The sequence below is a fragment of the Equus przewalskii genome, unplaced genomic scaffold (assembly GCF_037783145.1).
Source record: "Equus przewalskii isolate Varuska unplaced genomic scaffold, EquPr2 ChrUn-6, whole genome shotgun sequence".
Lineage (NCBI taxonomy): Eukaryota > Metazoa > Chordata > Mammalia > Perissodactyla > Equidae > Equus > Equus przewalskii.
Genome location: NW_027228754.1, coordinates 466901 through 535652, shown reverse-complemented (window position 1 = coordinate 535652; position 68752 = coordinate 466901). Strand labels below are relative to the sequence as shown.

General features: G+C 47.6%; 4 protein-coding genes and 11 non-coding genes across 28 annotated transcripts in view; 6 read left to right on the top strand and 9 right to left on the bottom strand.

Moving 5' to 3' along the window:
* The window catches only part of LOC103540860 (low affinity immunoglobulin gamma Fc region receptor III-A), an 8160-nt gene extending 7978 nt beyond the window's left edge, over positions 1 to 182 (top strand). The window contains exon 5 of the mRNA XM_008507532.2: positions 1 to 182. This exon is cut by the window's left edge and continues 1307 nt beyond it. The gene's annotated coding sequence lies outside the window, so the exon portion shown is untranslated.
* A 1366-nt stretch (positions 183 to 1548) lies between these two features.
* Positions 1549 to 1622, bottom strand: TRNAN-GUU (transfer RNA asparagine (anticodon GUU)). Its single transcript has one exon. It is a non-coding gene; the product is annotated as a tRNA-Asn (tRNA).
* Positions 1623 to 6462: 4840 nt separating this feature from the next.
* Positions 6463 to 6534, bottom strand: TRNAD-GUC (transfer RNA aspartic acid (anticodon GUC)). The gene has a single exon. It is a non-coding gene; the product is annotated as a tRNA-Asp (tRNA).
* A 911-nt stretch (positions 6535 to 7445) lies between these two features.
* Positions 7446 to 7517, bottom strand: TRNAG-UCC (transfer RNA glycine (anticodon UCC)). Its single transcript has one exon. It is a non-coding gene; the product is annotated as a tRNA-Gly (tRNA).
* Positions 7518 to 8198: 681 nt separating this feature from the next.
* On the top strand, positions 8199 to 8281 carry TRNAL-CAG (transfer RNA leucine (anticodon CAG)). Its single transcript has one exon. It is a non-coding gene; the product is annotated as a tRNA-Leu (tRNA).
* Positions 8282 to 12417: 4136 nt separating this feature from the next.
* Positions 12418 to 16276, bottom strand: HSPA6 (heat shock protein family A (Hsp70) member 6). Its single transcript, XM_008507531.2, has one exon. It carries the CDS (start codon positions 14695 to 14697, stop codon positions 12766 to 12768), a length of 1932 nt encoding a protein of 643 aa, XP_008505753.2. The 5' UTR covers positions 14698 to 16276; the 3' UTR covers positions 12418 to 12765.
* Positions 15411 to 15481, top strand: TRNAG-GCC (transfer RNA glycine (anticodon GCC)). The gene has a single exon. It is a non-coding gene; the product is annotated as a tRNA-Gly (tRNA).
* Positions 16277 to 16936: 660 nt separating the features above from the next.
* On the bottom strand, positions 16937 to 37855 carry FCGR2A (Fc gamma receptor IIa). Of its 4 annotated transcripts, none has more exons than XM_070608282.1 (6): positions 37762 to 37855; positions 23157 to 23282; positions 22683 to 22703; positions 22086 to 22340; positions 19808 to 20062; positions 16937 to 18716 (listed from the first exon to the last, which is right to left on the bottom strand). In XM_070608282.1, exons 2-6 carry the CDS (start codon positions 23239 to 23241, stop codon positions 18538 to 18540), a joined length of 795 nt encoding a protein of 264 aa, XP_070464383.1. In that variant the 5' UTR covers positions 23242 to 23282; positions 37762 to 37855; the 3' UTR covers positions 16937 to 18537. The 4 variants fall into 4 exon arrangements, with proteins under 4 accessions (XP_070464383.1, XP_070464381.1, XP_070464380.1 ...); XM_070608280.1 differs by lacking the exon at positions 37762 to 37855 and adding an exon at positions 37008 to 37365; XM_070608279.1 differs by lacking the exon at positions 37762 to 37855 and adding an exon at positions 37008 to 37360 and having other exon boundaries at positions 22086 to 22343.
* On the bottom strand, positions 36953 to 37024 carry TRNAG-UCC (transfer RNA glycine (anticodon UCC)). Its single transcript has one exon. It is a non-coding gene; the product is annotated as a tRNA-Gly (tRNA).
* Positions 37856 to 38315: 460 nt separating the features above from the next.
* TRNAL-CAG (transfer RNA leucine (anticodon CAG)) lies at positions 38316 to 38398 on the top strand. Its single transcript has one exon. It is a non-coding gene; the product is annotated as a tRNA-Leu (tRNA).
* A 3770-nt stretch (positions 38399 to 42168) lies between these two features.
* On the bottom strand, positions 42169 to 54519 carry LOC103540858 (low affinity immunoglobulin gamma Fc region receptor III). Of its 11 annotated transcripts, none has more exons than XM_070608289.1 (6): positions 54328 to 54519; positions 47566 to 47691; positions 47092 to 47112; positions 46495 to 46749; positions 44204 to 44458; positions 42169 to 43116 (listed from the first exon to the last, which is right to left on the bottom strand). In XM_070608289.1, exons 2-6 carry the CDS (start codon positions 47648 to 47650, stop codon positions 42938 to 42940), a joined length of 795 nt encoding a protein of 264 aa, XP_070464390.1. In that variant the 5' UTR covers positions 47651 to 47691; positions 54328 to 54519; the 3' UTR covers positions 42169 to 42937. The 11 variants fall into 11 exon arrangements, with proteins under 11 accessions (XP_070464390.1, XP_070464395.1, XP_070464385.1 ...); XM_070608294.1 differs by having other exon boundaries at positions 46495 to 46752; positions 54328 to 54489; XM_070608284.1 differs by lacking the exon at positions 54328 to 54519 and adding an exon at positions 53945 to 54206 and having other exon boundaries at positions 46495 to 46752.
* Positions 53545 to 53616, bottom strand: TRNAE-CUC (transfer RNA glutamic acid (anticodon CUC)). Its single transcript has one exon. It is a non-coding gene; the product is annotated as a tRNA-Glu (tRNA).
* Positions 53890 to 53961, bottom strand: TRNAG-UCC (transfer RNA glycine (anticodon UCC)). The gene has a single exon. It is a non-coding gene; the product is annotated as a tRNA-Gly (tRNA).
* A 7822-nt stretch (positions 54520 to 62341) lies between the features above and the next one.
* TRNAL-CAG (transfer RNA leucine (anticodon CAG)) lies at positions 62342 to 62424 on the top strand. Its single transcript has one exon. It is a non-coding gene; the product is annotated as a tRNA-Leu (tRNA).
* A 1741-nt stretch (positions 62425 to 64165) lies between these two features.
* Positions 64166 to 64236, top strand: TRNAG-GCC (transfer RNA glycine (anticodon GCC)). Its single transcript has one exon. It is a non-coding gene; the product is annotated as a tRNA-Gly (tRNA).
* Positions 64237 to 68752: the final 4516 nt, after the last annotated feature.

Below are 68752 nucleotides of genomic sequence, written 5' to 3'. Positions count from 1 at the left end.
GTAACAATGGAGCAGGAATGGAGAAGCCAATCGTTGCTTATGGAAGAATACTTTAGCTATCTCTTTCTGTTTCAGAAGCTTTAAACAGATCATTTCTTGATTCCAATAAAGCATTTTACAAGATTTTGCATGGTACTCTCAGAAGATGGAAAAACCATGGTAATAAAACATGAATGACAAAATCCTCTTTTCCTCTTGTTATCTAAAAGTCTATCAGGGATTGGTTTGGGTTGATGAAAAACCCTTCTCCTCTCACCAACCTTCTCACCACAACTCACATGAATTAGTCAGCTTGCTAATTCACCAAATCTTACTGAGCAACTGGTCAAAGGGGGACGTTTTGAGATGGTATGGGAAAGGAGGGTGAATGGAAATTCAAGTAGTTTAGACCGTGGGCCAGGTAGGAGAAGGCTCAGCTAGGAAGGAGGGAGGGGGCTGAGCAAAGGTAAAGGGTCAGCCTAATTGTGTCAATTATGCGCTATATGCCAAGACAATTCAAGCTTGGTATATGAATATTAGATGAGATTCAGACTTGAGACAAGTGCATTTGGAAACTTTGAACATTCAACTCACATTTATTTGGTACCTGCAACGTGGCAAGCTTGAGTTTAGGTACCGATATGGAGATGAACAACACAAGGTCATTCATCGGAGGAGCTTTCATTCTAGTGAGAATAACCTGTAAATAAGAAGAGAGTGAAGAAAACTGCAGAGAAGAGGCTTAATTTTTGGCATGGTGGTGAAGGATGAGTAGGAGTTTGCCAGTCAAAGAGGAGAGGCTGAAGGTTTGGGAGAAAAAGATTCAAAAGCCAGAGTAGGGGTCCAAGAAAGTAGTTGGTTCTGCTTGAGTCTAAAGAGTTAGTGAGGGAGCCGACAGAGCTCAGGGGCCAGATCATGAAAGGCACTGCCTTCCAAACTAAGGAGACTGTAGCCAACCCTGCAAGCCACTGAGGGATTTTAAGCATCACAGGTTTGCATTTTAGAAAGCCTCTGTGGCAGCTACTTAGAGGATAGAAGGGAGAGGAGAACTGAAGACAGAAAGGCCGACTAGGTGGCTATTCCAGTACCCAAGGGCTAAGTAATGAGGAAGTAAATGGCAGCGAGGCTGCAGAGGAAGGTGCCTATTAGGTATATTGAAGCCGGACTCTCCAAAAATTGGAACCAGTGGGATGTCGCATGACTCAGGGCCCACGTTCTGGACATCCCCGTTTCCGGAGTTAGGAAATACAAGTACAAAGGCGAGGCAGGCATAGGTTTGACAAAAGAATTCATCTTTGGATTATTAGTACTTACTTCCTTTAGTCAGTAAATATTTTTAAACTATCAGTTTCATGATGCATTTCAGTAGAACTCAAATCAAGAAACTAAAATCTTTACTACTAATTGTAACCCTAATGACGCAGAGCAACTGATTCAAACTTGCTAGCAAAAGACCCCGGATGCTGGCTAAGTGGGGAAATCGAAAACCTCACAGTGTAGGGCAAGACGCTTCCGGCGAGATTAACAGGTCTCAAGATAGACAACCAGCTGTTCAAAATGGTTAGCTCCCGTCCCTGGGTGGGCTCGAACCACCAACCTTTCGGTTAACAGCCGAACGCGCTAACCGATTGCGCCACAGAGACAGGCATAGGGCAGTTATTCCGGCAAGTCGGTTCACTGAAGAATAAGTTCTCAGTATTCTCAACTTCTGCTAAAAACTGTAGTTGAAGCTGGCGTAAGAACCAGTGCTGTGGGCGCTGGCTCTAGGGTGTCTAAGGAGAGCCAAAGCAGAACCCAGAAGATGACAGCATGTGGCCACTTGTGGGAACTGCAGCCTTCACCCAACCTTGGTACCAAGAGAGTCAGGGAATAACAGAAACAGTAGGCAGGCAGTAACGCGTCACACTGAAGGCATCAGCCAGGTGTTGTGGACTTTGCTGGCACTGCTGGCCATCCTGTGACAGGATGAAGGCTGTGAGTTGGACTGGAGCATAGGGGAAATTTGGGGCTAAAAGATGACTGAGGTGCAAGCGTCCCTTTTTCCCATCTGTATTGTATTTCATCTTCATTTCATGGGACAAGTTTTTTTTTTTGAACACCAAGCATCCTCCCACCATGGACATTAACATTTGTTTTAGTAATAAGAAGGATAATTTATGCTTGTCCATTGCCAGACACCATTCTAAACATTTATTAACTCATTTGAGAATTATAATTATCATCATTATCCTCTTTTACAGATGAGGAAACCGAGATAAAGAAAGCCAAGATTCAAACATAGGAAGCCCAACAGAGCCCATGCACTTAGCCACCACATTACCTTGCCTCGTGCAGCCTGAATGGCCGAGGTCAACCTAATTACATGTCATTCCAATAAATGACTTTTGTGTAATAGACAAAACAGGTATATAAAACCCAGACAATCTTTTAAAAGCTAGAAAAAAATTTTAATACAATTGCTGTTAGTTCAACAGACGATGACAAAGGACTCAGTATCATTAACACTTATCCTTTCCTAATTTTAGGGAAAAAATTTCTGCTTATTGAGACAAGTCACCTAATGACGATCAATTTGCTAGAAAGAAAGTAGAGGAATTTGATGCCGTTCCCCACTTTAAACCAAGGCTCAGGTAGAGAGATCATTTAGCTAGTGACAGCTGTATCAAACAAAACCAACAATTCTTAAAAATCAAATAATTTGGGGCATGATTAGAAAGATTTGACATTGTATTTGCACTACAACTTACATTATCTGGAAATCAGTTTTATAAGTTACATAAACACATATCTACATATACAGTTAAAGACTAATAGGAAATATTTGAAATATATATTCCTGTAACTGTTTTAAATCTTCTGAATATCATTCCTGGCTATGCGTTTCAACATGAATGAATCCCATAAAAATAACATTCAGTGACGAAAATGCTAGTTGCAATAGAATACATCCTGCTGGATACCAGTTATATAAACTTTAAAAGCATGAAAATCCAAATAATATATTGTTCGATAACACATACACATGTAGTAAAACTACTGTAAAAGCCAAAGGAGTAATAACTATAAAATCCAGAATAAGGGTTACTCATTATTGGGAGGGAGAGGAATGTATCAGAGAGAAGAACAGAGGAGGCTTCTGTTCTGTTTCCTTCTTAACCAGAGTATTGAAATACTAGGATGCTCATTTTATTATTTTCCACATTTTATATTTATGATGTGCTTACACCTGTGTGAATTGTTTTGTTAAAATTTATTCTTTGTTATTGCAAACTAGCCCTCTTGCTTAAGATCGGGAGGAAAATTATAGCATTTAAGTGGACAACGAGGGAGAAGCAGAAGGAATCTATCTCTATGTTTAAGGACAAACGCCAGATCTTGATAGATGATTTAGATTACTTCTCATTCAAGGATGAGCACAGTAGGGTTCTTAATTGCAAACAAGAGAATCTATTCTAGCTTGTTTAAATACAAAAGGATTTATTGAGAGGTACAGATAATTGATGAGGCATTGGGAAAACTGAAGAAACAGACTCCAGGCTGACTTCCAGGAATAACCTCCAAAACTCCAGCCTGTATCCTGGGCTACCACAGTATACATTATACCTGCTACAAAATGAATTAAAAAGCTTCCACAACCTCCAGCTCTAGAACAAAGCTCCACTGGCCACTATTTTTACCAGCAAAATTGTATTCCTGCCTCTGTCCCATGTCACTCAGTCCCAAATCAAAATCTCACTACAGTACATCTGGTTGGTGAAACCTAAATCATAACCGGAACCCCAGCTGCAGAGGAATCTAGAAAATGTAGTTTTAGGCTTTCCAGTTTCTGCAGCACAGGAAAGCGGACCAGAATATATTGGAATGGGGGTGGAGCAAGCCAATTCACACATTCACGGCAATGAGTAAACTTAAAAATAAAAATAAAATGAAACCAAAGGCAAATTAAAACAAAAGAAAATAACCTTCCCACCTCCACCCCCAATATAGGGCTGTTAGGGAATGAGGGGATGAAAAGGTCTAAAGAACTAGGCAGCAGGGGGCTACGGATGTGCGTATATTGTGATAAACTGTGGCAAGGGTCTGTTCATGCATTTGTTCTTAAATGACAACCTGGGCTGGCAGGGGAGGGGCTCCAAGTCCTTGTGTTGGACTCCTCCTCCCAAATTCCTGTGGAAAAGATCCAACCAATGTAAGAGAGAAATGTTTATACCATCCCAGTCATCCATAATATCTAAGAGAAAGCTTGCTAGTCTCCTGGGTTCATGAATAACATCTCATGATCCAAGGTGGTTAAGGAGTCAAAACTGTCTTGGAAATCAGAGTGGGGCATCACTCACATAGCTGAATATCAAAAAACCTGGGCAGGAAATGACACAAGGGACGGTAGAGTAAAAGAGTGTAAGCCGTTGATTCCCCATCAGCCACAATATCCAAGAGGAAGCTTGATATCGTCTGCTTTCACCATTGTCTTATGGATCCAAGCTGGGACTGGAGCCAAGAATGTCCCACTGCTTTTGTCTGGCTTTGTTTGAGAGGGGTGGATGGGTTAGTACCCATGAATGATGCCATTTCATACCAGCAATTGAGAGATGGGCTGTTCAATAAACTGGAGAACCATTGGGTGGAGGGATGGGAACAGAGTTATAGACTTACCTCATGTTATATCTCAAAATAATTTCAAAAAGAATTGAAGAGAGAACGCCAAAAAGCAAAATCAAACATAAAATGAAAGAAAATAAAGGTGAAAACTGATCAGCTATTGGGGTGGGAGAGAATTTTCTACATATAAAAAAAGTTAAGACAGAAACTACCAGGGAAAATATTTGACTACATGGAAATTAGAAACTTCCAAATTTCAAAAACACTATGAATAAAATTAAAAAGCAATTCTGGTTTCCATAACAGTGCAGTAGCTTGCATGGGACTAACTACTTTACAGATAATTGTAAACTCCACAAAATGTTTTTTAAAAATATCTGCTCAAAGGCACTGGAGAACAATTAAATTAGACAGAAAACAAAGAGGATTCAAGCCTTGGAAGAAGGAACCACAATGGGTAGGATCCTCATTCTGAAGGCACTCCCAAGTCCATCAGACTCAGGCACATAAACTCATGCAGAAAATCAGTCCTGTACCTCATGCATCAAGGTAGAGGTTAGAGCTACCAGGTTGGCTGGAAATTGAATGAAAGAGTAAATTTTAGAAAGGAGGGGGTCTCATTTGGGAAAACCAAATTTGCAAATAAATCTCTGTCTTTGGCTCTCCCTTGAGCTGGGTATGCACTGAGCAAAGATTCCAGGGAAGCCAGAGCGGAAATAACAGCTGGAAGGCTCGGGTACTAAGCAGAGTTTTCAAGAGCTGTCTCACCAGAGGAGACAGAAAAACACTGGAAACGACGTAAGTGTTCAAAAGTAGATTTGTTAAAGAAATTATGATGTATAGCATAACACAATGAAGTCATTAAAATAATGTTTTAGGCTAATATTTAATGAATATGGAAATAGTCACATTTTTAAGTAAACATTCAAGTAGGTTAAAAAACAAAATGCACAGTATGATTCCAACTTTGCATCAAAAAATGCCAAAAATATTAATGCAAAATATTAATAGGGATTTCCTGGATGGTGGAAAATGGGTGCCTTTTATTTCTTTGTGATTTGTTTATTCTCCACATTTTCTACAAGGACTATATGTTACTCTTATATTCAGGAAAAATATTATCCTTTTAAAAAATGAGCATATACTATGTGCCAGGTACTATGTGCCTACTTCCAAGGACTTTGGAGTCGAAAAGGGTCTCAAAAACCAGAGTTTGGCTCTTGCGCATTACAATGAAGAAACGGAAGCCGAGAGAAGTGAAATGACTTGCGCAGAAACAAACCTTTCGTAAGAGACAAAAAACAGGTCTTCTGCTTGTCGGACCAGTGTTCAATTCTCCGTATCTGGTATAGACATAAAATCTTAGTTTATCCTCATCACCTGTTGTAGAGGAGGTTGTTTCACGAGTTTGCACACCTTCGTGTAGCACGGCAATGGAAAGAGTGCGCGCTTGAGAACAGTCAGGCCACGGCCGAATAGCAATAAACACGGGAGAAAGAAAAGAAGGAGCGCCTAGTGAGCCGTCGGTACAGGAGATGGCAAGAAGGAAAGGGGAAATTTGGATTACAGGGTTTAAGGCAGAGCCTGGATCCTAGTATTCTCTTCCAGTGGACAGAGATTTATGGGGATACGAGAAGATACACCCAGTAATAGGTGCGTGCAACGACAGATCACGAGGAAACTTTTTTGCAGGATTAATGATACAACGTTTAGCGCAGAACTAGGGTTAAAAAAATTTCACCTACTAGTACTCTTGCCTGCCATCCCCGAAATTGGCATGTGATAGACACACTCTCGGAGAGAGCCTGAAGTTATTTAAGAATTTCTGTTTCGGCAGTAAGAGAGAACTTAGAAGAAGGGAAGAGAGGGAAAAACGAGTAGTGTCTCCCCGTCGGGGAATCGAACCCCGGTCTCCCGCGTGACAGGCGGGGATACTCACCACTATACTAACGAGGAAAACCGCAGCTCTGGCTTGAAAATTGCTGCTTAGGAAGTAACTGCCAAGCTGTCAGAGCAAACTTACTCTGTAAAGCATTGCTGGTTGCCGGCAAAGTCGTACCTTTACTATCTTAGCGCGTTACAGCTGAAACATCACAGGAGCCCTACATGTAACTTAAATTTTCTAATAGCCGCATTCAAAAGTAAAAAGAAACAGGTGATAATTTTAATATTTATCTTATTTAACCCAATATATCCAAAATATTATTTCAATGTGTAACTAATATAAAAATATTAATCAGGATTTTTTCGTATTTAGGGTCGTATCGACACTACAGATAGCACACTTCAACTCAGACCTTAAATTTTCATCTGAAAAACTTGATCAGTACTTATTTCATAAAACTGAAAACTGAAAAAATGGATTCCTATACCCGTTGTTCCTAATGTAATCATCAAACGTTCTCCAATAGCTGAATTGAGTATCTGTTTAAAATGTTCCAATTATTTATTTCAATTAATTAATTTAAATTAAATAGACTTGAAACTGCAGTTGCTCAGAGCACTCTCCCATTTCAGGTGCCCGGCAGCTCGTGGTTACCACATGAATCTCGCAGATACACACACAATGGCCCCTTTCGAGGCTGAGCTTCAGGCAGGATATCCCAGAATCCAGAAGATCCCCAAGATTTCTCTAGCTGGAAGTTTAAAAAGGAAGGCAGGAAGGAAAGAGAGGAAGGAAGAAAACCTTCACAGCCTTATCCCGCCAAAATGTCGCTGGGCAGAGAAAGAGGCCCCGGCGAGATATAGTAAACCGGGAGAGAAAGTGTGGTTTGCAGGTAATTCCTGGTTTCCTTCAGGCTTAAAAAAACACCGCGCGTTTTCCGTCGTTCTCATCGGGGACTGGGTAAGAGCGAGAAGGAAAAGCCTGCGTTGGCCGGGAATCGAACCCGGGTCAACTGCTTGGAAGGCAGCTATGCTCACCACTATACCACCAACGCCAGACGCTCCAGCTCTTGGAATTTTGTGTATAAGACAAGTAGAAGCTGTGGCTTTATCGACCGCTTTTAGCTGAGTTCTGTATCTACCATCCCGAGGCACGTGGAGCCTTCTCCAGGTGAGGATGGATCCCGTCCTTCCTCCTCTTATACGATTCCGCCAGCTAACGACTCGGAGCCAGGAAAGCAAAGACCATCTGGTTCCGGGAGCGAGGCGAGGCGGCCGGGATGCGCGGAGCCGGGCGGGAAAGCTGACGCCTCACTCGGCCCGAGGATTTGCCCTGCCGCCTTGTCTAGTCTGCACCCCCAGCTCTGCCGCTTGGCGCACCCCAGCACTGCATCCACCGGGTGTCGGATTCGATAACGGCAATTTGGGGCGGAGGGTCAGAAGGAGACCGACCCGCAAGGGGTCCACCTTGGTGTGGCCCCGCCCCTCTAGAGACGGAGCGAGAGGAGCGCTCGAAAGGGCGCTCGAGAAGATGGATCTTTACAGTGTAGGATGGTGAAGAAATAGGAAAAGGGAGTCGGAGACAGTTTTATTTTCCCTGCTTTGCGAAGGAGTCCAGGGAGAGTTCTAGTTTTATTTAAAACAATAAATAAACATAACACTGACGTAACTTTACGTCATGATGCAGCACTGAGTGATAACGTTGAAATGAAATAAGAGAAGACCAGGGTGTCCGTGTCAGGATGGCCGAGCGGTCTAAGGCGCTGCGTTCAGGTCGCAGTCTCCCCTGGAGGCGTGGGTTCGAATCCCACTCCTGACAAGCAAAGTTTTTTTTTCCTTCAACGTTTTTCCAGCCGACAAACAGGGTTGAATTCATGGAGAAATGAATATTGACTAATCAATCCCATTTTATCCTCCATATCTCCAGATGAAGATTGCGCTTCACTGTGAATATTGAACTGACCGTATTTTTTTCTATATTGTAGGCAAGAGTCTCGTCTATGAAATCAGGAAGTAGTCGAGACTAAGATCTATCCTTAACTGTGAAAAAAGTATTTTTTTTCCTTTAGACTCCAGCTTCTCAGGGCCTATTTATTCATTCCTTTACTAGACAATAGTGTATCGAGCCCTTTCTATGTGCCAAGCACACTTAGGGCAGGCAGATACAAAAGACTCCTTTGGCTGAACAAGGAAAAGCCCTCAACCTAGATCCCTCAATTTGCTATCCTTGGCCTGAGTCTTCCAACGCTCAGGGTCTCTGTAAACTGCAGATACCCCATCGTCTTTCCCGACCCAATCCCACTACCAATTCTAATTCAGTAGGTTTGCTGTGTCACCAAAAACCAGGAAAAGAAATCAACAGACCAAACGGAGGGAAAGTAATAGAGAAGAAAGATAAACTCACGGAGTTTGTTGTTACAAGAACTCCTTTTTCTTGAAGATTGCAAATAAGCACTTTCTGACTTGGGACGACCTGGTTATGGAAAAATCTTGTCCTTTTGGGAAAAAGGAAGAACTGTCCAGCCAAGGAGGTTGTTGTGAGAGGTTCATAAATGTGAGGATGGAAGGAACTTTAGGTTGACTAATGAAAGTTTGCCAGACAGTGTGCATTCTTTGGTATTTACTAGACTATGATGTTGGGAAATGCATTTGACTTTTCCAAGCCTTAGTTTGCTTGTAGTAAAATGGAGATAGAATTGTTGTGAGGATTAAGTGAGACAACCTAGGAGCTTATTAGAAATGCTGATCTCAGGCCAAATCTCAGATCTACCAAATCTGAGTTTTATAAGATCCTCAGGTGATTCACATGCATATTATAGTATGAGAAACACTGGTCTTATCTAACTTAGGTGCCTTTGCATGGTTGATCTTTAACTTGGAATACCCTTTCCCTTGCGTCTGACTAGGCCACCTTTTACTCAGTATCATTTGAGCCCTTACAATATGTCAGACAGTGTGCTTAGAACAGAGGATAAAAAGTTAAATTAAAAACTATGTCTAAACTAAAGAGAATGATAGTGCATTCATAAGAAAGACATGTAAAAAAATAAAGTTGAACCTTAACCATGTGATCAAGGTTAACATCACCAGTAATTAGTCATGTTGATTTCACATACACCCCGATATGTGATGAGATGGGCACCTCACTCTGTGGTATTCTTCCCAAAAACCTCAATCTAATCATGAAAAAACATCAGACAAATGCAAACTGAGGGACAAATGCAAACTGAGGGACAATCTATCAAATACCTGGCCAGTACACTTCAGAATGTCAAGGTCATGAAAAACAATGGCAGATAGAGAAACTCTCACAGATTGTGGGGAAGACATGATAACTAACTGCAATCTGATATCTTGGATTAGCTTCTGAAACAGTAAAAAGGCATTCATAGAAAAATTTGGAATCTGAATAAAGTCTACAGTTTAGTTAATTGTTTTGTACCAGTGTCAGTTTCTCAGGTTTGATAAGCGTGCCATGTTAGATCTTAACATCAAGGGAAGCTGGGTGAAAGATATATGGTAACTTTTGGTAGTATCTTAACAACTCTTCTGTCAACCAAAAATTGCTGCAAAACAAAAAGGGCTTTTTTATTTTTCCCCCTTTTTCTCCCCAAAGCCCCCCAGTACATAGTTGTATATTCTTTGTTGTGGATCCTTCTAGTTGTGGCATGTGGGATGCTGCCTCAGCGTGGTTTGATGAGCAGTGCCATGTCCGCGCCCAGGATTCGAACTAACGAAACACTGGACCACCTGCAGCGGAGCACGCAAACTTAACCACTCGGCCACGGGGCCAGCCCCACAAAAAGGGCTTAAAAAAAAAAAAAAAAAGTGAAAGTGATTGCCTGTGAGGAGTAGGAATTGGGAGTGGGCTAAGAAACTGCTGTTTTTTTCATTAGAAGGTTTGTAGCAAGATTTGATTTTTTACTAACGGGCATGTATTTTCACTTACTTTGTTCTAGTTTGGGGAGGGGGAGAAACTAGGTGACGTAGTTGTGATTACAATAATCAAACTGAGACTATATACAACATAAGGATAGTGAGATGTCTGTTATACAGCAAACAGTCCCCAAAGAAACTAAACCATCAACAACAGTCATTTAAAAGTAAATGAAGTGGTTACTTCGTTTAAATCGTCTATAGAAAAATAGATACCACCCAAATGACAGGATCGGAAGTGTTTTCACAACTAAGCACAATAAAGTTTTCCTTCTTTCACTCTGTATGTGTTTTTAAGGAGAGAGAGAGAGAGAGAAAGACATGTGTTGTGAAATGCTAAGAAATTATCTAAACCCTGTGAGTACCATCATTCCTTTTGAGAAGTACAAACAGGTTGGGGTGATCAATGTTGGAAGTTGGGAGGAAATTCAAGAAAGGGAAAGTGTAATACAGAATGTATATATGATGCCATCTCTTTTTGCAGGTTCCTTCATTGTGAAGCCAGGTTGCATTGGACTTAGGCCAGCTGCAGAAAAAGAGCGTTAAAAATATGAAATCACAACCAGGGGACAAGTAGGTCATTACTGCAACCTCCTCTCCACCTGCAAGAGATTCCCCTTAGCTAAATGTAATGTAGCATTGTTCTAGTCAAGCCTACCTTCATTTCTGAGATAAAAATAAGTCATCCATTGCTCAAAGGAGAGATAGAGCGTGGATTAGGTTGACCGGGAACTAATTCACACAAGTTCATCCTTGCTCTTATATGTCATTTACTTAACTGGCAGTAAAGTTGAGCCTGAGGATGTTTCCCCAGTCAGTCACTTGCTACAAAAAACACATATTCACTTAATGAATAAATGAAATACACACTTTTTGTCTCAGGGCTCTGTGTCCAACTGTGTTCTAAAGTTTTAATATGTCCAATTTCACAAAAGCTTGGGAAAGATCTGGTAATAACTGGAGTTATGGCCTGTTTGTGAGGTGACAATGCACAGGTTCTAGAATCAGGCAGGACAGAGTTCTTAATTCCAACCCTGCCCTCCCCGCGACACATACATACACACTTAATAGCTATGTGACTTTGAGTAAACTGCTTAACCTCTTTGAACCTCTGAATCCCCATCTTCAAAAAGGGGATTATACCTGTGATGTTGTTGTGAGGATTAAATTAAGATTGGGTATGTCAAGTACCTGGTACATAGTTGACAATCAACTAATAATAATTGCTAATAACTAACATTTGTCGCTCATCTACTATATGCCTGACATTCTCCTTCACCTCTTACATATATTAATTAACTGAACCCTCAAACCAATCTTGAAATAGGTACTATTATCATCATCCTCCTCACTATATGGAAGGGGAAATAGAAGCTCGGAGAGTTCAACTAACACTGTATATAAAGTAGCAGAGTTGAAAACCTAAGCAGTTTGGTTACACTATAGACATTATGTTACATGGTTGCTATTATTGTTATTATCCTAGGGCCTATCAGCAGAAACTGGATGGGACCGTGCTATTTCTCGCACATGGAGAAGATCAATAGTAACTTCAATCACATCACTAGACCTACTGCCTTAGTCTAACAGGTATTATTTTCCAGAGCCAGGACTTGGGGTCTGATCTCTAAAAGAACAGCATATAAACTATTTGTCAGTGTATTAGAGCGCATAGACAGACAGACTAAACTAGGCTCCCCAAACAGAATTTGTATCTTAGGGCCACACATGGGAACCTTGCTAGGACTTAAGTTTCCCTCGATTCTCTGCTTTTCCAACTCACCTCCCCCCTCCCTCTCCCAGCACAGGTCACAGTTCTCTCCCATCAGCCCCCACACTTTGGTCCTGTCTCAATGTGCCTGCCTCAAACTCTTCCCCTTATCCTGTTTTCCCCCATAGAAATCTCACACAGCCTTATGAATTTCCTTCACATCCCTCCTTCAGCACCCACCAACATTTTCTCCTTCTGACAGCCTTACCCCTTCATGTACTTAATTGGTTGGAATGAAAACTAACAAGTAGTTTAAAAAGTTTATTTAGATCTATAACTATATTTCACACAACAAAATCAATACATGCAAGTAACAAAATACATAAAATGTAGGTAATAAAAATGTTAACATGCCACACAAATGTGAACAGTAATTAGTTCTGCTTGTTTAATGTGGGAGAAGATGATTTTTTAAAAAAGTCAAATGACAAAGACCTCAGTTATAAAACATACTGGGAAGAAAGCTCCATGTTTGGGGTGGGGGGGGGGGATTCCCCTCCACTCTCATTTCTGAAGTTACAGGGCTGGATCACAAAAGTCTAGAGGGCCACAAGCCCAGCCCTTACAGTCATAGCTGACTTGTCAGGAGGGGCCATTCAATCGACCTCCTCAATGACCAGGCCAGTACTGGGGGCTCCCTGGCGGGCCTGAGCTCCACAACTGCTACCCCCAGGGACACCAGGCCCCCCATAGAGCCTGGAGAAGATGGGCCGGCAGATTTGCTCCAGTTCCCTCTTCTGATGCTCATACTCCTCCTTCTCTGCCAACTGATTGCGCTCCAGCCAGGCAAGGACTTCCTGACATTTGTCGTGTATTTTGCACCTGTCCTCTTCAGGAATCTTGTCCCTAAGGCTTTCCTCTTGCAAGGAGCTCTTCACATGGAAGACATGGGCCTCCAGAGAGTTTTTGGCAGCTACTCTGTCCCTCTGGGCCTCATCCTCAGCCTTGTACTGCTCAGCCTCACGCACCATCCTCTCCACCTCTTCCTTGCTCAGCCGGCCCTTGTCATTGGTGATGGTGATCTTGTTGGCCTTGCCTGTGCTCCTGTCAGTGGCCATCACACTCAGGATGCCATTGGCATCGATGTCAAAGGTCACCTCGATCTTGGGGACTCCACGTGGGGCAGGAGGGATGCCACTGAGCTCAAAGCGCCCCAGCAGATTGTTGTCCCTGGTCATGGCCCTCTCACCTTCATACACCTGGATCAGGACCCCAGATTGGTTGTCTGAGTAGGTGGTGAAAGTCTGGGTCTGCTTGGTAGGGATGGTGGCATTCCTCTGGATCAACGTGGTCATCACTCCACCTGCTGTCTCCAGCCCCAAGGACAAGGGAGCCACATCCAGCAGCAGGAGATCCTGCACTTTCTCACATTTGTCCCCCATCAACACTGCTGCCTGCACAGCAGCTCCATAGGCCACAGCCTCATCCGGGTTGATGCTCTTGTTCAGCTCCCTGCCATTGAAGAAGTCCTGCAGCAGCTTCTGCACCTTGGGAATGCGGGTAGAGCCGCCCACTAGGACAATGTCATGGATGTGGGCCTTGCTCAGTTTGGCATCCTGCAGGGCCTTCTCCACTGGCTCCAAGGTGCTGCGGAAGAGGTCTGAGCACAATTCCTCAAACCGGGCTCGAGTGATGGACGTGTAGAAGTCCATGCCCTCAAACAGGGAATCGATCTCCAGAGTGGCCTGGGTGCTGGAGGACAAGGTGCGCTTGGCGCGCTCACAGGCTGTGCGAAGCCTGCGCAGGGCCCGCTTGTTCCCGCTCAGGTCCTTCCCGTGCTTTCGTCGGAATTCCTCCATAAAGTGGCTCACCAGTCGGTTGTCAAAATCCTCTCCACCCAAGTGAGTGTCTCCAGCTGTGGCCTTCACCTCGAAGACACCTGCGTCGATAGTGAGGACTGACACGTCGAAGGTGCCCCCACCCAGGTCGAAAATGAGCACGTTGCGCTCTCCGGCGCCCCTCTGGTCCAGCCCATAGGCGATGGCGGCCGCTGTGGGCTCGTTGATGATCCTCAGCACGTTGAGCCCCGCGATGGCACCCGCGTCTTTGGTCGCCTGGCGCTGCGAGTCGTTGAAGTAGGCGGGCACCGTGATCACAGCGTGCCTCACCGGCTGGCCCAGGTACGCCTCGGCCGTCTCCTTCATCTTGCTCAGCACCATGGACGAGATCTCCTCGGGGTAGAACGCCTTGTCCTCCCCGCGGTAGGACACGCGCACCTTGGGCTTGCCGCCGTCACTCACCACCTGGAAGGGCCAGTGCTTCATGTCCGCCTGCACAGTCGCGTCCGCAAACTTGCGCCCGATCAGCCGCTTAGCGTCGAACACGGTGTTGTGCGGGTTCAGGGCCGCCTGACTCTTGGCCGCATCTCCGACCAGCCGCTCGGTGTCGGTGAAGGCCACGTAGCTGGGCGTGGTGCGGTTGCCCTGGTCGTTGGCGAGAATCTCCACGCGGCCGTGCTGGAACACGCCCACGCAGGAGTACGTGGTGCCCAAGTCGATGCCTATCGCCACTTCCCTGGGGGTCGACATGGCTGTGGCTTCTCGCGCTCCTGGGGACGAGTCGGATATGGAGTCGGATGCACGAGCCTGCGGCGCCTGGTGCTGCTCAGCCGTCTGGGTGCGCTCAGCCGTGCTGCCCTTCACTCGGCTCCTGTGCCGCCAGCCCAGCTCGGATCTGCTCGGCTCCGCTTCCACGAGCTCTTTATACAGTTGCAGGGGACCCGCCTCCCTCCGCCCCCGCCGCCGCGAACCTTCCGGCGCTTTCGCGAGGAGCCCAGAGCCGCCCGGCCCTGCCCGCGCGGGCTGACGCAGCCAGGGGGCGCCGCGCCGGCTCCGGGAGAAGGTTGGGACTTGGCTATGCCGGGCCCACCCTTCTCTGACGCAGAGCTGCGGAGAAGGTTCCAGCGTCTCCTGGCTGGTTCTAGGGGCGATCGGTTGTGGCAGAAGCCGGTTAAAGCAGTAACTTCCCAAGAGAACCAATTCTCGCCCTGGTTGGCGGAAGAAGGCCGGTCTGAGTTCAGCGGCTCAAGAAAAGCTGAAAGTATGTTACCATGCGGATAGAGCCACGGCCTCAAAGCCAGGAGTTTAGTTATGTTTTTAAAGTCGACATTTTCTTGTCTCGAGACTTAAAGGCAGTATTTTCGAATTTGTGACAGATGGGTTGCCTGATTCTGGTTGGGGAAACGGAGCTAGAGACAGCGGTAAGGTTAAGAGACACGCTGTAGAGAGGCGTTTCCGCAGCGGCATTGGTGGTTCAGTGGTAGAATTCTCGCCTGCCACGCGGGAGGCCCGGGTTCGATTCCCGGCCAATGCAGATGAACGTTTTCCTCTGACCCGTTACTCTACGTGTGTGTGGTTTTTTTTCTATTATAGCGTTTACGACAATAAATAAACGAAACCACTTAGCTGAAGGCTGGGTTCTTTTGATTAGCTTACTTCTGCTTTACAAAGTGGGTTTCTTGAAGGGAGCAGAGACCTGGCGCCGTGGCACCCTGACTCAGGGATGACCTCGTCCCCACCCACCCTGGAGCGAACTTGGTACTTGGGGAAGGAGGCTGCAGATGAACTGTGGTGAAATATCCCCCTATTGTCGAGACCCGTCCCTGACACTCGTATCCCCGAGAAGCATCGAACCCAGAGGCAGGTCGGAAGGCGCCGTGTGCATTTTTCTCTGAGGCCACTAGTCAGGTGGGGAATAAATTCCTGCACGCCGCAGTCCATCCTATGCCCTGAAAGCCAGAGGGCGAGTGAGTTCACTGATCCGCGAAGCCACCTACCTCCTGTCAGTCCTGTGGCCTTACAAATTGGGTCTTCGCCGTGTCTCACTTTCTTTAATCCAGAACATCTTATTTGAGCTTTCTCGTGTTTCTACTGGGCGTGGACTTCTACTGAGAAGTCAGGAGGAGGAGCCTTTCCAGAGACCTGAAGGTGGAAATGGAGGAAAGAGAAGCAAAAGGTCTCTGTAAGCTCCTGTCTCCCTCCTGACAGGCCGGGCTTCCACTGTGCTAACGAGGACGCGATCTAACGGGAACGTGATACTTTCTAATGGTGAACTTTAGTAGTGTATTTGTTATAATATATCGTCATTTGTCTGATTAAAGGGAAACTAATTTTTAAAAAGAGAAACCAAAAACTCATGCTCCATAGTGGCTCTTTTCTCCCCAAATGGCTCAGCATCCATTGGAAAGTTCCCGGGCCTTTGAAGAGGGAGGAGGGGTCAGGATGCAGAGGTCAGGCCCCCCTCTGGACTGGGTTTCTTGGTCAACCCTCTCCCAGTGTACCAGTGAGAAAGAGCTGGCAAAGTCTTCTACTACAGAGATCAGCTGTACTGGAAGGTGATCAGTCCAGGAAAAAAGGGAATGTTTGAAGAAGAGTGCAATGAATGACTTCCAGAATGGAAAATGAAACCATCCTCAAAAAGGAGGAACCTATTCTCTTTCATAACTCCAGGAACAAGAGAAGCTGCCAGCTTGCAATTCATTCACTCTCACAGTCTAGGCCAGCCAGGCCTGGATGTCAGAGTCCAGACATTTTGTCCAAGGACCTGCAAGAGAAGGGTCCTCCCCTCAGAAGGGAAAAGGTAGTCTGGCTGCGGGTCTGTGCCCTGCTCTGTTCAGGGACTGCCTTGTCCAAGCTCCTCCAACCTTTTCTCCCAGCCCTCAGCAGCCTCAAAACCCCACCTACCCACCCAGCCCCGAGAGTTCCAGGAAAAGCCCTAAAGTAAGCACCTCCGCACCCGCACATTAACCACAGCATCACACAGGCATTCTTCCGATCTCGTTCACTTCTTTACTTTTTAGTTCAGAGAGGTTGGAGTACAGAGGAGCTTATGTATGCAGTGCTAACTTTACAACATGCTTCAATATATCCATTTATGTTTAGGAACTCAGTTTGAGTATCTTTAAAAGTAGAACAGATATTAAAGTGATGACTTCAATAGACATTGTGAAGTGGACGGATGCTCATGACCCAAGACTGAGTACAAAAAGCAAGCTGCAGAACAAGACGTATAGTATCACTCAAAACCATATATATGGTGGTCTGTGACACCAACTACCTGTCTATCCTTGAACAAGTCATTTCAACCATCTGGGCCTCAGCTCACTCAATTTTAAAATGAGGAGATTGGACTATGTCATTTCCAAGGACTTTCTAGGTTTACAGTACTCTGATTTCAAATGCTGAAGAATTTCCTTATTCCACAAATATTTATTGACTGCTTTATCACGTGCCAGACACTGACCCAGACTCAGGAATATGGTAGTGAACAAAATAGACACAGGCCTTGCTCTCCCGTAGCTCACATTCTCATGGGAGGAGGAGATGCACAATAAACAACTACACAAAAGATTGTTTCTTAAATAATTGTTAATTAAACAAAGGGATTAGGGGATGGTGGGAGAGTGGGGTTATATTGAAGGATCAGGGAGCCCTCATGGATAAGGTGACATTTGAGGAAAGATCATAATGAAGTCTGATGTGGATATCTGTAAGAAAGAACCTTCCAGAAACAGGAAATAATATAAGCCCTAGGCAGAAGTAGAATTGGTGTGTTCAAGGAAGCAAGGAAGAGCAGGAGATGAGGTCAGAGAGGCAGTGAGGAGCAAGATCATGTAGCGCCTAGTAGAAGGTTCCAAGGGCTTTAGCTTTCCTCTTAAAGGCAAGGGGGAGCTCTGGCATGGCTTTAAGCAAAGAAGTGAAAGAGACAACACACAGGGGTGGGCGCGGTGTCGCAGCAGTTAACTTCCCACGTTCTGCTTCGACGGCCCGGGGTTTGCCGGTTTGGATCCCGGGTGCGGACAATGGCACCGCTTGGCACACCATGCTGTGGCAGATGTCCCACATATAAAGTAGAGGAAGATGGCCATGGATGTTAGCTTAGGGCCAGGTTTTCTCAGCAAAAAGAGGACTGGTAGTAGTTGGCTCACGGCTAATCTTCCTCAAAAAAATAAAATAAATAACATTTTAAAAAAGAGAAAACACACATTTTTAAAAGATCACTTTGGCCGTTGTGGTGAGAATCGACTGTAGGGTGGCAGGGTGAATGTAAGGAGACCCGTCAGGAAGCTACTGCAGTAACCCAAGTGAGACATGATGGTGGATTGGACCGAGGTGGTGGTAGCACAGTCCTGAGAAGCGCTCAGATTGCTGTATTGATTGAAAGGAGAGGCAGGATTTACTGAGTTTTTCTAGATTTGAGGAGCCTCTGCCTAGAGGCTATGAAAACACATTTGCTGTGAGTCCTTGTCGAGCTAGGTGGGCTGTGACTGTGCCTTGACCTTCAGGAGCTCAGCGACGGTGGGGCTTGTTGGCATTTAGCTCTGAAGATCACAGGTCACAAGGGTGGTTGGAGTCTCCTTGGCCCAGAACTCATTTGTTTTCAGGGCTCTGGCTCCATCTCACTTTGCAGTTCTGCCCATCTCCCACTGATCTTGGAAGGTCTCTCTGCACAGAAACATACAGCCCTGTATCCACTGCAAACAGGAGTCCCATCACCAGGCAGAAAGCGATTTGAAACCAATGTAGAAAGAAGAATACAGTCGCCGGGCCTAATAAGAGAGGCAGAGGGATGAGATGATTGACAGTTGTTAAGGCAGAAATTTGGAATAAACAGTCAGGTCCCCATCGGGGAGCCTTTGTGAAGTCACCCAAGCCAGGGGCTAAGGCCAAGGCCAAGAGCAGACAGGAGCCCAGGAAGTCTCATAGGATCTCTTCATGTCTAGCCTTCCCAAATAAAGCTCTCTGGATCAGCATTTCCCAAAGGGTGACCTTGCATGTGTTCTGAGGGACATTAATAGAAGTTATACAGGTAAAAGGTTTCGTGGTAACCTACGGTTGGTAAATGCCTTATAAAACTTACTTTAAAAGTTTTCTTTATAATAGGACTTCTTGAAGTTTTTAACTTGCATTATGAATATAAATGGTGAGGAACAGAGTACGCAGCATGTTCTGCATTATGGACCACACAATCGTTCATTCTGAAAAGCCTCTTAAGGAGTTTATTTTGGGAAATATTGATCTGGGGAACCCACAGACCACATCAACACATTGTCACTTGCCAACTCCTCTGAGCCCAGGACTGGGTAGCATTCACTGACCAAGACTATAGCTTGTGATGACTCCAGAAGGGCATCATGGATTTCACAACACACAGTTTCTCAGGAGCAGACAGAAGCCTAGTTCTTTGCTTGTGGAGAGAGATCCTCATGCCAACATGGATGCCCAGAGCTTAGACGGGAGCCTAGGCTGGGAGGGTGAGTAGGGAGGCACAAGAAGCCTCAGAATCCTAGAGACAAGAGGGCCATATGGCAAAGTGGAGTGGTTTGAATGAGGTGGGAACAGGGAGGGTGGTTTTGTCTGGTGGATGGATTTTGGGGGATGAAAAGGTGGCTTCTGTCCCCTGAAAGTTAAAACTTCAGGTGAATCACACCTGTTTCTATAATCCCTGAGGAATAACCTGGAACAGAGCTGGACTGCCACACAGCCATCAGGTCCAGCTAGGACTTTTAGGGTTCCTGTTGACATGAAAGAGGCCCACTCAGGAGAAAGCAGGTACTGAAGTTCAGAAAAGAAGATCAGTGATCTTCTCCCTACCCATCCTTCCAGGGCCTGAAGCTCCTAGAACAGACTTGGTTCTCACCTTGGACAGTGATGTTCACAGGCTGTGACAAGTGCAGCATCTGCCCTATAACTCCTGTGCAGTGGTACACGCCACTGTGGCTGAGATTTGCCTGTGGAATGGAGTAGCTGGAATTCACAGGGGAAAACTTCTTGGATTTTCCATTCTGGAAGAATGTGACCTTGTAGAGAGGCTTGCTTCTCCAGCTGTGGCACCTCAGGTGGATGGGCTCCCCCTCTTGGAACACCAGGCGAGGGGTCTGGAGCAGCAACCAGTCTGAAAGACACAATATGGGAAGGAAAAGTTCTAAGGCTGGATACCAAGGCCCTTGGAGCCTCATGTGTGGGGCGACATTACCCACTCACAGAATTTGAAAAGATGTCGAGCAGAGGAACTGAAGATGCTTCATGGCAAGTGTGAGCACTCTCTTACCGGGAAGATATGGTATTATCTGTGGGACCTCTGAAGGATAGACGTTTTCACAAGTTCCAAAGATGCATAGTAGAAACCCGACTCCCTGGCCCAGGGGTGTGGGGTGATTTTGAGGAATTAAGAACACTAAGCAGGATAAGGAAATGAGTGCATTTCAGTAACTGTAGAAGTTGCTGAACAGGATCTGAAACCTTCAGTTTCCGTGGATACAGCATTGGTGGGCTGGGGATTACCAACTTTTGAACTGTTTAGGAAAACGAAGGTGAGCAGCCATTAACCATATTAGCAAGGAAGCAGAGCTTTAATAATGCCTCACCAACCCTGAATGGAATCTTCCATCCACATTAGAATGGAAATGTGTGACCTTGCGAATTCAGTATTCAGTTGTGACTCTGCACAAGAGGAGCATTAAAGAAAGCTTTTTAACTTAAAATCACTTTTCCTCCCTCCTTACAAACAGTCCCACTCCCAACCAAGGCCTCCCTTCACTGAGGGCACAGGAATCAGATTCTGAAATGTGGCTACCTTGGAGGGCTACAGAGAGTGTTTCAATAAACCAAATAGAGAAGAAAATCAAATTGCTCTATTTATTATAAAAAGAAATACTAGAATTTATTACATCTTATTTAAATGAAAACTCATTTAAGAAAACAGTATCCTGTATACGAAAGGCAAGGTACTGTTGTTGAGACAGCGTGAGACAAAAACCTGAAGTCAGGATTCTGATTGTGGCCCTACCGTTTCCCTCTGGGCTCCTAGGGCTCACAGGCTTAATCTCTTTGCACAATGGAGGATGGGACGAGGTGGTTTTCCTCTAATGACCTTTCAAAACCAAGTTTTGCTAAATTTACATTTTTACATTTTTGTAGGAAGACTCAGAAGTACAAGCAGCTGTTTCTGAGGTGGCAATGCACCAAGAGAAGAGTTGGGTGGCTGTGATGTCATTGGTCACATTTGTGAGGTTGAGTCAATATTTGTTTCCCTTTCCATTGAGCACCATCAACAGAAAGTGACTCTACCACCAGCATCTCTGGCACAGGACCTTAAAAGACTACCAGAAAATCACCCTCCTGATGTGAAACAGAATTAAAACACTGAAAGCTCACATGTGACCATCTTCAGGGTTTATGCACCAAGATGCAGCTGAAGTCAACTACAATATAAATGGCTCATATTTCAGACATTGGAAGGGGGGTAATACAGTGTCTAGGAGCATTTCCCTACAGAGTCTATTAAACTGAACACTGTCAGATATTTACATAAGCCTAAGTCAGATCATGAGACTCCTTTAATTAAACCCATCTAATGAATTCTCATCTCCTTCAGGAATATCAGTTCAAGTCATCATACCAGACTACCAGCTGCCAGATGGTTGGCCCCTTTCCGGCCCCCTCCCCTCTGACCTCATCTTCCAGATTCCGTATCTCCCTCTGGTCTCCCGCAGCTTAGGCAGAACGACCTCCTTACCTGCTAGGCATGATCTCAGCTTAGGACCTTTGCAGTCTGGTTGCCTTCAATTCCGAAGTTTTACCACACAGCCATGAGGGTAGGATGGTTTTATGGAGCAGAAATTTCCTTCTGCTTCTCTCACCTCCGGCTGCTTGTTTATGGCCAAGTAACCTTCCTACTCAACTAGGACTGAGGCCAAACAGCCTAACGTGTTCTGAGGAATCTCTTAGGAACTTCCACCCTGACCACACACACCAAGCTAAGGGGGTTGGTGTAAAGGGAAATGAGTGGGCAAGAACTACTTCAAACAACTCACAGCGATGGTTCCCAGTAAACAGGCCACTCCCGTTTCCTAAAAATGTCTGTCACATCAACAGATTTCATCTCTCCTTGTCCTCCCAGACCTTCCTCCACTGACCGGAAATCACATCCAGATGCACAGGGTCACTGAGGCTGGTCTGGCCGGTCTGGCACCTGTAGTCTCCACTGTCGCTGTTTTGGGCCTTAAAGCTGTAGCTGGGCTGGACCTGGGTCGGGATGGGGCTCCCATTATGGAACCACTGAGTGGGGTGGTCTTCAAGGGTATGGGCCCCCTGGCACTTCAGAGTCACAGAATCCTCCCGGAACACGTTGATCCATGGGGGCTCAAGGCTCACCACAGCCTTCGGGAGACCTGCTGAGGGACAGAGAGCAGAAAGGGATGGGAATAAATAACCTTGGAGGGACCATAGATTCCAAAGGAGTTCCCAGGGGAGACCAGGGGCCAGAGAGTCCTACTGCAGACCCAATTAAAGATCTGTGTACTTCTAGCAGCCTCATTCCCTTTAGATCTTTGGTGGATCCAATGGGAATCCGACCAAGAATCAAATCCCAGGTCCCACTAAAATGGGGGAACCACCCCTGCTGAACCCAAGCCTGGTTCTTGGTGGAACAGACATTTCCCTACATGGGAAATAGAGCCTCACATTGTGAGGCAATAACATCATAAACCCAAGGAAGCAAAGAGCAAACTCACCAGCTCCTGTGTGTGCAGAGGCTATAAAAGAGAAGAGAATGGATCAGTGTAGAGCAGGAAAGATGAGGGGAGCGAACATAGCAGGATGGGTGTGGAGAGAGGGAGAGGGAGGTGATGTTGGGCTCCTTCTTCCCAGGACCCATCTCAGAGCCTGTTTCTAGTCACGTTGTTTCCAGTTTCCAGCCTGTTTCCAGTCCTCTTATAAGAGTACTCATTTCTCATGTCCTCCTCACCTCAGCCCTGTCTCTCCACAAGGCTACAAGGGAAACATGAATGTGTGGGGGCAGGGACTGTGAAAGTACCTCTGAATTCCAATCTGAGGAACCAGTGGAATGGTAAGAATTCAGGGTTCTTTTGCCCCCTTTCAATCTGTCCCCCGCTTCCAGGGCCCAGGGCTGCCCCTCATCACACTGACCCCTGGAGCCCTCACAGAAGTGACTGAAACTGCCCTGTTCCACGATGACCCTCACTCACCCAGCAGTAGCAAAACGGTCAGTGGTTGAAGCAGCCACAGGTTACCAGGATGTACATTTGGAAACATCGGGATCTCCATAGTCATCCCAGAACTGGGCCTGAGTCCAGTGGCATTTGGGAGATGAACTTAGAAAAGAGGAAGGAAATTGTTACATTCTCTCATTCAGTTTCATCAGTCACAAGACTCCATTTCTGCTAATCAGTCAGTAACAAATTAGATGAGAAGCTGAGTCAGCTTTACAGACAAATCTTTCTTTCTTGTATCCCCTTGTTTGGTCCTTATGAAAAGCCTGGGCAGGGATGCTTGTGCTGGTGAGGAAACTGATGAGGGTAAACACCAGGAAACAGAGCTGACGATGGAGCCCTTGTCTTGGGTTCTCAGTTCAGCCCCTTCTGACCACACTCCCTGTGCTGCCTCTCTGGCCAGTAGACAGGAAGTTTTAAATGAATTGCAATACAGACAAGATAAAGAGACCCATTAGCTCTGCAACCAATAAGAATCATTTGTAAAACCACAACACAATGGAGCAATTTTCTGCAGGAAACATTGGATCCAAGGAAGTCTCTAAGTACCCTGCAGGCAGGACTATTTTTCTTTCACCTGCCCTTCACCCCTGGCCCTTGTAGCACAAAAGAAAGTTTTCAAGTGCAAGAAATAATTTTGGTAAGAAAGCCGTAAAATAATGTCAAATGCTGTATGTTCTGTGCAGGTGATTGTGTCGTATGCCGGGATGAGCAACATGATAAAATGGTCACCCTGCTTAAAACTCAGACTCTGGAGGCAACTATAGCAAAAGTAGGCAAAGGGAACTACATCAACCTTAAAAACTTCTGCATATCAGTCAACAGAGTGAAAAGATAACCCATGGCATGGGAGAAAATATTTGCAAATCATATATCTCATAAGGGGGATAATATCCTGAATATATAACGAACTTCTACAATTCAACAGCAAAAACAAACAGGGGCCGGCCAGGTAGCACAATGATTAAGTTCGAGTGCTCGGCCTTAGCGGCCTGCGGTTTGCAGGTTCGATCTCGGGCGTGGACCTAGGCACCACTCATCAAGCCATGCTTTGGCAGCATCCCACATACAAAATAGAGTAAGATTGGCACAGATGTTAGCTCAGGGGCAATCTTCCTCAAGCAAAAACAGGAAGATTGGCAACAGATGTTAGCTCAGGGCCAATCCTCCTCACAAAAAATCACAACCAAACCAAACAAATAACCTGCTTAAAAATTGGGCAAAGACTTAAATAGACATTTCTCCAAAGAAGATATACAAATAGCCAACAAGCATCTGAAAAGATACTGAACCTCACTGATTGTTAAAGAAACGCAAATCAAAACCACAATGAGGTATCACCTCACACTCATTAGGACTGCTGCCTTGAAAAAACAAAAAACAAAACAAAAAAGAACCCAGAAAATAACAAGTATTAGCGAAGATGTGGAGAAATTGGAACCCTTGTGCACTGCTGTTGGGAATGTAAAATGGTGCATCTGTTATGGAAATCAGTATGGAGGTTTCTGAAATACTTAAAAATAGAATTGCCACATGATTCAGCAATTCCACTTCTGGGTTTACTTATTTATTTATTTTTTATTATTTTGAGGAAGATTAGCCTTGAGCTAACATGTGCTGCGAATCCTCCTCCTTTTGCTGAGGAAGATTGGCCCTGAGCTAACATCTGTGCCCATCTTCCTCTACTTTATATGTGGGACACCTGCCACAGCATGGCTTGTCAAGTGATGCAATGTCCCCATCTGGGATGCAAACCACGAACCCCGGGCCTTCGAAGCAAAACGTGCAAATTTAACCGCTGTTTCACTGGGCAGGCCCCTCACTTCTGGGTTTACATCCCAAAGAATTCAAAGCAAGATCTGAATGAGATATTTGCACATTCATGTTCATTGCAGCTTTATTCACAATCACCACCAGATAGAAGCCACCCACATGTTCATCGACAGATGTATGGGTAAACAAAATATGGTATATACACACGAGGAATAGAATATTACTCAGCCTTAAAAAAAAATTCTGCCACATGCTACAACATGGATGACCCTGAGGACATCATGCTAAGTGAAATAAGCCAGTCACCAAAACATAAATACTGTGTGTGAAGTACCTAAAGTAGTCAAACTGACAGAAACAGAAAACAGAATGGTGGTTGCCAAGCGCTGGGGAGGCGGAAATGGGCAGTTGTTGCTGAATGCTACAAAGTTGTAATTTTCCAAGATAAAAAATTGTAAAGACCTCTTGGACAGCAATGTTAATGGACTTAACAGTCCTGAACTGTGCGCTTAAAAATTGTTAAGACAGCTGGTTCGTTGTTATGTGTTTTTTCTTTTTACCATGGTTTAAAAAATACTTTTTAACTCAGACTATGAGATCTTGGACAAGGTACTTAAATGTCCAAAGCTTCATCTGTAAAATGGACACTAGCTGGTACCTAATAAATGTTCAAGTCAAAATGCATGAGCATTACCAAGGTTTTTAGCATTTGAGTTTTTCTGGAAGGATTGATTCATTATTGTCAAAATCTTTATGGTCGAAATCTCATCAAGGAGACACTGGAAGGGACAAAAGGAAACTTTCGGAAGTGACGGATATGTTTATTACCTTGATTCTGATGACGGTATCATGGGTGTATCCATATGTTCAAACTCATCCAACTGCAGACATTAAATATATGCAGTTTTTGTATAACAATTATATCTCAGTAAAGCTCAAAAAATATATATATAACACAAAAATGGGAAGAAGAAGGTGTTGGAGTAGTTTGCCCCCAGCAGGAGCCAAAGATGCAGGGATTACCTACAACCAGCAATGCAGCCTGCTGGAGAAGAAGGGACCCAGAGCCTGGGGAAGATGGCAGTGCGCTGCTACTTGCCATGGACAAAGGACAGAAAGCGAAAGCAGATTACCCTGTCGTTCACAGCATTTTCTCCCACTGAAAGTTTCTCCCATTGAAATTGTAAGCATGAGGCTCTGGGCTGTTTCAGGTGGACGCAGGCATTTCCTTTCACCTACATAATGTAACGCTTCTGCATTCTTTAGGGAGAATCCCATTCCCATTCCCAGGACATCCTTCCCTGGCTTATGTTCTCAAAGGGCAGTTCCTCCTTTGATGTCCTTTCATTAACAAGCTCTCCCCTTTGAGACGACTGGGGCTTTGGCAACCATAGAGAACTGATAATGTCGAGCCATTTCAAGATAGGACCGCTCTTGTTTCTTTATTTATAGGAGAGTCTTCCTCTGTGAGGTTCTGTTTTGGCCCAAGGAGAAAGGGAGTCCACACTTAGGATTCTATTAAGTGACTTTTCAGATTCAATTCAGTTGAAGGGGAAAGACTGGCCCATAAGAGGGATTTACCACTGAAGCATCGCTCAAGAGGTGCTGTGGGATAATGAAAAGGAAACACAAGCAGTGTAAACAGCCTAAATGAGAATAAATGGAAAACTGTGAAACCATGCTACGTTTTACTACACGTACCCTCCTCCACTCCCAGGAGATGGCTGTAAGTATGAAAAGCGGTAAGACAAGTGTGATGGTAATTTATGTGTGGGCAGGCATGACGCAAGCCTTTAAGGGCAGAATAGACCAAAAAGGCAGAGGCAGGGCAAATTCCAGCTCTCTCTGCATGAGCTGACACATCCGTCTTCTGCTCTCAGACATCAGAGCTCCTGGTTCTCGGGCTTTCAGACTCACACGGGGACTTACACCATCAGGCCTAGGATTCTCAGGCCTTTGGACTCTGACTGAACACCACCAGCAGCTTTCCTGGTTCTCCAGCTTGTACACAGCAGATCTTGGGACTTCTCAACCTCTGTCACAGCATGAGCAATTCATATCATAAATCTCCCCTTAAGTGTATCTCGATATATCCTAGAGGTTCTGTTTCTCTGAAAAACCCTAATACAGCAAATAAAAGCTGGCAAGTCTCTGCTCATAAGTGAGAAATGAATGATAATTTGGGGTCACCCAAATAACAATGTCCTCGGAGCATGCTGGGTTGGAGGCCTTGAGAAACAAGGGAAAATCTAAACTGGAAGTGATACGGTTTCACCTTCTCGGAAGATCAGAAAAGTTCTTTTTTAATATTCAAGTAGATAGAAAACTCTAGCTACAGACTTCCCAGCAAAAAGGAGTCCCAGAGAACCAAGACTTACTACCCAAGAGGGATTTGATATTAGGGAGTCTGGGCAAATGAAACACGCTAAGACTTTGGAGCAATCAGTAGTAGTGAATGAGGTGTGTTTCTTCCCAAACCTCAGCTCCAGTGTGTTTCATGCCCCTAACTCTGCTTTTGGCCCAATACGCTAATATTTCACCTGTCCCACTTGGCTCAGCATCTGACCATGGACGTGCTCCCCGGTTTGGGCTTGTTCCTACCCACACTGTGCTGAGAGAGTAACATGGTCTCACCCCACTGTGCAGTAGAGACAGGAAAGAAATTGGAATTCAGACTACAACAATGGAAGAACAGGGAGCTTTTGAGGAGGAAATCTAAAAAGGAAATGATAACCTTACCCTCAGAACACATTAAAACTTTAAGTGGCACCTCAAACGCCAATAGATGGATATTTGTCCCTTCGAGAGAGAATTAGGGAAAGGTGCAAATGCACACACACAGGCAGGAGCCCATGAATTTGAGAGTACAATGACACCGAGTATAATGACTCCTCGAATATACTAGGAGAGCCTGAGGTTGCTTGCTTGCTTGTTTTGTGGTTTGGTTTGGTTTTTTGTGTGTGTGGGAGTGTGGTATATTTCTCCTAGGAAATGAAGTCGATGGAATTGATAAAGAAGCCGTGAAGATTAGTTGTATTTGCAGCCTTCAGAGACAGGCTTTATAGAAGAACAGCTCTTGAGAAGAATGCGTAGAAAAGAAAAGAATTTGCTATGAAGTCTCAGGTAGACTTTTGAAGGTAGATGTGTGTTGAACCTAATGTTTAAATGTGAGATGGGCAGAGGAAGATTCATTTCTTCCAGAAGATCCAGGGCCTTCATGTCCACCTGTTTCCTGGTAACCTCTTCTGCTCTCTCAGATTAAATTTTACAGAACTGTGTCTATCCCAGGCTTGGGTTTTTAACAAGGCCTTCTGTAAGATTTCCTGGCCACCTACCCCAACACATTTCTCAGAACTTATAGAAACTCTATTCAGCATTCCAGTCCCAGGAGTGGCATTTTTGTGGTGCTAAAGAGGACTTCAAGCTCTGTGCACAAGATCTACAACAGTTTGAGGGTGAAGACTGCCTGTGAACAAGGGCAAGAATAGGGGTGTCATGACTCACAAAAATATAGATACGAAAGCTTCTCCCACCTCAAGAAGAATTTCATCAACAGGCAGAGCATTCTCTCTGAGGTAGGACAGCTGAAACGTGTCTGAGCATGATTGTGAATGGGAACATGGTTTTACCTGGGATTATACATTTTTCTGACTCATTAGAACGACAAAGTACAAAACAATGCTCCCAGGGGTGTCCTCAGGTATAACTGTGAGTGTTGCCTGGGAAAAAGCCTCAGAGCAACCAAACAACAGATTTTCATTCACTCATGGAATATCTATAAGGTGCTTACTACGTGCTAGACTGTCCTAAACACCTGAGGTACATTCATGAATGAAACAGACAAGATCCCTGAATTCAGGGAGCTTCCCTTCCATTAGGGAAAGATATAAAATAAAAAACAAACCTATTAAATAAGTAGAGTATATAATATTATATGAGATAAGAATATGGGGGAAAAGAGCAAGGGAAGGGATTGGAAGGGGGGGTGGATTGCAATTTTAAATATGGTGAGAATATGACATTGAGTAAAGATTTGAAAGATGAAGGGAACTGAGCTAGTGAATATCTAGGGAGAGAACATTCCATACAGATGGAACAGTCAGTCAAGGGATCTGTTGAAAGATAAACTGAGGTCGGCCCGCCCTGTGCCAAGTGGTTAAATGTGGGCTCCGTTTCCCTGGCCCAGGGTGTCAGATCCTGGGGGTGGATGTGGCACTGCTCATCAGGCCATGCTGAGGCGGCATCCTACATGCTGCAACTGGAAGGACCCACAACTAAAAATACACAACTATCTCATGGGGGGATTTGGGGAGAAACAGCAAAAAAAAAAAAAAAAAAAAAGATTGGTAAGTTGTTAGCTCAGGTGTCAATCTTTAAAAAAAAAAAACAAAAGGTGCTGGCCCTGTGGCCCAGTGGTTAAGTTTGCGCGCTCCGCTGCAGGCGGCCCAGTGTTTCGTTGGTTCGAATCCTGGGCGCGGACATGGCATTGCTCGTCAGACCACGCTGAGGCAGTGTCCCACATACCACAACTAGAAGAACCCACAACGAGAAATATACAACTATGTACTGGGGGGCTTTGGGAAGAAAAAGGAAAAAATAAAATCTTTAAAAAAAAAAAACAAACGATAAACTGAGGCATATTAAGAATTTAAAGATTTTATTTGAGCAAAAATCGATTCAAATCAGGCAATATCCAAACTTACAGAGAGAAAGGAGCTCCCAGGAGCTGTACAAAATGAAAGACTTGTATAGCCAGAAGAGGCAGGCACAGGAAGTGATAGGAGCCAAAGGAGCAGATTGGCAAATGCAATGTTCCTTTCCTTTAGGGATGGTAGGGCTCTATCAGGCAGCTTACCTAACTAGTGCTGATCAGGTGGTTCCTGACTGACCGGTTTAAGATTCCACTTCTGGAAGAGCCAAAACGGTAATGAAGTTGGGTCTCGGTTTGGTGACATGGGGCTTAACATAAGGCCCTCCATTTCGGGCTTGTTTTCTTGTCTTTTGAGAGCTTGAAACTGCTTTATGCGTGGAATGTTCAAGGAACTGTTTGGAGGAGCGGAAGTGAGTAAGGGAGAGAGCAGTAAGTGATAAGGTCAGAGAAAACATGGGAGACCAGATCGAGGGTAAACACTCTGAAATCGTTCCTTTTAGTCTGAATAAAATGGAAGAACCAGGGAAAGATTTTGAGCACGGGAGTGACATGAGCTGACGTGCTGTAAAAGGATCATTGTGAATGCTGTGTTGAGAACAGACTGAAAGGTGGTGAGAGCGGAAGCGGGAGACAAGTGAAGAGGCTACTGCAGTGATCCACGCGAGAGAAGATGGAGGCTGGAACCAGGGGAGTAGCGGTGGAAGTGGTGAGAAGTGTTAACTTCTAGGTTTATTTTAAGATAGAACCGACAGGATTTCCTGACAGATTGGCTACGGGAGTGATAGAAAAAGAGGGGTCAAGAATGAGCCCAGTGGGGGCCAGCCTGGATCTGGGGTGTGGAGATGGCACCAAGTGGCAAGCCATCCTGTGGCAGGCATCCCACATATGAAGTAGAGGAAGATGGGCACAGATGTTAGCTCAGGGCCGGGCTTCCTCAGCAAAAAGAGGAGGATTGGCAGCAGATGTTAGCTCTAGGCTAATCTTCCTAAAAAAAAAAAAAGAAAAGAAAGAAAGAAAAAAACAGAATGAGTCCAAGACTTTTAACCTAAATGTCTTAGTTGTTTATTGCGCCATAACAAACACCCCTCAAAATTAATGGCTTAAAACCACCAGCTTCTTATTATCTCTTCTGGTTCTGTCGATTGACTGGGTTCAGCTGGGCAGTTCTGGTCTGCAGCCTCCTATGCTGTTGCAGTCAGATATCCGTGTGCAGAGCCTCATGGAGATTTCGATGTGGACAATGACCTGGACACTGATGCTTCCTGTGTTGACTGATATAAACACGTATAAAGGACACAATGATACTCTTGAGATGGATAATGCCAGTGAAGCTATAAGAGTTGGCGTGTAGAGGAGAGTGGTTCTTTGGGGCTCCCTCTTGATCCCTGTTAGCAAAAGAGTGGTTGCAAGCCCTGTGTTAGTTGTCAGTGTGTTAACCGCAGCTGATAGACTCGTGGTTGCCTGGGTAGCCACACTTTACTCCAAATATGTGGCCATTCTCGACCCCTGGTACAGGGGGACAAGGGTAGAAGTCTTGGGTGATCTAAGATCTTAGCGCCTGTGCACAGGGTCTGATCTTGACTTCTCTTGGGGAATTAACAGTTTTATCCACTGTGCTTCCTCTAGACCTTTGCTAGCCAATATGACAGTAGGCACCAGTCACCTACGCCTGTGGAGTACTTGAAATGCGCTCAGTCCAAATTGACATGTGTTGGAAGTATAAATACACACTGGCTTTTGAAGGCTTAGGATGGAAAAAAGAATATATAATAGCTTACTAATATTTTTATGATTACATGTTGAAATGATAATGTTTTTAATATATTGGGTTAAATAAAATATATTATTAAAATTAATCTCACCTGGTTTTTTCACCTTTTTAAATGTGGCTGCTAGCAATTTTAAAATTAGATGCATGGTTCCCATATTCCCATTGCACAGAGCTACCCTACACCCATGATGGGGTTGAAGACAGCTGAGGAATTCAAGTGTCACCCGAGTGCACGAGATCCTGCTGAACCCTCCTTAGAAGCATTGCTCTCCTTTCCCATATGGTTAGACCTCTGTGATCTCCTCTCTCTCTCTTAGAGTCAGAGATCCTAGAACTTCCAGGCTTCTGAGAGTCCCCAGCCCGAATGCCTTTGTGCCCTCTCCAGCCTCCTTTGTAGGTAGAAGTTTGGGCACAAAGTTCCCTTATTTTTTTGTAGCCTGCTCACTTTCCCATGTACAACTAGGCTCTCTAAACTCTCTTTATCCCAGCTTTCTTTCCAGTCTCCTTTGGAATATTTCATCGGCATGACCTGAATTGTTAACTTAGCGTTATCACAATCCTTCGTAAATGCTGCCGTTATTCCTTCTCATAATGAAATTGTTAATGCTACAGCTTGGATCTTGGTGGTTCAACTTAGCATCACCTAAATCATCACCAGAACATGCCCATTCACTCTGGATGCAAGGGTACTGAAGCGTCTGCATCTTGTTTCCAAATTTGAATTTCATGTATTTTTTTAAATTATTGCAGTAACATTGGTTTATAAAATTATATAAATTTCAGGTGTACATCATAAAATATTCCAAATTCTGTGTAGATTACATCATGCTCACCACCCAAAGACTAATTACAATCTATCACCACACACTGTGCCTAATCACCACTCTGGCCCTCCTCCTTCCCCCAAATTGGAATTTATGATAAATTGTTTGGTAGGCTTCCCCTATGCAGAAAGAGAAGAAAAAAGCGTGAAATGTGACATCAGCTGGCAGCTGATTTAAGCTGCTGACACCAGAATTTAAGGGCAGAAGTTTCATTTATACCATCATACGAATAGAATGCTGAAATCCAAACCCACCTTTCATTTTATAAACGAGGAAACCGTGGCCCAGACAGAGGCTGTTCATTATCTTGATCTAGTGATGTTTCCATATGTCAAAACTTATCAAATTCTATACCTTAAAAATGTACATTTTATTGTATGCCAATTATACATCAAGAAAGCTCAACTATACATCAATAAAAAAAGTTAATTGTAAAAATGTTTAAATAATACAGTAGGACAAATGACATAAGCCCCTACTTGCCATTTTATTATGTTATGAAGTTCAAGTGCTCATACAAAAAATTATATATATATGATTTATCATAATATAGTATGATAATACTACGGTACAATTTACTTTTGTATGTGGGTGTGTGAGGAAGATTGGCCCTGAGCTAACATCTGTTGCCAATCTTCTGCTTTTTGCTTGAGGAGGATTGTTGCTGAGTTAACATCTGTGCCAATCTGCCTCTATTTTATGTGGGATGCTGCCACAGCGTGGCTTGATGAGCGCTGCTAGGTCCACACCCGGGATCTGGGGAGCCAACCCCGGGCCACCAAAGTGGAGACTGCAAACTTACCCACTATGCCACCAGGCTGGCCCCCAATTTACTTTTTAACATACTATTTGTACTACTTATCTATGACTACATAACATATTACCACAAAACTTAGCAGCTTAAAACAACAAACATTTACAACGACACAGTTTCTGGAGTCAGGAATCCAGGACCATTTAGCTTCCTGGTTCAGGCTCAGGGTCCTCACGAGGTTGTCCTCAAGCTGTTGGCTGGGCTTACAGTCATCCGAAGCTTCAACTAGACCAGAGGATCCAATCCTGAACTCAGTCAGGTGGTTGTCCACTACCTAGCCTTGGTTCCTCCCCCTGGAGCCTCTCCATAGGCTGCCTGTGTTTCCTCAAAATGTCAACTGGCTTCTCCCAAAGCAGGTTAGGAAGGTGAGAAAGAGAGAGTGAGAGAAAGAGACAGACCGAGGGAGTGAGAGCGAGAGCCCAAGGTGGAAACCATGGTCGTTCCTAACCTAATCTGGGAAGTGACATACCTTCATTTTAGCTACATTTTATTGTTCACATGGAGAAACTCTCATACAATGTGGGAGGAGACAGCAGAGGGTTTGGAACCAGGAGGTGGGAATCATTAGAAGCTGTCTGGGAAGCTGACTGCCACAAAAGTAAAACTGACATATGTACTTATCTTATCTACTCACACTTTTACACAGCTACATTGTGTTGTATATTTATTAACAGGTTCTTAACTATGAACACATGGGATATTTACTAGTTTTCTGTAGTAGAAATAATGAAACAATGAACATATAAGTTTGCCCACTAGGGCAAACATTTGGGTAAGATAAATTTCTTCAATGCATCTGTTTGATAAAAGATAAACACATTTAAAACTTAGATACATCCTGGGGTGGGTCCTGTGTCCCAGTCGTTAAAGTTCGTGTGCTCTGCTTAAGCGGCCAAGGTTCCCTGGTTTGGATCCTGGATGCGGACCTAGCACCTCCCATCAAGCCATGCTGTGGCAGTGTCCCACATAGCAGAACTAGAATGAGATACAACTAGGATATGTAACTAGGTAGAGAGGCTTTGGGGAGAAAAAAAGAAAAAAAAGAGGAAGATGGGCAACAGATGTTAGCTCCTGGCCAATCTTCCTCACCAAAATAAGCATTAAAAAAATCTTGGAAAAATTAAATAAAATTTAGATAGATCTAAATTTTTCTATAAAAACTTGGGAGTATAAGTTTACTTCCAACACAGTGGATGATATTGATCATTTCCTTAGACCCTCAGCAACACTGAATTGTTAAATATTTAAAATGTGGATAATATCTGATAAGGCTAAAAATATCACAAACTAGAAGTTTGAATACATAGGTGGATATGTGATAAAGGATGTAGAGTAGAACGTGGATTGTAAAATCTAGATGGTGGCTATGGAAACCGCATTCCTTTCCTAGGGCTGCCAGAACAAATTACCACACTGACTGGCTTAAAACAACACAAATTTATTCTCTCACAGTTCTGGAGGCTGGAAGTCTGCAGTCAAGGTGTCAGCAGGGCCCTGCTCCCTCTCAAGGTTCTATAGAGTTTTACTCTTGTGATTTCACATTTGTATGAAACCATTCATATTAGAATGGGAAAAGGTATTTAAAACATCACAAGCTTGTTTTCATCAGTATTTGATAGATTATTAGTGAGACTGAACATGTTCACATACAGATTGTGTATTTGAAATTCTTCTACGAATACCATCATGGACTTCATGGATTTTTTCCACTGTTCCCGTCTCCTTTTTGTATTGATTTCTGAGAAAACAAGTGAAGAACAAAACTGATTTCCCTGGTCCAGATATTGCAAATGTTTTCGTTTTATCTTTACCATGTGACCCTGTGTATGGTGAATGGAACCAGTTATATGTTTTTCAAGTAAAAACATGTGACTTTTGTCATGCAAGGGAAGAATTTACACACACCAATATAATAACGGCTATGGGACCATGATTTGAATTATGTAGGTTTAAATATTTGAACCAACACAAGTGTATTGAGATGTACAGAGGAGTAAAGAAACAATGAGCCTAAGATCCTATAAGCCAGATCCCATAGAACCACATGATATTCTGACAATATGTGTAATTGGACGAGCAAATGAATTACCAAAACCAGGTCATAGTTGTAGTGTCCAAATATCAAAAAAGAAAGAAGAAACATACCAGCAACGTAGAGAAACAGTACATGTTTAATATGATACCAGCTCCTCCAAAGGACACATCTACAAAATTAGGAAAGAGACTCTAATTATTTTCAAGTTTTAAAATACATCTTTGAAAAGTTAACATTCATACAATAAAGCAGAAGTCACAGAGCATCCATACTACAGGAAAGGGAAGGCAGACTGTCCTAAGATGCCACAGCCAGTCTGTATCCGCTTGAGGGAGAGCCAGGGGTGGAACCCTCCTACTAGAGAAAGGAGGACAGCGAAAGCCAACTTTGCCAACAGGCACTCCCACACTTCCACCTAAACTCAGTCCCCGCAAATTAGCCATACACCGGCTCCTGGCCGCTGCCTGGGTATGCGCCAGACACTGAAAAACTGGGCTTCAGTACCCAACAGTGTGGGGAGTACAACACAGGGAGCGCTACCTGCTCTTTTCAAATAAACAACAGTACAGTAAGGCGAACTGTAAGGCTGCAGAAACTTCAGAGGCAGCGTGGGAGAAGAAAAAGGAGGCGAAGCTACACTCCTCAGTTGACCTCACAACCAGGCTGTACAGCTGCCCTTAACCACCTGCAGAAAAGAAGAAAGGTCTGGACAGGTCCAGACCCAAACAAGGCCAACTGGGAGACTTGCCAAGGAAACACCAAGACAGCAATCAAGATGTTCCTAGACTAACGTGTAGTATACCGTTTGCAAGGCTCTAGCTTCAACTTCAAACTACTGAGGTTTACATGAGCAAGGAGATGATTGTTAGAAGACTAACACAGCTCGAGAATATCAAAATTCACAAAAGTTACACACCAGGTTTATCATTTCCTCATACGTAATTGACCAAAAGTAAACACTTACAATAACGTTAAACTAATGGCGCTAATACAGACCAGTGAAGGTCTGGCAAAGGCGGGAAAGCGGGCGCGAGGGGCAAAAGAAGGGACCACAGGCCGCAGCAGGTGGCCCTCGCTGAGCAGGGAGACCCCTGTCCTCTCCCGGCCCAATCCCTAACCGGCAGCCCCACTTGAGGAGCGAGGAAGGGGGTTCTTGTGGGCCGCGAGCTTTGTCCCGGCCGCATCAGGGCTGCTGGAGAGTCGAAGCACGTGCGGCAACCGAGGCTGTGTGCTCCTGGCCACGGCGGGAGAGAAGCGGACGCGGCAAGTCTCCTTCGCGACTTTAAGGAAGGAGGGGAGCGAGGGGAGACCTCCAGGGAGCGAGCGGGGGCCAAAAGGTTGGCTGGGGTGGAGGTGGCATGGACAGGACGTGGCGGGAGACGCGTGGCAGTGTCAAGACGCCGAGACCAGGGGGCAAGGGGCGAAGCGAGCGAGCTCTGGCGCGGGATAAAACTATGTGGAGGGGAGCACTGTCGTGGGCGCGCCCGCCGCGCCGGGGATGTGGAGGTCGGCCGGCCGGCAGGCGGAGAGAAAGAAGAACGGCTTCCCTGACCGGGAATCGAACCTGAGCCGCGGCGGTGAGAGCGCCGAATCCTAACCACTGGAACACCAGGGACAGTCGGGTTTCCTGCCTCGCCTGCGCCTCCACGACAAGGGGCCCGCAGCCCGCCCGCTCGCCGCTCCCTCGCCACCGGGGCCCCCAGCCTTGCGCAGGCGAACCACCCACCGCCAAGGACCAGGCACGCGCCCTCGCCGGCTTCCTGCTCGCCGCGCCCTCAAAACGCTGCGCGCGCCTCCTGCCCGCACGCACGCGCGCGCGCACACGCACACACACGCACAGCCGCACGCCCGCCGCCCGCCTCCGGGGCAGGAGGGCCCCGCAGATCGTCAAAACGTCGGCCTGCTGCGTTGGCCGGGAATCGAACCCGGGTCAACTGCTTGGAAGGCAGCTATGCTCACCACTATACCACCAACGCCGCACAGCCCGGCCTGCCCCGAGACGCCGGCCCGGGGCTCGCGCCACAGCCGTCCCGCCGCCGCAGCCTCCGCCGCCGCCAAGGCCGCCCCCTGGCGCAGCCCTGCTCCGACGCCCCGCCCGCCCACAGCGCGGCGCTGCCACCGGCGCCACCAACCGCCGCCCCGCGCCAGCGCCAGCGCCGCGCCCGACGCGGCAGCCCTCGTCCGCCGGGACCGACCGCCTCTGGGGGGCGCCCTCGCTGCCACTCCACCAAGCGACCGCCATTCCGACGCCGACCGCCCCGCCAAACCGCCGGCCAGGCGCACGCCCTCCACCGGCCACCTCGCCCCAGCCCTTCTCCACAGGCTGCACGGCGAGGCAACTTCGCGCACCGAGAGGGGACCCACCCGCCGCCCGTCCCGGCAGCTGTGCAGCGCGCGTCGCGTCGCAGGGAGCCCCGTACGCCAGCCGCTTGGGGCGGGCCGCTCGTCGGGTGCTGCGGGGAGCAGAGGAAGCCTTGGTTCGTCCGTGCGGAACCAGCGCCGGACAATGAGGAGGCCTCGGGGAGGTGTCCCGGTGGGCAGGCAGGGCACGGGTTGGGGGCCTGCGCCTGGCTGAAGGGCGGGGGTGGGAGAAGAAGGGCGCTCCTGGGCAAGCGGCCAGACGCAGAGCGGCGCCAGCAACCAAAAATGGGCGTCTTTCCTCCCCGTGGGAGAATCGAACACCGGACTCCCGCGTGACAGGCGGGATACTCACCACTATGGAAGGAGGATGGCGGCGGCTTCCCCAGCGCCCGACTCCTCTCTGGCTGCCTGCTGACGCCGACCCCGCCCTCGAGGCCCTGCCCACCACCGGTGCCCGGCACGTGTGCCCCATCTGACCCGACAGCCAAACGACCGCATCATCCAACAAAGCGGACCGCGACCCGCACCCGGACCCCCACACGACCCCGACCCCGACCGCAGGCCCGGCCCTGGCGGCTGGAAATGCCGTGTGGGCTGCCTCTTGCCTCCCGTGCTGACATCGCGCCGCGAGAAAGAGGACCTCTCGAGAGGGCCAGCGAGGCGGCGAGGAGAAGGGGGGCGCGCGCCGGGCCGCGTCCTTGTCCCGGCCGGCGCCCGGGGTGGGCGACGGGGCGGCGGCGGCGGTGGAGCCGGGCGAGTCCGCTGGCCTTGCTCCCCGTCGGCCGGCGCGCGCGTCCCGTCCGTGGCGCGCCCACAAAGACGCCCGCCAGGCGCCGCGGGCGGCCAAGGGCCCCGCCGGCCGCGTCGGCTCCCAGCCAGGCGAGCGGCCACGCGCCCAGGCCCGCCGTCAGGATGGCCGAGCGGTCTAAGGCGCTGCGTTCAGGTCGCAGTCTCCCCTGGAGGCGTGGGTTCGAATCCCACTCCTGACACGCTGACATTTTTGCCCTCCCAACCAACGCCCGCCTCCCGGGCCTCCCGCACACCCGAGCGCCGCCCTTGACCGCCTTCCTGGCCGGCCCGGGCTGGCGCTCTGACCTCTGGCCGCCACGCCAAACTCCAGGCCCCTACACGCACGCCTCTCGACCCCACCAGCTTCTCACGCCTGCCGCTGTGCGGGCCTGGCGCACTCAGCCCAGGAGGCTGCCCCAGCGCCTCGAACCCACTGGCAACTGTTCTTCCCGAAACAGCGCGCACGCCACCACCCACTCACTCACACACCCTTCCCACCAGACCCCACACGCGGGGGCTTCAGGACTTCGCGCCACATCGTTCCACGCCTGCTCTCGCCTTACCCCTCGGCACACCCACCCCATGTGGTGGTTGTGTAGCCCTCCCTCCTACTCGCACTCCCACGCCCACTCCCGTTCCCACTCCCACTCCCATTTCCCCTCCCCCACCCAACACTGCGTGAGCAAAGCCCTCCACGGGTCACCTTCTGACTTCTGCCTGGTGCACAGCGTCTCGCTCTTGGAGCACCACGCCTGCGCAATGGGCGGCACACCGTCCAACACGCTGTCCTTTCCCACAGCCCCCGGCCGCCCGGCCCGTCCATTCTCTCCACACCCTGCTCAGGTCGCCGTCCCCATCTCGCTGGCCTGTGGTGCCCACCACGACTTTTCACGTCGGGGCCTCGCCCCGGCCCCACGCAGCCCCGCCTTCTGCTCGCCAGCCGACCACAGCGCCCTCCTTGCACGGAGCCTTCCTGGCACGTGGGACCAACCTGGCAAGCTGGCTCCGGGGAGCAGCGAGCCAAAGCCCTGGATCCCCGTCGCCCACACGCACACGTCGGACCCACGGCCGGGGCCAAGCCCCGTCTGCACGCGCCAAGGCGCCTCGGGGGCCCAAACCCACGACGATGGCGCGCGTCCTCCGCGGGCGGCCCGCCCGGCAGCAGACACTCTGCAATAGCGCGCCCGCGATCCAACACCGCGCTCCTGCCTCGCCAAGGCACCCTGGAGCCAGACCCTTGCGGGCGAACCGTCGGCCAGAGCGCAGGCGCCAGGCTCAGGCCCCTCGGGTCTCTTGGCCTGAGCGCCGCTCAGCGGCGGGCGGCCGAGGCGGCGCTCCCCAGCCTGCGGCTCCCACGGCCGCCCCCACGCCACGGCCCTCCCACCCAGCCCTGCCCTGCACGACCCTGCCCTGCCCTCGCCCGGCAGGCCGCGCCGTTCGCCCCCGCGCACGGCCACGAGCCCAGCGCACCCGTGGGGAAGCCCGCCGCCCAGGGGACTTGGGCACGGGCCCGTGGGTCGTCGAAAGGAACGTCACCCGCCACACATCGCAGACCCTCATTGGCATTCGAGCGCGGGCCAGGCTGGGGCGGCTCCTGGCTTCCTCTGGCGACGCTGGCAGGGTCGCGGCGGCCCTGGGCCGGAGACAAGGCGCGGGATGGGCCGGACAGCCCTGCTGTGTCTCGGTGCATGAGTGCCCTGGGGCCTCAGCGCCTGCCCTCAGTCCGAGCGCCCTCCTGGTCCCTGGAGGCTGTTTCAGCTCCCTTGTCCACCGCTTAGCTCAGTTGGAGCATTTGGCCACAGAGGGCAGTGATCAGTGTCGGACGGCTGGTGGGGAGCGCTGCTGGCCTGGCGTCTAGTGGTGGCGGTCATCTGCGCAGGGGTGGTTCAGTGGTACAATTGTTTGCCAGGGGTCACGGCTGGGGTTCGATTGCTGGCCAATGCATCTCAATGTTTTCTTTCAATCCGCTATTCTAATTCTTTCTTTTTCCATTGCAGCATTTATAACGCTGAAACAAACGAAAGCCGTTAGCTGAAGACTGGGTTCTTTTGATTAGGCTCCTCCTCATTTACGAAGTGGGTTTCTTGAAGGCAGCAGAGACCTGGTGACACGGCGCAGCGACTCCGGGGTGACCTCGTCCCCCTGCCCCCTCCTGGGAGAGAACTCGGCAATCAGAGAAGGAAGACGCAGATGAACTGTGGTGAAATGTCCCTCCTGTTGTTCAGACCCGTCCCTGGTGCTTGTGTCACCGTGGAGCATCGTACCCAGAGGCAGGTTGGAAGGCACCGTGTGCATTTTTCCCTGTGGCCAGGAGTCAGGTGGGGAGTTACCTCCTGCAGGCCACAGTCCATCCTATGCCCTGAAAGCCAGAGGGTGAGTGAGTTCGCTGCTCTGCGAAGCCACCTAGCTCCCGTCGGTCCTGCGGCCTTACAAATTGGGTCTCCACCGTATCTCACTTTCTTTAATCCAGAACATCCTATTTGAGCTTTCTAGTGTTTCTACCGGGCGTGGACTTCTGCTGAGAAGCCAAAAGGAGGAGCCTTTCCGGAGACGTGAATGTGGAAATGGAGGAAAGAGAAGCAAAAGGTCTCTGTAAGCTCCTGTCTCCCGGCTGACAGGCAGGGCTTCCACTGTACTGAGGAGGATGCGATCTAACGGGAACGTGATACTTTCTAATGGTGAACTTTAGCAGTGTATTTGTTATAATATATCGTTATTTGCCTGATTCAAGGGAAACTAATTTTTAAAAAGAGAAACTAAAAACCCATGCTCGATAGTGGCTCTTTTCTCCTCAAATGGCTCAGAACCCTTTGGAAAGTTCCCGGAGCCTTTGAAGAGGAAGGAGGGGGTGAGGATACAGAGGTCAGTCCCCCTTCTGGACTGGGTTTCTTGGTCAACCCTCTCCCAGTGTACCACTGACAAAGAGCTGGCAAAGTCTTCTGCTACAGAGATCAGCTGTACTGGAAGGTGATCAGTCCACGAAAAAAGGGAATGCATGAAGAAGAGTGCAGTGAATGACTTCCAGAGTGGAAAATGAAACCATCCTCAAAAAGAAGGAACCTATTCTCTTTCATAACTCCAGGAACAAGAGAAGCTGCCAGCTTGCAATTCGTTCACTCTCACATTGTAGGCCAGACAGGCCTGGATGTCAGAGTCCAGACATTTTGTCCAAGGACCTGCAAGAGAAGGGTCCTCCCCTCAGAAGGGAAAAGGTGGTCTGGCCGTGGGTCTGTGCCCTGCTCTGTTCAGGGACTGCCTTGTCCAAGCTCCTCTAACCTTTGCTCCTAGCCCTCAGCAGCCTCGAAACCCCACCTACCCACCCAGCACCAAGAGTTCCAGGAAAAGCCCTAAAGCAAGCACCTCCGTGCCTGCACATCAACCACAGCATCACACAGGCATTCTTCCGATCTCGTTCACTTCTTTACTTTGTAAGTCAGAGAGGTTGGAGTATAGGGGAGCTTATATATGCATTGCTAACTTTACAACATGCTTCCATGTATCCATTTATGTTTAGGAAGTCAGTTTGAGTATCTTTAAAAGTAGAACAGACATTAAAGTGATGACTGAAATAGACACTGTGAAGTGGAGGCATGCTCATGACCCAAGACTGAGTATGAAAAGCAAGCTGCAGAACAAGATGTGTAGTATGACCCAAAACTGCGTATATGATGGTCTGTGACACCAACTACCTGTCTATCCTTGAAGAAGTCATTTCAACTATCTGGGCCTCAGCTCACTCAGTTTTAAAATGAGGAGATTGGACTGTGTCATTTCCAAGGACTTTCTAGGTTTAAAATTCTCTGATTTCAAATGCTGAAGAATTTCCTCATTCCACAAATATTTATTGACTCCTTTATCATGTGCCAGACACTGACCCGGACTCAGGAATACGGTCGTGAACAAAATAGACACAGGGCCTGCTCTCCCGGAGCTCACAGGCTGATGGGAGGAGGAGTCACACAGTAAACAATTACACAAGAGATTGTTTATTAAACAATTGTCAATTAAACAATTAAACAAGGGGATTAGGGGATGGTGGGAGACTGGGCTTATACTAAAGGATCAAGGAGACCTCACTGATAAGGTGACACTTGAGGAAAGATCATAATGAAGTACGATGTAGATATCTGTAAGAAAGAACCTTCCAGAAACAGGAAATAGCATAAGCCCTAGGCAGAAGTAGAATTCGTGTGTTAAAGGAAGCAAGGAAGAGCAGGAGATGAGGTCAGAGAGGCAGTGAGGAGCAAGATCATGTAGCGCCTAGTAGAACGTTCCAAAGGTTTTAGCTTTCCTCTTAATTGCAAGGGGGGAGCTCTGGCATGGCTTTGAGCAAGGAAGGGAAAGAGACAACACACATCTTAAAAAGATCACTTTGGCCGGTGTGGTGAGAATCGACTGTAGGGTGGCAGGGTGAGTGTAGGGAGACCCGTCAGGGAGCTACTGCAGTAACCCAAGTGAGACATGATGCTGGCTTGGACCGAGGTGCTGGTAGTACAGTCCTGAGAAGCGCTCAGATTGCTGGATTGATTGAAAGGAGAGGCAGGATTTACTGAGTTTTTCTAGATTTGAGGAGCCTCTGTTTAGGGGCTATGAAAACACATTTGCTGTGAGTCCTTGTCAAGCTAGGTGGGCTGGACTGTGCCTTGACCTTCAGGAGCTCAGTCAGGGTGTGGCCTGTTGGCATTTAGCTCTGAAGATCACAGGTCACAAGGGTGGTTGGAGTCTCCTTGGCCCAGACCTCATTTGTTTTCAGGGCTCTGGCTCCATCTCACGTTGCAATTCTTCCCATCTCCCACTGATCTTGGAAGGTCTCTCTGCACAGAAACATACAGCCCTGTATCCACTGCAAACAGGAGTCCCATCACCAGGCAGAAAGCGATTTGAAACCAATGTAGAAAGAAGAATACAGTTGCCGGACCTAATAAGAGAGGCAGAGGGATGAGATGATTGACAGTTGTTAAGGCAGTAATTTGGAATAAACAGTCAGGTCCCTGTTGGGGAGCCTTTGTGAAGTCACCCAAGCCAGGGGCTAAGGCCAAGGCCAAGAGCAGACAGGAGCCCAGGAAGTCTTCCTAGGATCTCTTCATCTCTCGCCTTCCCAAATAAAGCTCTGGATCAGCATTTCCCAAAGGGTGACCTTGCACATGTGTTCTGAGGGACATTAATAGAAGTTAAACAGGAAAAAGGTTTTGTGGTCACCTAGGTTGGGTAGATGCCTTATAAAACTTAAGTTAAAAAAGTTTTTTTTTACAATACGACTTCCAGAAGTCTTTAACGAGCATTATGAATATAAATGGGAGGAACAGAGTACTCAGCATCTTCTGCACTAAGGACCACACAATCATTCATTCTGAAAAGCCTCTCAAGGAGTTTATTTTGGGAAATATTGAACTGGGAAATCCACAGACCACATCAACACGTTGTCACCTCCTCTGAGCCCAGGACTGGGTGGTATTCATGGACCAAGACTGTAGCTTGTGATGCCTCCTGAAAGGGCATCATATGGATTTCACAACACACAGTTTCTCAGGAGCAGACAGAAGCCTAGTTCTTTGCTTGTGGAGAGAGATCCTCATGCCAACATGGATGCCCAGAGCTTAGATGGGAGCCTAGGCTGGGAGGGTGAGCAGGGAGGCACAAGAAGCCTCAGAATCCTAGAGACAAGAGGGCCATATGGCAAAGTGGAGTGGTTTGAATGAGGTGGGAAGAGGGAGGGTGGTTATGTCTGGTGGATGGATTTGGGGGGATGAAAAGGTGGCTTCTGTCCCCTGAAAGTTAAAACTTCAGGTGAATCACACCTGTTTCTGTAATCCCTGAGGAATGAGCTGAGACAGAGCTGCAAAGCCACACAGCCATCATGTCCAGCTAGGAGTTTTAGACTTCCTGTTGACATCAAAGAGGCCCACTCAGGAGGAGGCAGGTACTGAAATTCAAAAAAGATTAGTGATCCTCTCCCTACGCATCCTTCCAAGGCTGTAAGCTCCTAGAACAGCCTTGGTTCTCACCTTGGACAGTGATCTTCACAGGCTGTGACGAGAGCTCCATCCGATCTATAGTTCCTGAGCAGCGGTACTCGCCACTGTGGTTGCGGTTTGCTCGTAGGATGGAGAAGGTGGAAGTGTTATGGAAAAACGTCAGGGATTTTCCATTCTGGAAGAATGTGATCCTGAACAGACGCTTGCTTTGCAACTTGTGGCACCTCAGGTGGATGGGCTCCCCCTCTTGGAACACCAGGCGAGGGGTCTGGAGCAGCAACCAGTCTGAAAGACACAATGTTGGAAGGAAAAGTTCTAAGGCTGGATACCAAGGCCCTTGGAGCCTCATGCGTGGGGTGACATTACTTACAGAATTTGAAAAGATGTTGAGCAGAGGAACTGAAGATTCTTCATGGCAAGAGTGAGTGCTCTCTTACAGGGAAGACATGGTATTATCTGTGGGACCTCTAAAGGATAGTTTTCAGAAGTTCCAAAGATGAATAGTAGGAATCCCAATCCCAGGGCAGGGGTGTGGGGTGATTTTGAGGAATTCAAAACACTGTACAGGATAAGGAAATGAGTGCATTTCAGTAACTGTAGAGGTTGCTGAACAGGACCTGAAACCTTCAGTTTGTGTGGATACAGCATTTGTGGTCAGGGGATTATTAATTTAATGGTAACTTTTGAACTGTTTTGGAAAAGGAAGGTGAGCAGCCATTAACCATATTAGCAAGGAAGCAGAGCTTTAATAATGCCTCACCAACCCTGAATGGAATCTTCCATCCACATTAAAATGGAAATGTGTGACCTTACGAATTCAGTATTCAGTTGTGACTCTGAACAAGAGGAGCATTAAAGAAAGCTTTTTAACTTAAAATCACTTTTCCTCCCTCCTTACAAAGAGTCCCACTCCCAACCAAGGGCTCCCTTCACTGAGGGCACAGGAATCAGATTCTGAAGTGTGGCTACCTTGGAGGGCTATAGAGAGTGTTTCAATAAACCAAATAGAGAAGAAAATCAAATTATTCTATTTATTATAAAAAGAAATACTAGAATTTATTACATCTTATTTAAAAGAAAACTCATTTAAGAAAACAGTATCCTGTACACGAAAGGCAAGGTACTGTTGTTCAGACAGTGTGAGACAGAAATCTGAAGACAGGATTCTGATTGTGGCCCTACCGTTTCCCTCTGTGCTCCTAGGGCTCACGGGCTTAATCTCTTTGCACAATGGAGGATGGGACGAGGTGGTTTCCCTCTAATGACCATTCAGAACCAAGTTTTGCTAAATTTATACTTTTACATTTTAGTAGGAAGACTCAGAAGTACAACCAGCTGTTTCTGAGGTGGCAATGCACCAAGAGAAGAGTTGGGTAGCTGTGATGTCATTGGTCAGGTGTGTGAGGTTGAGTCAATATTTATTTCCCTTTCCATTGAGCACCATCAACAGAAAGTGACTCCACCACCAGCATCTCTGGCACAGGACCTTAAAAGACTACCAGAAAATCACCCTCCTGATGTGAAACAGAATTAAAACACTGAAAGCTCACATGTGACCATCTTCAGGGTTTATGCACCAAGATGCAGCTGAAGTCAACTACAATATAAATGGCTCATATTTCAGACATTGGAAGGGGGGTAATACAGTGTCTAGGAGCATTTCCCTACAGAGTCTATTAAACTGAACACAGTCAGATATTTACATAAACCTACGTCAGATCCTGTGACTCCTTTAATTAAACCCATCTAATGAATTCTCATCTCCTTCAGGAATATCAGTTCAAGTCATCATACCAGACTACCAGCTGCCACATGGTTGGCCCCTTCCCAGCCCCCTCCCCTCTGACCTCATCTTCCAGATTCCATATCTCCCTCTGGTCTCCTGCAGCATGGGCAGAATGACCTCCTCACCTGCCAGGCACACTCTCAGCTTAGGACCTTTGCAGTCTGGTTGCCTTCAATCCCTGAGTTTTATCACACTGCCATGAGGGTAGGATGGTTTTATGGAGCAGAAATTTCCTTCTGCTTCTCTCACCTCCGGCTGCTTGTTTATGGCCAAGTAACCTTCCTACTCAACTAGGACTGAGGCCAAACAGCCTAACGTGTTCTGAGGAATCTCTTAGGAACTTCCACCCTGACCACACACACCAAGCAAAGAGGGTTGGTGAAAAGGGAAGTGAGTGGGCAAGAACTATGTCAAACAATTCACAGCGATGGTTTCCAGTAAACAGGCACCCCTGTTTCCTAAAAACTTCTACCACATCAATAGATTTCATCTCTCCTTGTCCTCCCAGACCTTCCCCAGAACTTCCTCCACTGACCGGAAATCACATCCAGATGCACAGGGTCACTGAGGCTCGTGTGGCCCGTCTGGCACCTGTAGTCTCCACTGTCATTGTTTTGGGCCTTAAAGCTGTAGCTGGGCTGGACCTGGGTCGGGATGGGGCTCCCATTATGGAACCACTGAGTGGGGTTGTCCTCAGGGGTATGGGCCCCCTGGCACTTCAGAGTCACATAATCATCCTGCAGCACGTTGATCCATGGGGGCTCAAGGCTCACCACAGCCTTCGGGAGACCTGCTGAGGGACAGAGAGCAGAAAGGGATGGGAATAAATAACCTTGGAGGGACCATAGATTCCAAAGGAGTTCCCAGGGGAGACCAGGGGCCAGAGAGTCCTACTGCAGACCCAATTAAAGATCTGTGTACTTCTAGCAGCCTCATTCCCTTTAGATCTTTGGTGGATCCAATGGGAATCCAACCAAGAATCAAATCCCAGGTCCCACTAAAATGGGGGAACCACCCCTGCTGAACCCAAGCCTGGTTCTTGGTGGAACAGACATTTCCCTACATGGGAAATAGAGCCTCACATTGTGAGGCAATAACACCATAAACCCAAGGAAACAAAGAGCAAACTCACCAGCTCCTCTGTCTGCAGAAGCTATAAAAGAGAAGAGAATGAATCAGTGTAGAGCAGGAAAGATGAGGGGAGCAAACGTAGCAGGATGGGTGTGGAGAGAGGGAGAGGGAGGTGATGTTGGGCTCCTTCTTCCCCAGGACCCATCTCAGAGCCTGTTTCTAGTCACGTTGTTTCCAGTTTCCAGCCTGTTTCCAGTCCTCTTATAAGAGTACTCATTTCTCATGTCCTCCTCACCTCAGCCCTGTCTCTCCACAAGGCTACAAGGGAAACATGAATGTGTGGGGGCAGGGACTGTGAAAGAACCTCTGAATTCCAATCTGAGGAACCAGTGGAATGGTAAGAATTCAGGGTTCTCTCTCCCCTTTCCATCTGTCCCCCACTTCCAGGGCCCAGGGCTGCCCCTCATCACACTGACCCCTGGAGCCCTCACAGAAGTGACTGAAACTGCCCTGTTCCACGATGACCCTCACTCACCCAGCAGTAGCAAAACGGTCAGTGGTTGAAGCAGCCACAGGTTACCAGGATGTACATTTGGAAACATCAGGATCTCCATAGTCATCCCAGAACTGGGCCTGAGTCCAGTGGCGTTTGGGAGATGAACTTAGAAAAGAGGAAGGAAATTGTTACATCCTTTCATTCAGTTTCATAAGTCACCAGACTCCATTTCTGCTAATCAGTCAGTAACAAATCAGAGGAGCAGTTGAGTCTGCTTTACAGACAAATCTTTCTTTCATGTATCACCTTGTTTGGTCCTGTGAAAACCCTGGGCAGGGGTTCTTGTGCCGGTGAGGAAATTGACGAGGGGAAACACCAGGAAGCAGAGCTGACAATGGAGCCCTTGTCTTGGGTTCTCAGTTCAGCCCCTTCCGACCACACTCCCTGTGCTGCCTCTCTGGCCAGTAGACAGGAAGTTTTAAATGAATTTCAACACAGGCAAGATGAAGAAACCCATTAACTGTGCAACCAATAAGAATCAATGTTAAATGACCACAACACAGTGGAGCAGTTATCTGCAGGAAAGACTCCATCCAAGGAAGTCTCTAAGTACCCTGCAGGCAGGGCTATCTTTCTTTCACCTGCCCTTCACCCCTGGCCCTTCTAAGCCAAAAGAAAGTTTTCAAGTACGAGAAATAATTTTGCTAAGAAAGCCATAAAGTGTAGTATACCTGGTGTGCAGAGTTCATTGACTTCCCCATCTTCCGGAGACACTGGGCCCTGGGCCCTACATGAGAGAATGTGTCTATGCTTAGGGCCAGAGATGACCACTTCGACCGTGACCCCAAGGCTCAAGTTAATAAGAACATGTCGTGCGTCATGTTTCTTGTCTGGGCTGGCCACCCTGAGGGACACCTGACTGGACTATAGAAACATCCCATCAGTGGGAACAAGAAGAAATCACTCAAAGTATCCAAATACCTGAAACCCTGAGTTAGAACCCAAATAACCTTAGGATCAAAGGGAGTAACATGCACAGAACAAACGAGAGTCTCACTGAGGAGAGGATGCTGTGCCCCAGACCTGAATAATCGGCACTCCCGCCTGCTGTAAACCTTTTGGGACTTGCCCAGCTGATTGTGGTGTGGATGTTGTAAGTACTGATTTGTAGCTCTCTGCCTTCTTTTCCCCACTTTATTCCCCTCACAAACAAACTCTGATTGCTTAAACAACGAAGTAGCTTTGGCAGTACCTGTCATTTCTTATCCCCTACTGTTGTGGGAAACATTTTTTGGGGTAGTCAGCAGGATCTGCACTTATGGCCTTCTTGTTTAAGAAATCAGAGATCATTAAAGCTCCTATTGAGGTCCTGGGATGGGAGCACCCCTAGTTTTCTGCATTGGCCCAGGAATGGGGTCATAGATCAGTACTGTGTGAGGCATGGGATAATAAGCTCCCTATGTGGGAGCCTATTCATATAATGAAGGCATTGCAGACAGTAAAAGGAAAAGATGACACTGCCTTCTCGGCTAGAAGAGGGTGGTGCCTGTTACACGCCTTCCGTAGGGCCATAGAAGATTGGGACCACATATTGAAAGAAAAAGTATTACTGGAGAAAGAGCTGTCTGGTTGCCAGTCTCGGCTAGCCATGATGCAATGTCAGAAGTATGTGTGAGGGGATCAAGCTAGGACCTATCAACATGTTGCCAAAAAGGCGGCTGTGAGTCTGGCAAAGTATAAGCACCACCACCGCCAGGGGCAAGTGAATGTAGAAAAGGTTCATATGGCAATTGCCCTGGCTGGCCCTGATTGAGACCCTGATATTAGGATGGCGACATCTGGGATGATGATGAGAATCCCTCCTCAGATGAGGAGGCTTTGCCGGCCAGGACCATCCCTGCTAGACCCCCACGACGCCACCACCTAGAACAACAGGGAGATTGGGAAGTGTGGTGAGACGTAGTAGAAGACTTTACCCAGTAAGAAATTTCCGATATCCGAATACAACTGGATTCAGGAGATGCCTATAAATTTGTTACTGTTTCCACAGAGCCTACAGTGCATAGTGCTTTTAGAGACCGGGGTGTAGTGCCCCATGATGTTCAAGACAATCGAGCAGCTGATGGCATTACTTTGTTATCCTTGGCTGTTCGGGGGGCCCAGGACAAATATCCCACTGATGACGTGTGGCCAGATGCTGATCAGCCTCGGCATACCTTGAGGGATTGTTGTCAACGGATCAAGGAAGAGGCGATGAAGTGACCTTTTTTTCTGGGAGTGGCGGATGCATTGGCAAATATGCCTTTTAGTGTCCAAATACGTAATCGTATCATCAAAACAGCTCCACATGCCTATAAACGCCTATAAACAAGTCATTATGACACTATTGTTAAAGGAAACTGATACCATTATTTCAGAGGTATTGGAAAAGATTTCACAATTAGGAGATTTCGGAGATTGAGCAAACGCTTCTGAGGAAGTTGGCAGTCGCCAAGAGGACTTGCAAAACCGAAAGGAAGGAATTTCTCAGAAGGATATGTTGTCAGCCCTTCTACAGGCAGGGGTTCCTAAAGAACAGGTTGATGGGGCAGAAACTAGGGATCTGTGGCGTTTGTTCAAGGAAAAGGGTTTGCATGTACAAAAAGCCTCAGGAGGAATTCCACCAGAGAAAAAGGAGGTACCCCCAAGTAAACGAAATATAACCCCCTCGGCTGACCCTCTTTTTGCTGATTTATTAGCTTGACATGAGGGCCAAACCACTGTACAGGAGGTTAGGGCTGCTGTTAAAACGGATGCCCATCCTCATGGAGCTCTAACAATTTTTTGGAAGAATGGTTCAACAACAGTGACCCGAGCATTGGTGAATATGGGGGCAGAGGCCACCCTGATTTATGGCAATCCTACAAAATTTAGAGGTCAAAAAATTCGTATTACAGGTTTAGAAGGAAAAGAAATTTCTGCAGTAGGCACACGTTTGACCATACAGATAAGACAGCTACCAAAGCAAACGTATCTGGTGATGATAGTTCCAATTCCAGAATATATAATTGGCATCGACATTTTAAAGGGATTAACATCACAGTTAACAGATGGACAATATCAATTTGGGATACGTTCCTTGACATACTTTAACCTTTCTGTCATCATTGGATGTATTAAACACAAGGTGGAACTACCCCCTGCCACCTCAGTTGTACATATGCGGCAATATAAAATTCCAGGGGGTCAAGAGGAAATTTCAGATACTATTCAAGAATATCTTAACACTAAAGTATTGATACCCATAACCACAGAATGGAATAATCCTATTTGGCATGTTAAAAAAAGTGATGGCTTCTGATACATGACAGTAGATTATTGAGAACTAAACAAGGTGTCTCCTCCCTTAATTGCTGCTGTGCCTGATGTGGTCACCTTAATAGAAAAAATACAAAGACATCCTGGTGTTTGGTAAGCAGTAATTGATTTACCAAATGCTTTCTTTTCTTCTCTTTTTTTTTTTTTGAGGAAGATTAGTCCTGAGCTAACATCTGCTGCCAATTCTCCTCTTTTTGCTGAGGAAGGCTGGCCCTGAGCTAACATCCACGCCAATCTTCCTCCACTTTATATGTGGGACGCCTACCACAGCATGGCTTGCCAAGCAGTGCCATGTCCACACCCAGGATCCAAACCGGCGAACCCCGGGCCGCCAAAGCAGAACGTGCGCACTTAACCGCTGAGCCACCAGGCAGCCCCAAACGCTTTCTTTTCTATACCTATTGCTAAGGCAGTTCAATCACAGTTTGCTTTCACCTGGTTGGGATGACAATATACGTTTACTAGATTGCCACAAGGATATATACATAGTCCAACTATCTGTCAGAGAGAGGTGACGGAAACACTGTCTCACACTTCAGTAGATTCAAGTACACAGTTAATACATTACACTGATGACATTTTAATTCAGGGATTAAGTCACGAAAGGGTAACTTGTGCTTTACAATCAGTGTTAGAAGTTCTACGGGAGGAAGGATGGAAGACGAATCCCGCCCAAATCCAAGAACTGGCACAAACTGTTACCTTCCTGGGGATAGTTTGGAATAAAGGACAGCAAGAAACTTTATCCAAAGTGAAGCAAAAGATCTTGAGCTTTGCCCCTCCTTGAAACAAAAAGGAGGCTCAAAAATTTATCGGTCTGTTTGGTTTCTGGTGGCAACACATTCCACATTTAAGTTAAATTTTAGCCCCTCTATATCCAGTTACCCGGAAAAAATATCAATTTCAATGGGACCAGCAAGAAAAGGATGCTTTTGAAAATGCTAAGCAGGCCATACAAATGGCTTTAGATTTATGGCCAGTATGAGAGATCCGCCTGGCCTATTGAATTGCAAGTCCACACAGCAGGTGGATATGCAAATTGGAGTACTTGGCAAAAACAGGATGGATAAAGGTACCTTTGGGGTTCTGGACTCGGAAGCTACTGGAGGCTGCCAAATGTTATACCCCTTTTGAGCAACAGTTATTATCACGTTATTGGGGGTTCTTGGAAAGTGAAGCACTGAGAATAGGACATGAAGTTATATTATGACCCCAAATACCTATTGGATCCAAGGGACACCTGCATCCCACCGAATTGAGCATGCTCAAGAAGCTAGTGTAATTAAATGGAAATGGTATATTCAAGATAGAATGAAACCAGGGCCCAAGGGACAAGCATTGTTGCCTGAACAAGTATTTGATCCCACACTCCAAGGCTCCCCAGAAATTAATAAGGAAAGCCCTCAGGAACAAGAGTCCCCCATTGGATCGGGACTACCCTTTCAGCAATTAACGGCAGAACAGCAACGGCATGCTTGGTTTACAGATGGTTCAGCACGAGTGGTAGCTGGAGCTCGGTGCTGGAAAGCGGTCACTTATAACCCCACATCCCAGAAAACTTTAGAAACCCAGGGAAAGGGAATGAGTAGCCAATATGCAGAGCTGTATGCAGTTTACCAGGCCATCAAGCAAGAGCTAGGAGGACAATGTTATTTATACACTGACTCATGGTCAGTAGCTAATGGGTTAGCAGTCTGGACGCCAAGATAGGATAAACATGAATGGATGCTTGGTAACGGAGAAATTTGGGAAATGCCATTATGGCAAGACATCTGGCTGTGGAGTTCCTCAATGATTATTACTGTGTTCCGTGTTGATGCTCATGTGTTGCCTACCTCTACAGAACACCTATATAATCAGCATGTGGATCATCTGGCTACAACCACATCAGTCGTTACAACAGCTTCTTCTTCAGAACTAGCCCAATGGGTCCACCAGAAAAGCAGTCACTTGGGAGCAGAAACTGCTTCCAAGTGGGCACAGCAGCGTGGGTTACCTGTAACATGGGATCAGCTCGAGAGTGCCTCATCAATGCCCTACTTGCCAAATTCAGAATAAAAAAGCAATTCCCCATCCCAAAATAGGGCAAATCAAGAATGGGCTTTATCCTGCACAAATATGTTAAATATATTATATTGGACCTTTGCCCTCACATCATGGAAAGATTTACATTTGTACTGTAGTAGATACATTTTCTGGGTTTTGGGTGGCCCACTCACATAGGCGGGCTACCGGATAGAGAACTCCTAAAATTTTGGGAATTATACAACTCTATTTTGGCACTCCTCAGCAGATCCAAAGTGATAACGGTACCCACTTTAGAGGTGAGTGAGTTCAGTGTTTGGCTAACACATGATATTCAGTGGATATATTATATACCTTATGATCCAGAAGCTGCTGTTCTTATTGAGAAAATGAAGGGTCTCTTAAAAACCCAACTGAAATGCCTACAGCCGGAGTGGCAGGGCGAGTAACGTACGTGGAGGGTGCCAGGCGGCCTTGTCGGAGTGCCAGGACACAGGGTAAAAGCAACAAGAATGCGACCTCTGGCGTAGGCTAAAAGTGTGTGTGGTGGGGGGGAGGGGTCGCGGCCGCCCGCACCACGCCAGGGATCGGGAGGTCGGTCGGCCGGCTGGCAGAGAGGAAGAAAAAAAAAATTGCTTCCCTGACCGGGAATCGAACCCGGGCCGCGGCGGTGAGAGCGCCGAATCCTAACCACTAGACCACCAGGGAGCGTCGGGCCTTCCGCCTTGTCTGTGCCTCCTGGACCCGGGGCCCGTAGCCCGCCCGCTCGCCGCTCCCTCGCCAACGGCCCCCTGCCTTCCGCAGGCCAGCCGCCCTCCGCCCAGGCCCAGGCACGCACCCTCGCCTGCTTCCTGCTCGCCGCGTCCTCAAAACGCTGCGCGCGCCTCCTGCCCGGACATGCACACACAGCCGCATGAATGCCTCCCGCCGCCCGCCTCCGGGGGCAGGAGGGCCCCGCAGCTCGGCAAAAGGTCGGCCCGCTGCGTTGGCCGGGAATCGAACCCGGGTCAACTGCTTGGAAGGCAGCTATGCTCACCACTATACCACCAACGCCGCACGGCCCGGTCTGTCCCGAGATGCCGACCCGGAGCTCCAGCCACAGCCGACTCGCCGCCGCCGCTGCCGCCTGGCGCAGCCCTGCTCAGAGGCCCCGCCCGCCCACAGCGCGGCGCTGCCACCGGCGCCACCAACCGCCGCCCCCCCCCCCCCCCCAGCGTTGCGCCCGGCGCGGCAGCCCTCGTCCGCCGGGACGGACCGCCTCTGGGGGGCGCCCTCGCTGCCATTCCACAAAGCGGACCCCGACGCCGACCGCCCCGCCAAACCCGCGGCCGGGCACACGTCCTCCACCGGCCGGCTCGCCCCAGCCCTTCTCCACCGGCTGCTCGGCGAGGCAGCTTCACGCACCAAGAGGGGACCCACCCGCCCCAAAAACCACGAACGAAAAGGCAGCTGTGCAGCTGCGCGTCGCGTCGCCCGGAGCCTAGTGCGCCAACCGCTTGGGGCGTGCCGCTCGTCGGGCGCGGCGGGGAGCAGAGGAAGCCTTGGCTCGGCCGTGCCGAAGGAGCGCCCGACGACGAGGGGGCCTCGGGGAGGGCTCCCCGTGGGCAGGCTGGGCACGGATTGGCGGCCTGCGCCTGGCTGGAGGGCGGGGCAGGGCGAAGAAGCGCCCTCGGGGGCTGGAGGGCGGGGCGCGGCAGGGCGAAGAAGGGCCCTCAGGGGCAAGCGGCCGGAAGCAGAGCGGCGCCAGCCACCAAAAAGGGACGTCTTGCCTCCCCATCGGGGAATCGAACCCGGGTGTTCCGCGTGACAGGCAGGGATACTCACTGGCGGGGTCGGAAAGCCGAAGAGTGGAAAAGAAAGATTTCTTGGACTCTCAAGGTCTGGCAGTAGTGCTCTTTTATTTAGAGAATAGTGTGGAATAGCATGGGGACAGGACCCGTGGGCAGTAAAGAGCTGCTGCATGGGGACAGGACCCATGGGCAGTCAGAGCTGCTGCTGAAAACATGCGTTGAGAATAGGGCTAAATTTATAAGGCATGGGTACGTGACTTTTTACTGGAAAAAGAAAAGATGATGTAAAAAGTCATTAAACGGTTTCAGTGCAGATGGGGTCTGGTTATTGTGTGGTCGTATAACTTTAGATATGAATCTGGTCATATAGATTCGCATTAGGCCAGGTCACCTTGGGCTTCTCTCCCTGGGGCAGCCTTGATCCACATCATAAAATCCCCCCGAACCCATTTGGTCCCGAAATCTTTTGCGGATATGGACGATGGTCAATATTCTGTAACTACTTCTGGCTGTACAAGGTCATAGAGCTGTCCCTAAATGGGGCCATAGGTACAGGTAGGCAGTTCAGCGGACCAGAAGGTTGCACCCGTGGAGCCCAAGGCTGACAAGGTATACAGATCCTCTGGAGATGAGAGAATCATTTGACGAGAGGTGGTCCAGAAGGTGAAACTTTGTTGACATGCAGAAGACAAACAACGAAATAGACAACAAATTATAATAAGAAATACAAGCGATATGATTAACCCAACGAATAAGGTTTTGATAGTAGTCCAGAAACCTGGTCCTGACCAAGAGTTCAACCAATCATTTAGAGGTAGGGTAGGGTCAGACATGGATTTAATTTGGTGGCTCATATCAGATAGGAAGCCAGAGATATTTTGATGGTAGTCAGGAATATAGACCCAACATTCGGTTTTTATAATGGTGCAAGTGCCCCCGTGTGTTGCTGTCAAGACATCCAGTGCCATTTGGTTTTGGAGGACTGCCTTGGGCATTTGGGATACTTCTAAATCGAGCAGCGAAAGGCTATGTTGTGTATCATTTAATGCCTTCATAGTGAATTTGTTTAGGACTTCCATGTGCAAGATGACACTTTTGATTCCTAATTGGGGAAGGAAAATTGAGGCAACATGGTCATACCAGTGGAAGACACAGCAGGTCCAGCGCTGTTGCAGGTTGGGTAGGTTAGCAGGAGGAGATATCGTAAATGTAGTTCTACCTTGCATCCAGACAAAGCCTAGGGTGCATCGTCCAATCCATCCAGGTGGCAGCCAAGGCCGTAAGTTGGAGCCACATAACCACTGAGTGCCATTAAGGGCTAAGCAATGTATGCTGGGCCGTCTATCCCAGTCAGTGCCAAACCAATCAGTATTTTTTTAAGGCTATGATATGAGAACACATGTAATGGGGAATTTATCCCATATGTCGGGTGCTATTAGGCCATGTATCACAGGTGTGATCAGTTTGTTCCCAACATAGAGTGGCCTTTTGACTGAGTTGACCACTAGTAGGAGTGAGGCAAACATATTCATCCCAAATTTGCTATAGTCCATCCTGTGTGTATCAATAAGTTGGGGACTTTAACTTAGGAACTCATTGTTTATGGTCCACCTGTGACAAGGCAAATCTTGTTAGTATTTGGGCAGTAGAGCTGAAGGAAAAGGTTTCATTGCAGCCAGGGAGCTCCCAGGTATCAGAGATGGATGGCCACAAGGAGACATTATGATTAGTAGTAGATGAATCTTGTAAAAGAGAAGAGCTAGGATCTAATATCCATGAATGCGTACCATAGTTTCTACTGAAACATATTTTTTTCTCTCTAAAGTCACCCTCATTTTTACAATGTAGATAAATTAAGATTAACTGGTTTGCAAATAAAGTGTAGTTTCAATACAACTTGGTCCAATTATTTACATAAGTGCAGCAAGAATACCAATTAATTATACAGGCTCTCTTACATCTGCTTTGCTGGAATTTGTTTTATGAGGAATCTCAGATTGAACTGTAAAGGCCTCTCGAGGTCAGAAAAGCCAAGCCAAGGACTTGCCATCAGATTTTGCCTGCAATACCTACAGGTTTGGGTGGACTTCTCTCTTCTCGAGGTCCCCCAAAATATTCTGAGGTTCCTTGCACCTGCCAGATAAGCAAGCTTCCTTACTTACCAGGTAAGAGTGCCAGAATCTCTGTAAACAATGTACCAGGCCCATCTTTCCAAGTGGCTTTATTTCCAGAAAGTCCAATCTTTGTTCCTGAAAAGCTGTCTTGTCATATCTGAGCCTGTATGTTTCTCTCAAATATGACATTCCAGTCAAGGCTTTGGTAAGATAACCAATGTGTCCTGTTATAAGGAGACCAAATTCTTAGTGAGCTTATGCAAATAACTATATTGCCATGAAATAACCATACTCATAAAGAGTTTCCAAATTCTGGAGGGATCAAGTAGGGAGAAAAAGATAAATGTTTCAGTCTTGCTCATAAAGATATAATTTCACTAAATTGCTGTAAATCATAGTTAGCATAAGAGAAAAGATTTCCTTAAATCTGAGAAAGTAAAACAACACATCAAAACTCAACAATATTTCAAACAGAAGTCATAAAAAAATTATAATCATCCTCATCAGTTCACACAGTCCTGTATAATCAATTCTTGAGCTTAATCTTCTGTTAGCAGATCTATGAGCTCAGTTTCTCCATTAGAATTCTATAATTTCTTACCCAGTCCAGTTTTACAATCTGAAAGTTTATCAGAAACCTGTAGTTTAGAACCCTTGTGTCAGAATCCTTTCCAGGAATTTCTCTGAAGATGAAACATATTTGCAAAAGCAAAATGCATCACAGCAAAACAGCAACTATCTGTAAATGGACAAAAGACTCAAAAGGGCAATTCACAAAGAAACTTGGCTACTTCTGGGACATACAACACTTCCAGATAATAACTAGAATTATGACTGATAACCAGGGCAGATCAGAATTTTAGGAATGTTATATAATTTTAAGACACTTATATTAATAACATTCACCCACATAATACCACCTAAGAAAGTTTATCGTCGCTTATTTGACAATACTTCCCATGTAGTTTAATAGACCAAATAAGCCTAATTAGTTTAGTATTTTCCTCCTTATAGGAAGAGAGAGAACAAATTTCTTTGAGAAGTCTCGGGCCCTCTGAAAATCCTCAGAGAAATTTTTCTTCCTTCTACGAGGTCAAAAGAAAGCCTTCATTCAGGATTTGAATATTTTTGAGGGAGAAGCTTGTCAAAAATATCAAAAGTTTTTAAAGTACTTGTTCAAATAGGAAACAATGCTCACTGTGAAACAATGCTCAGGTATCCATTCAAAGTGACAACAGAAACAGTCAAGAGCAAACAACACAGTCAAAAACTTTTAGAAGAGACCTCTTGCTTTCTGAACATAGGAAATTATTTTAACAAAACATAGATTTTCTGTCTTTGAGGTAGAGTTAGAGCAGGCCAAAAGTTCAAGAAACTTATCCTTTGAGAGAAAACCAAATTTTAATTTCTGCATCAGCTTACTTTTAACATTAAAATTCATTTACTTAATTGGATTTACTTTAATCTTATTCTACTTGACCAGGCATAAAACTCCTTTCTGAATTTCTCTTTCACAAACCTTCTACAACTTTCTTTTTATATTCAGAATTTGTCCCATGCTTGCTTCCTTCCCTTCTAGTACATTAGGACAAATTTATCTGTCTTAACCAAACAAACAAAAATACTTCCATTCTTTATACCCTCTTTTCTGAAAACATACATTTTAACTTTCCTTGAATACAGAGCTGTTTTCCTTATTAATTTCCAGAAGCTTTAATTATATATGTTAATTAGAACTTTTAACCATTAACAGACCCTAGTAAACGCTAAAAAGGTAAGCAATTATGAATTGTCTTTTATGTCAGCATTCTAAACACTTCATAATTTCTAGAAATACGCCGCTTTACAGTAACAGACCCAAAGACTTTTAACCCCTCTGCAATAAGAAGCCAAAAGTAGATAACTTAGATATGTTTAGCAATAATGTTTGTGTTCTATCCAATACAAAAATGACCCAGATACTCAGATTTTTATCATTTAACTTAACTTGGCAAAACTCAAGATTGTTATCAAAAAGAATTTGGAAGCTTTTTTTTTCCTCCATGTACACAAACCATAAAACAGTTATTGTACCCACTTTTATCTATTTAAATTATTTGTTTCCAACAATTAAGTTCAGATTACCTACGAAAACCTCATGAGACATTAGACAAATCTGGTCATCATTTAAAGCTATTATTTTGCTGATGAATTTCTAAGAGACAACATTAACTTATTTGACTAGTAAACCCAGGCTGAATGCATGCATCGTATGCAAATACCGACAACTCTGACAACAAGACTATTTTCAATCAAACCATCAAACTTAAACAAGCTTTCATTTACCAAAGATTAATTCACATCACGTTAACTTGAAAGACATTGGATTAATTTCTACTACATTTAGAATTTATGTAAGCGCTTACTTTAAGCCAATTAAACAGAGCTCTTAATTTTGGGGATACCATCGGAGGTAAAATACCATACATATATTACATACACACAGACACACATACACAGAATCTCCACAGCTATTGTTTTTTTTACCAATATTTGTGGAGAAGACACTCAAGATGCTAGATTTTTTGCAAGGGCATGCTTATGGCCATTCCCCCCCTCCTTTTTTTCTTCAGTCTTAGGAATTAGTGATGGGCTAGATAGTAGTTCCTGGAGAGGGGAGATGATAATCCTTTTTGAGATAAAGGAACTGAGCGGAATCTGAACTGCCTCTAGAGCTGTATTTCCAGTCTTGCAAGGATTTTCTAAGGACAGTTGCTCTTGATTTCCCAGAAACTGGATTGTAACTTGAATGACATTCTAGGTTGATCTACCTGTCCAACTATATCATAAAGGCACAGAGAAACCCTTCAAGTTTTCTCCAAGATGGAGTTTCTGGGGCATAACCCATCCAATTGAAAGTGTTTCAAATTAGTTAAAATGCACCTGAGCAGTCAGTCTGGTCAGTCTCCGGGGATGCTTAGGGTATTCCCCATGGTGGTAAAGCCGGTGTCCAACTAACAGCAGCTGGAGAAAGGGTGCAGAAGCTGATTGCAGGTGTCAACATAGTTGTAAGATTTAGTCAAGTCCCGCTCAGCCTGGGCACTTTGTCCCTGAGCCAGTACAAGGGGAGCCAGGGAAGCAGGAAGCAAAGGCCTGAAACTGACTACTGGCTGGAGGCTGGGGCTCCCAGCACCAGGGTTGAGAGTTAAGTCCCTGGCAAAAGCATTTCAAGTTTTCAATTTTACACAAGGTCCAGGTTCTACTCAGGGCCAGCCTGAACTTAACCTCGACTTGGTGACAACAGGGGAGATGATGAACAAGACAGACAAAGAAAGGAAGAGAAGAGATCAGACCTCGCCCTCATGGCCTCTTCCTGAGGGTCATCAAGATAAGAGTCACAGAACAGTTCCCGTGCCGGGGCACACAACCCCAGCAGGACAGCTCACAGAATGAATCACAGGTCTCCTACCCTCATAGCCGACTCAGTAGGTGACTAAAATACTCAATGAATCAACCGTAAAGAGAGGGCACCCCACTTGGGGTCCCTGGGGTGATCAGGCCAGGAAACCAGAGTGCGGGAGGGGCTCCCAGGGGTGGAGCCTTTGACTCTAAAGATTTCTTTGTTTCCTGGTTGCAAAGCTCAAAAGGAAACCAAAACGGCCACTGCAACTCTAAGAGAGAGGAAAGAAATGGATCCATTACCTTGAAAATACCCCCTGAACCTAGGGCAGCATCCTGCCCGTTGTTCCTCCTGTGGGGTTCCTATAGCAAGGGGTGATGGGGGCGTCCCCCAGCATTGCATCCCTTGTATACCTTCCCTATTATGCCTGGCAGTAACAGGTGCCTGGTGAACGGCACCCGAGAGAAAAGGAGCCATTACCTTGAAGATCCCCCCTGTTGGGGTTCCTGTAGCAAGGGATGATGAGGGCAACCCTTGTGTATCTTCCCTATTATGCCTGGCAGCAATAGGTGCCTGGTGAATGGTCCCCGAGAGAAAAGGATAGAGAAAAACAGTGAGGAATTTTCTGCCGGTCTGGGGTACATTCTACCCAATTGCATCCTGGAGCCCTTCTCCAAAGAAGGGGTTCCCATACTCAACCAAATGTTAGAGTCTGGTACTTTCCTTGAACCGGAATCCCGATTGGGACTTTCCCGCAGTTCCGAGTGTGGTCAGGAGCCATAGGGAGGCATCCCAATCCAGCCTTAGGAAAAGAAACCTTCCACAGGAGTCTTGGAGATTGACAACCGTCCTAATAACTTAAGTGGTTGACCTGTGCCCACATAAAATTTATATATTACAGATGGGATTAGGAAAGAATGGATTAATTCATTCTACATCACCCTGAGGCTTAAGGTACTGATTCTCTTCAAGCTGAATGCCATGATTTGCCCCATAGAGTAGCCAGGGCAGCAAATGTGGATTCATACAGCTGACCAAGAAGGTTCCCCATGGAGAAGTGAATTTAGATCCATCCTTAAAAAAGAGAAAGACACAAGGGGAAAAAAAGGGCACTTACCAGAACTTGAGCTCACAAGCCAATGAAGCAAGATCCACGAACGGGCCACCAGAAATGATGCGGGGTTGGCGAGCAGAAGAGTGGAAAAGAAAGATTCCTTGGACTCTCAAGGTCTGGCAGTAGTGTGCTTTTCTTTAGAGAATAGTGTGGAATAACATGGGGACAGGACCCGTGGGCAGTAAAGAGCTGCTGCTGAAAACATGGGTTGAGAGTAGGGCTAAATTTATAAAGCATGGGTATGTGACTTATTTTTACTGGAAAAAGAAAAGATGATGTAAAAAGTCATTAAATGGTTTCAGTGCAGATGGGGTCTGGTTATTGTGTGGTCGTGTAACTTTAGACATGAATCTGGTCATATAGACCACATGTAGGCGAGAACGCCCTGGGCTTCACCCCCGGGGGCAGCCTTAATCCACAACATAAAATCCATCGAGTGATATACTTGGGGACATAGCCCAGGTAACCATGGGCTTTTCTACCTGGGGCAGCCTTGATGCACACGACTAAACACCATACTAATGAGGACGGCTGCGGCTGCCGACCCCGCCCACGAGGACCTGCCCGCCACCGGTGCCCGGCACGTGTGCCCCACCCGACCCGACAGCCAAACGACCGCGTCATCCAACAAAGCGGACCGCGACCCGCACCCGGACCCGCACACGACCCCGACAACGACCGCGCGCCCGGCCCTGGCGGCGGCGGCTGGAAATGCCGAGTCTGCGCCGCCTCTTGCCTCCCGTGCGGAGATCGCGCCGCGAGGAAGAGGCCCTCTCGAGAGGGCCAGCGAGGCGGCGAGGAGAAGGGGGCGCGCGCCGGGCCGCGTCCTTGTCCCGGCCGGCGCCCGGGGTGGGCGACGGGGCGGCGGCGGCGGTGGAGCCGGGCGAGTCCGCTGGCCTTGCTGCCCGTCGGCCGGCGCGCGCGTCCCGTCCGTGGCGCGCCCACAAAGACGCCCGCCAGGCGCCGCGGGCGGCCAAGGGCCCCGCCGGCCGCGTCGGCTCCCAGCCAGGCGAGCGGCCACGCGCCCAGGCCCGCCGTCAGGATGGCCGAGCGGTCTAAGGCGCTGCGTTCAGGTCGCAGTCTCCCCTGGAGGCGTGGGTTCGAATCCCACTCCTGACACGCCGACCTTTTGGCACGCCCAACCAACGCCCGCCTCCCGGGCCTCCCGCACACCCGAGCGCCGCCCTTGGCCGCCTTCCTGGCCGGCCCGGGGGCGCTCCAGCCTGTGGCCGCCGCGCCAAACTCCAGGCCCCTACACGCACGCCTCTCGACCCCACCAGCTTCTCACGCCCGCCGCTGCGCGGGCCTGGCGCACTCAGCCCAGGAGGCTGCCCCAGCGCCTCGAACCCACTGGCAACCGGCCTTCCCGACACAGCGCGCGCGCCCCCGCCCACTCACTCACACACCCTTCGCACCGGACCCCACACGCGGGGGCTTCAGGACTTCGCGCCACATCGTTCCTCGCCTGCTCTCCCCTTCCCCCTCCGCACACAAGCCCCCCCATTAGGGGGTTGTGTAGCCCTCCCTCCCACTCGCGCTCCCACTCCCACTCCCCCTCCCCCTCCCCCACCCCACCCCATCCCACCCCACCCGACCCTGCGTGAGCAAAGCCCTCCACGGGTCACCCTCCGACTTCTGCCTGGCGCACAGCGCCTCGCTCCTGGAGCGCCACGCCTGCGCAACGGGCGGCACACCGTCCAACACGCTGTCTTTTCCCACAGCCCCTGGCCGCCCGGCCCGTCCATCCTCTCCACACCCTGCTCAGGTCGCCGTCCCCATCTCGCTGGCCTGTGGTGCCCACCACGACTTTTCACCTCGGGGCCTCGCCCGGGCCACACATGCCTGCCTCCCGGGCCCCACGCAGCCCGGCCTTCTGCTCGCCAGCCCAGCACAGCGCCCTCCCTGCACGGGGCCTGCCTGGCACGCGGGCCCAACCCGGCAAGCTGGCTCCGGGGAGCAGCGAGCCGAAGCCCTGGATCCCCGTCGCCCACACGCAACGTCGGGCCCACGGCCGGGGCCAAGCCCCGTCTGCACGCGCCAAGGCGCCTCGGGGGCCCAAACCCACGACCACACGACGGCGCGCCTCCTCCGCGGGCGGCCCGCCAGCCGGCAGCCACTCTGCCAAAGCGCGCCCGCCATCCAAGAACGCGCTCCTGCCTCGCCACCAAGGCACCCCGGAGCCGGACCCTTGCGGGCGAGCCGTCGGCCAGAGCGCAGGCGCCAGGCTCAGGCCCCTCGGGTCTCTTGGCATGAGCGCCGCTCAGCGGCGGGCGGCCGAGGCGGCGCTCCCCAGCCCGCGGCTCCCACGGCCGCCCCCACGCCACGGCCCTCCCACCCAGCCCTGCCCTGCACGGCCCTGCCCTGCCCTGCCCTCGCCCGGCAGGCCGCGCCGTTCGCGCCCGCGCACGGCCACGCGCCCAGCGCACCCGCGGGGAAGCCCGCCGCCCAGGGGACTTGGGCACGGGCCCGTGGGTCGTCGAAGGGAACGTCGCCCGCCACAGATCGCCGCCCCTCGTTGGCATTCGAGCGCGGGCCAGGCTGGGCGCGGCTCGTGGCTTCCTCTGGCGACGCCGGCAGGGTCGCGGCGGCCCTGGGCCGGACACAAGGCGCGGGATGGGCCGAGGCCGCCCCGCTCTGTCGCGGCTCCTCCGCGCTTCGGCGCACAGGTGCCACCGCGCCTCCGGGTCTCCCTGCTCCGCACCCCCTCCTACCGCGCCTGCCCCCCCCCCCGCCCGCCCGCCCCCGAGCGCCCTCCAGGGCCCCGCAGTCTCTCTTTCAGCTGCCCCGTCCGCCGCCTGGCTCGGATGGAGGAGATGGCCCCGCAGGGCCGTGACCAATGTTAGTGGCGCCAACCACCGGTGCATGGGTGGTTCAGTGGTAGAATTCTCGCCTGCCACGCGGGAGGCCCGGGTTCGATTCCCGGCCCATGCAGCACCCCGTTCCCTTTTGGTCCCGCGGCCCCGACGTCCAGGTAGGCTCCGTCTCTCCTATTTCTGGGCACCTTTCCCACACTCGTTTGTCCCCCTTTCACTTCACTCCCGCACGTGCTCTCTCCTCCGTCCGGTTCTGTCCCTTCCCCCTCTCCCGTCTCTTTTCCGCTCTGAATAAGCTTATACTGTCTTGTCCCAAGCACTAGTAAGGAAGTTGATACATTGCATTCTCCCTGAGGGTCACAAAGTCGTTGTTGCCCTGGAGCAATTCAAAATCGTTCCACAGCGTCGGTTCAATGCATTCCCTGTATACACTTTATCCCTCTTGGCTGACGTATGCAATGTTTCCTACCCACAACTACCTCAATGCCCTGGACCATGGTTCATTTCTTTTGTCATTGACTGTTCCTGCCCCTCAGAGACTCACACCCTACCAGTAACAGACCTTTGCCCTCCTTGATCCTGATTCCGGTAGTTTTAATCAGGGAGGAACTGGGGAGTGAACAACAGTGCTGGAAAGCAGGCATTCAGCAGGGTGAGAGAAGGCAGGCCAGTGAGCAGGGCAGTGAATACTGTGGTCCCGCCCCTGATGCCTCTGCTCTGTGAGAAAGACCAGGGTGGAGGCACTGACAGGGCCTTTTCTTAATTCTGAGGTTTTGAGCAGGGAAAGCCTGTAAATCCACAGTCAGACTTGGTGGCCTCAGTGCTCATTCTTGGAGGTCACAAGGGGGTCACATCCTTGGAGGTCACAAGACTTGGCATGGAGATTTCAGGGGGAGGTGACTCAAGCAGTCTGGTTGGGAAATGGTCTGACCTGGAAATATACTAGCCAGGACAGCACCAGCTCACTAAGTTCTCAGGTCAGGAGGACCCAGCTATGTAAGGCATTAGGAAAGTCGGGATTTCTCCTCTATTCAACCTCTGCTGTCTGTTGGCTCAACACTAACAGCAGCTTATCACCTTCAACTGAACTTATCTCACAACAAGGATATGCTCTGGGCAGCCTGCAATTCCAGGCTATGAGGAGTAGGGGGATGGTTAACGGTGGTATAGGGCTCTGAGTGCATTTTAGTTGACCTTTGCTGTCTGCATTGCTGCAAGATATTTTTCAAGACTGATGCTCACATTCTCTTGAACATCACCATTTACCCTCGAGGACCCCATTTCCAGAATTGTCCTCAGCCAACTCACCTGCCAACATGGGAACACTGCTTTTCTTGATGGTCTTGACTTCTTCAGGCCTCTCTCTTCCAGTCAACTTCCAGCATGCAATGTTTGTGTGTTTGTGCATTAAAATACACATAACATAAAATTCACTATCTTAACCATGTTTAAGGGTACGGTTTAGTGATATTAATTACATTCACACTGTTGCACAGCCATCATCACCATCCATCCCCATAACTCCTTTCATCTTGTAAAACTGAACGTCTATACCTATTAAACAATAACTCCCCATGCTACCCTCTCCCCAGCCCCTGGAAACCACCATGCTACTTTCTGTCTCTTTTCTATGATTCTGACTACTCTAACTACCTCATATAAGTGGAATCACACAGTATTTGTCTTTTTGTGACTGGCTTATTTCACTTTGCATAATATCCTCATGATTCATCCATGTTGTAGCATATGTCAGAATTTCCTTCCTTTTAAAGACTGAATAATATTCCATTGTGTGAATATGCCATATTTTGCTCATCCATTCATCCATCGATGGACACTTGGGTTGCTTCCATGTTTTGGCTATTGTGAATAATCTGCTATGAACATAGGTGTATCTCTTCAAGAATCTTAAACAAATATTTCTTCAAGACCCCGCTTTCAATTCTTTTAGGGATATACCCAAAAGTGGAATTGCTGGGCTATATGGTAATTCTATTTTTAAGTTTTTGAGGAACATTCCTACTGTTTTCCACAGTGGCTGTACCATTCTCACCAACAGTGCACAAGGGTTCCAATTTCTCCATATGCTTGCCAACATTTGTTGTTTTTTGTTCTTTTGTGTGTGTGTTTATTTTTTGATAGTAGCCACCCTAATGGGTGTGAGGTGGTATCTCATTGTAGTTTTGATTTGAATTTCCCTAATGATTACTGAGGTTGAGCATCTTTTCATGGGCTTCTTGGCCATTTGTATATCTTCTTTGGAGAAATACCTATTTAAGTCCTTTGCCCAGTTTTGAATTGAGTTGTCTGTTTTTTTTGTTGTTGAGTTCCAGCATGCAATCTTACAGCCATTCTCAAATGCAGGATTCTGTTGGTAACCCCACTTTCCCTGGCTCTCACCAGATTCCAAGCGAAGGCTCAAGGCCTCCTCAGCAAAGCTAATGCTCTAAGCACTGATCATTCTGCCATTCACAGTCCCAGCCACTTCATCTGATTCCAGAGCAGAATGTCCAGAGATAAGCTTTTTAAGTTGCTATCATAACTTTTAGGTTTGCAGAAATTTCATTGAATGGCTTCTCTATATCCACCCATGGTGTCTCTGTGAATGCTAGATCAGCTTCTAACAATGCCGAGGCCTAGCTCTTAAAACCAGCCCCATTCTCAGATGTCAGAGGCTTTTTAATCCAAAGTCCTGTTTCAGTTATTTGTTATTGTGTAACACACCACCCCCTACTTAGTAACTTAAAACAACAGCCATTTTATTAAACTCATTGATTCTGTGGGTCAGGAATTCAGGCAGGGCACAACAGGGGAAACTTGTCTCTCTTCCCTAACTTCTGAGGAATTGATTCAAATGGCTGGATGAAACTGGAATGTCTACAGGATGGAACATGTCTGGCTCACAGGCTGAGGTGACTACTGTCTACTGGAGCATACTCCTCACTGCTCTGTGTTGGTTGAACTTCTCCCAGCATGCCGACTAGGCTGTGGGAGAGGGTGAGAGGGAGCATCCAGAGATGGAGAGTTTGAAGACACCAAGGCAAAGGCTGCAAGTCATCTTCTGGCTGAGCATCAGAAGTTGCCTAGCATCTCTTGTGACCCATTCCATTGGTTATAAGCAGTCACTAAAGCCAGCCCAGGTTCAAGGAGAAGGGAACTAAACTACACCTTTTATTGGAGGAGTGGCAAAGTTGTATTAACAAAGATACATGAGGGATGGGCAAAAATTTTTCTAGGATCACTGGAAAATGCACTCTGCCACATGTCCCAATATCGTATTTGGTTGGTGTGTTTTAAAGCCCTTTTAGTCTCTTTTAACTGAGACCAGTTCAACCACTTGATTTGTTGAAGAAATGGATTCAGTTGTCCTTCAGAATGCCTGCACTCTGAATTTGTCTAATGGCTTCCCCATGATGTGTTTCACCTTGTTTTCTAATGAATTTCTACGCCTTTCCAGTAAACTGGAAGTTAGTTCTAAAGGCTTTATTAGATCCAGATTTGACATTTTGGAAAGAATACTTCATAGATGGTGCTACATATTTTATATTGTGTCATTTCAGGAGGCACATATTATAGACTTGTTCCACTTTTAGTGATGCTAAGATTAATTAATGTGTTCGGGTGGTGGTGAGAGCCTGATACCCCCCTCAGAAAACTAGACCTTTTCCCTTAACAACAAATTACTGGGCAGTAGATACTCCATCTCCCTGAAACAATTGTAAAAGAAGATTTAGAGAGAGAAGTATTTAAAAGGAAAAAAAGTCAGTTATCTAATACAAATACAAGTAATTAACTAAACACACACCCCCAAAATTATCGAGGTTACCGAGTTCACATTAGTCTCTTCATGAGAGCAAAAGAGCAACTGTACCACGCGATCGTCATATTCACCAGTCACAACATATCTTCAGACATCAGCATTACAAAAACTAGGAGTAAAATTGTTTAGTTAGGGAACCCAAGTTGACAGGAACTATTCAAGGTTTTGTTGTTCAGAGGACCAGAACTAGTCAAGGTGACCTTGTTATCTCAGGTTCATCTCAGGGTACAATTTTAATTTTGACTGTAGTATGTAAAATGCTGGTGATATTTCTAACTTGTTTTCCCTCTGATTTAGGGTCATATATTGCGTTGGGTAGTTAGTCTCTCTCAATCTCAAAGAGTTCCCTAATCCTTCATCACTCTGTTTGCCATTACATTGGCTTTTGGAAAAGTCCAGTCAAGTTATCTTCACTACCTCTTTCTAACTTTGCCCAGGCTCTATGGACTGCACCCTTGCCTGCCTTCCTCCCCATCCCTGAGTCGCACTGCCTTGCTCCACACCATTCCTACCTGTCCCAGCCACCCATCTCTTCCATTGTGCTTTTTTTGACCCAGCATTGACTCCTAGCTTGCCATCTGGCAGTCTTCCAGCCGGCTACAATGTTCTTCTCTCACATGCCTGACTTGAGAATGCAAACCACTTATCCTAGCCTCCTATAGGCTTCTTAGATACATGCCCCCGCCTGAGCCACCCAGCGCACACTAAGCATGGTGTTCCAGTTCCCCGAATCCTCTACAGAGCCCTCCCTGACTGGCCAACTACACTCCCAGCCACTCTCAGCAAGCCTGTCACCTCCCTACCTGAGGTCCAC

What these genes read in the sequence shown, in the direction of transcription:
- HSPA6 (XM_008507531.2), bottom strand. Translation starts at nt 14,697, where the DNA reads ATGTCGACCCCCAGGGAAGTGGCGATAGGCATCGACTTGGGCACCACG.
- FCGR2A (XM_070608279.1), bottom strand. Translation starts at nt 37,290, where the DNA reads ATGGCGGTCGCTTGGTGGAGTGGCAGCGAGGGCGCCCCCCAGAGGCGG. An exon ending in CTCTGCACACACAGGAGCTG is followed by an intron (nt 22,344 to 22,682) that starts GTGAGTTTGCTC and finishes TCTGTCCCTCAG; the next exon opens with CAGGTCTCCCGAAGGCTGTG. An exon ending in GCATCTGGATGTGATTTCCG is followed by an intron (nt 20,063 to 22,085) that starts GTCAGTGGAGGA and finishes TGTGTCTTTCAG; the next exon opens with ACTGGTTGCTGCTCCAGACC.
- LOC103540858 (XM_070608284.1), bottom strand. Translation starts at nt 54,191, where the DNA reads ATGGCAGCGAGGGCGCCCCCCAGAGGCGGTCCGTCCCGGCGGACGAGG. An exon ending in GACCGTTTTGCTACTGCTGG is followed by an intron (nt 47,113 to 47,565) that starts GTGAGTGAGGGT and finishes TCTCTTTTATAG; the next exon opens with CTTCTGCAGACAGAGGAGCT. An exon ending in TGTGAAGATCACTGTCCAAG is followed by an intron (nt 43,117 to 44,203) that starts GTGAGAACCAAG and finishes CTCTCTTATTAG; the next exon opens with GTCCGGCAACTGTATTCTTC.